Below are 72089 nucleotides of genomic sequence, written 5' to 3' on the forward strand. Positions count from 1 at the left end.
AAGATCCGGGCAATAGAAAGAATGACTGTCCCACGAGAGCTAAAAGATGTGCAAAAATTTACCGGTAGATTGGCATCGCTAAGCCGGTTCATAAGCAGGTTGGGAGAAAAAGCTCTACCACTATATGCTCTCATGAAAAAATCTGACACGTTCGTCTGGACCCCTCAGGCAGACGCAGCGTTTAAGGAGCTAAAAACAATGCTAGCCACAGCACCTATACTGGCTTCACCTCTAGAAAGAGAGCCTATGCTATTATACATAGCAGCAACAAACCGGGTTGTGAGCGTAGTAGTTGTGGTTGAAAGAGAAGAGGAAGGAAAAACCGTCCAGAGGCCGGTATACTACCTGAGCGAGGTGCTCTCCTTCTCAAAAAAAAAAACTACCCTCACTTCCAAAAAATGACTTATGGCGTGTACATGGCCGCCACAAAGCTCAAGCATTATTTTGAAGAACATCCTATGAAAGTGGTGAGTGAAGCACCAATCTCCGATATCATGTGCAACAAAGACACCAGCGGCCGGATTGCAAAGTGGGCAATCCAGATATCACCATATGTGCCGGTATATGAAAGAAGAGATGCCATAAAATCACAAGCTTTGGCTGACTTCCTCGTCGATTGGGCGGAGATGCAATACAAACCGCCAGATCAGAGGATAGAATACTGGAAAATGCATTTTGATGGGTCCAAACTCAAAGAGGGTCTAGGTGCCGGTGTGGTGCTTACCTCACCAAAAGGAGATCACCTCCGGTATGTTTTGCAAGTACATTTCAGGGCATCGAATAATGTCGCTGAATATGAAGCTTTGATCCATGGGCTTAAGGTCGCAAAAGAAATCGGTGCACACCGGATCATTTGCTATGGAGATTCAGATCTTGTGGTACAGCAGTGTTCCGGGGATTGGGATGCAAAAGATGCCAACATGGCCTCGTACCGGTTTCACGTGCAAAAGATTGCCGGATTCTTCGAAGGGTGTGAGTTTCACCATGTGCCGCGCGCAGAAAATGAAGCCGTGGATGCTTTGTCCAAGCTGGGCTCATCCAGGCAAGAAATTCCTCCCGGAATAGCTCTAGCTCACCTAAGAGCACCATCGATCAAACCAAGCCCGGAATCGGAATCAATTTTTGTACCAGAGTCGCATGTAGTACCCATGGATATTGATGAAGGAAACTCGGGGACTGCACCGGTAAACCCGGGGACTGCACCGGTAAACTCGGGGACTGCTCCGGCAAGCTCGGGGACTGTTGTACCCATACCGGAAGAAATGATGCTGGTAGATAGCATGGGGATAGATGCACCGGTGTTTCTGGTTCGAGAGACACCGTCGTGGGTTAAACCTATTAAGGAATTCCTGATCAACGGCACCTTGCCGGATGACGAAAATGAGTCAAGGAGAATACAAAGAAGGTCCAAAGCATACACATTCATCAATGGTGAGGTGTACAAGAGAAGCGTTACCGGTATCCTTCAAAGATGTGTGGAACCGGAAGAAGGGAAAGAAATGCTTGAGGAAATTCACCAAGGAGAATGTGGGCATCATGCCTCGTCAAGGGCGCTGGTAGCGAAAGTATTCCGGCATGGGTTTTATTGGCCCACTGCTTTGGAAAACGCTGAGGATTTAGTGAGAAAATGCAACGGGTGCCAGAGGTACGCCAAGCAAAATCATACCCCAGCGTCCGATTTAAAAACAATACCGTTAACATGGCTGTTCGCCGTTTGGTGCCTCGACATGGTTGGCCCATTCAAGACTGCAAGGAGCAGCATGACTCACATCTTGGTTATGGTAGATAAATTCACCAAGTGGCTAGAAGTGAAACCTATCGCAAAATGTGATGGGCATACAGCGGTAAAGTTCTTAAAAGATGTCATTTTGCGGTATGGATACCCGCACAAAGATCATCAACGACAATGGAACCAACTTTGCTCAAGGTGAGTTCAAAAGGTTTTGTGAGGACAAGAACATCCGGTTGGATTTGTGCTCAGTGGCACACCCACAAGGCAACGGCCAAGTGGAAAGAATGAATGCTTTGGTACTTTCTGGTATCAAACCTAGACTCGTTGATGCAGTGGAAAAGTCACCGGGATGTTGGCTCGATGAGCTACCATCAGTACTGTGGAGTATAAGAACAACTCCAAACCGGTCTACCGGATACACTCCTTTCTTCATGGTTTATGGCGCAGAAGCGGTCATACCGACTGACATCATTCATGATTCACCAAGGGTACAGCTCTATACTGAGCAAGAGGTCAAAGAGACCAGAGAAAATGATGTGGACTTGCTAGAAGAAGCAAGAGAGCTAGCTTTGGCAAGAACAGCCATTTACCAAAGAAACCTCGACGCTATCATAACCGGAAGGTTAACCCGAGAGTTTTCCGGGAAGGAGATCTCGTACTTCGCCTAGTGCAGCGCACTGAAGGCCGGCATAAGCTTTTGCCACCATGGGAAGGTCCCTTCATTGTAAGCAAGGTGCTTCACAATGACGCATATTACTTGATCGATGCACAGGAATGGAAAAAAGGAAAGGCGGACAGTCGGAGAGGAGAGCAAGCGTCCATGGAACGTAGCTCTGTTGCGTCCTTTCTACTCTTGAAGTTGTGGCGTAAGAAGTTCCTTTTTGTACCTTATATGCTATGAATAAAAGATGCCGGAACCTTGAATGAATCTCGGGGACTACCCCAATAAGGTTGCATGTAACTTGTTTATTTTTTCAGTTTACCGGTTGCTTATTGAACGTTTTTTCTTTCCGGTTTAGTAGTGTGCTAAATCCTACTGGAGTCTTCGACTCTGCTGCTGTCCGCAACCCGGCTTCATGGCAAGCAAGATAAACCGGTAGGGAATAAGCACACGAACTGCGGAGAGGGAGAGCAGGAAAAAACAATCCGGAAAATTTAACTAACCCCGGTTAAACCGGTTTTTTGCAAAATTTCGAAGTTATTTCTAAGTTCAAGAAAATGCTTGTTTGGTGAAAGAACCTTGTGCTCATACGCCAAAGAACGCCCAGAGAAGGCAGGCAGAGCCAAGGCAAAAGAACCAAGTATGCATCGAATTGGATGCGGAAACAATTTAGAAATCTTTGCGGTGCAAGATAAAAGCAAAACCAGAAGCAAAAGTGCTAAGGCAAACTTAAGATAATTAGCTACTGGTATAACTTACCGGCATAAAATGTTGTGTGGCAACCAAAAGCGAGCTTAAAAGTTTTACATCATACACCCCGGCATACCGGGGTCAAATTTAACAAGTTCTGTTATAAGACAAGCAGGAGCGGATAAATTGTTCAGGCGACGGGGGCATCAAAGTGAGCGGAGCACCGATCTCGGTGTCTTCGGGGGAGCAGCGCTAGCCTCGGGAGCTTCCGGCGGCACATCCTCAGCGGCCTCATCCTCATCTCCTTCTTCTTCTTCCTCATCGCTGAGGTAGTCTTTGACACCAGGAGGAGGAGGGATGAAGGTGCGAACCTCGGCGTACTCCGCAAGCCGGTAGGCCCGGTCCTGCCGCTTCGCGGTAAGCGCCGGATCCGTGTCGGTGGGAGCATCTTGGCGAATGCCTTGAAGTGCATCCAGATCCAGATCCGAGTACCAGGAGCATGCGGAGCGCAGCGCCGTGTCCGCTCCGGCACGAGCCGCGGAGCATTGCCACTCGCGAATCCGGCGCCCGGCATCCTTGAGCCGGTGGGAGGTAAGCGTGATGTTTACCGGCATCTCCTCCTCAGGCCATAGCACCTTGAAGAGCTGGATGGAAGCATCCGGTAGGTCGCCAAGAAGCCGGTCGACGGAGCGCATGTGTTGGACTCGCGCGGAGAGGGCGACCAGATAGTCGTACCCGTCCCAGTGCGCGTCCATGTTGGGAAATTCCCGCGCCACCCGATCCTCCATCACCTTCTTCACGGCGTGGGCCTGGGAGTCCGGGAAATGCTCTACAGGAGGAAGGAAAAAGCATAAACACAAAATACCGGAAAAAAGTATGTCGGAAGAACAAGGAACAAGGATACATTTTCAAAAGGAGAAAGCTTATAAGCGAAAGAAGGGACAAGGCAGGGGCTTACGGAGAGCCAGCGCATCAATCTTCATAACCAACCGATCATATTCCCTGTGATCAGTGGTCATGGTATCAATGAGGCGCTCCGCTGCCTTCCGCGCCTTCCTTTCCTCCTCCAGCTCTGCCGTCAATACGGTGTTGGAGTTCGTGGAGTCCTCCACGACCTCCGCCAACCTGGCCTCAGCTGCGACCCGGGCATCCTTGAGGGCTTGCTCATGCTGGAGCGCGGCTTGCATAGCCTGTTCCTTTAGCTCCCTCGAGGTGGTCTTCTGGGCGTCCAGTGCCTCGTGGTGCTCCTTGATGAGCTGCTCTTTCTCGCCTAAGTACCGGAAAGAAAGGTTTTAGCAAGCGACAATAGATAAAATGAAAAAAGAACGGGTTAGCCGGAAAAGAAAGGGTGGTACCTTGAAGCTTGGCAACCTGGGCCTTAAGGGCCTCGATGGTAGCCTCCAGATGTGTTAAGCAAAAAAGATGTGTGAATATCAAAGAAGAAAACATTCCGGTGAAAAGATGCCGGAGAAAAAGAAACAAAACAAACATTGGCAGTGGCTGTGGGCCTCGGCAAGGTCCCGATGCTCCCACAGAAGCTCCTCAAAGAGTTGCTTCCGGGCGTCCGCAGTGCTCTGTTCAAAGGAAGATGGTTGTGAGAAAGAAAGAAGCAAAGATCTTAACCCGAAACTCGGGGACTGGCTATGCCGGTTTCGCGCGTTTCTAGTTGAAGTTTCGCGCTAAAAGCTACGCTCTCAACACGAAACTCGGGGACTGGGAGGACAGACAAGATCCGGAAAGAAAAGAAACCGGCATCAACAAAATTACAAGAGATTTAGCGAAACTTACCACCACGTTGCTGGTGGCATCGTACCATGCACTGTCAAACTCCTTCACGGCACGTTTAAGCCGCGTGAAGTGTTCTTCGGTGCACCGAGGCCCGGCAGGGTCTGGCGCTGGAAGGCGGTCCTTCCCCAGGCCGCGGGTAGATGCAGAGATATCCGCATCGTTCCACTTCTGGGCGTAGGGAAGAAGGTGCCCCAGGTCCTTGCCCGCGCGATTCAGCGCAACGATCCGGCCTAGGACGCCGGAAGGTTTGTCCTCGACAGCAGCAGCAGCTGGGACGACGTGCAGCACCACGGACCGAGAGCCGCCTGAGGCGTCGCCCTCCACGGCCTTGCCACGGGAAGCCCCGGGCTTGAGGAATTTGGTGATCTTGGGGGTCTCTGGCGGCGCCGTTCGCTTGGCCACGGAAGGTCCTTGGCTTGGCGGCGGTGTCGGCGTGGTCCCGGTCAGAGGAGAAGATACCGGCGCGGAGGTTTCCGGCGCGGTGGGGGAAGAGCTCGGCTGCTTCTTCTTTTTCTTCGGGGGAGGAGGAACCAAAGGTTCCGCCTGCCCGGCATCTGTCTTGTCGGCGCCGATGTTGCTGGCGCTGGTGTCTTGGGCTTCTGGAGGGGAGGTGAAGTCCTCCTCCGCGCGGTGATCAGGAGGTGTAGGGGCCGCGCACCCCGAACTTGTAGCGCCTCCCGGAGGGGAGGCAGAGGTGTTGCCGGCACCAGATGGTGCCGGACTTGAGTGAGGAGGAGGAGTTGAGGTCCTTGCGGAGCCGGCAGAGCCCTCCGGCCTCGAGCCAAGCTCAAGCGCAGGGCTGAAAGAGAGAAAAAAGAGAGCGAATTGGAAAAAAGCAACCGGAAAAGAACTCAGTGGAAACAAAGAGAGCATAAAAAGAGATGAAGAACTTACCCGGAAGAAACCGGCATCCGCTTTTGCTTGTAGCGCTTCGTGCTCACCTGCTTCCCTCCCATGACTTCTGTCCGAGGGCGTTTGGCAGGAGGAGCATGGCTAGGGCCGGCGCCAGCAGCTGGAGGATCATTCTTCTGGCCTTCGGCCATCAGTTTGTCCAAGAACTCATCCCCAACTTCGGCCTGTAGAGGAGCCACATGCTCATGAACCTGTGGGTTGATGTTGGCTGAGGGAATATCTACAGAACAGAAATAACAAAACAGTATGAGAAAACGAACAGAAAAGCTACCTCAAGCAAGATCAAGTCATCAGACGAACCAGCTGGTTCCGGCGGAGACTTGCCGAGGTGAGAGGCTGGAGTCCGGCCCATCCTCAGATCTAGCCAGTGAATGACAGGATCCGGATCGTACTTGTCCAAAGGCCTCTTCCGGCAAGGGCCTCGTCGATCTGAATCAATCCGGGGGAAGCGGGCCCTAGCCTGGAAACAAAGGAAAAAAGGGGGATTAGTCGCAAGTATGAAAGTTACCGGTATTACGACCCGAGCCGCGCAATTTCTTACTTCTTGGGACGGAGGATTTCTGGAGCTGAGAGGGCAAAGGCCCCACTCCCAGTCGTCCGGCATGTCCGTTTGGCAGATTTGGCTAGCCTTCAGGACCACATCCGCCTTGCTCAAGGGCAGGCCGGTGATCTTGGTGGGATCACCGGGGCCGTACATCTCACTAATCTTGTGAGCGCGCTGCTGAAGGGGAAGCACCCGGCGGCAGATGAAGGCGCGGATGATATCGTCGGAGCAAATGTTGGTGTCCTTCATCAACTTCAACATGAAGCGTACCACCCGGTTCGTCTCGTTGTGATCCGTACCAGGGTTGTAGTGCCAGTTGATCTTGGCGGGCGGCGCCGGGTTGAACACCGGCAAGTTGATGAGGTCGGTGGCGCTCTTGTTCTTCACATAGAAGAACGTTGTCTGCCACAACCGGCAAGACTCGAGGCCGTTAAACTTAAAAAAGGGGCTCCCTTGGCGGGAGCCGATGATACAAGACCCGCATTGAACGGGGGGTTTGGGCTTGGGAATGTCCTTGCCCTGGACCGAATTGATCCGGAGAGAGAAAAAGCGGGCAAACGTCTCGCGAGCGGGACGGATGCCAATGTAGCCCTCCATGAAGGCCACAAAACAAGAAAGATAAAAGACGGCATTGCCGGGAAGGTGGTGAGGTTGGAGTCGATAGAAGTCAAGGAATTGGCGAAAGAAGTCGGAGGCAGGAAGGCCGAAGCCACGCTCAAAATGAGCAAGGAAAACAACGACCTCACTGGGTTCGAGCACCGGTTCTATCTCGTCACCTGGAAGCCGGCAGATGACTCCTTCCGGAATCCTCCTAGACCGGTAGAGCCAGTCGATCTCAAACTGAGTCACGTCGGAACCCCTCCAGGCTCCGCGTGTCTTACCGGAAGGATCCCTTCCGGAGGCCCGGCTAGATGTGCCGGCCTCTTGATCTCGGCTAGACGCCAGATCCATCCGGGCCAGATCTTCAGTTAGCCCGTCGGAGGTGCTACTGCCTTGGTTACTAGAGGTGGCAGCGGGGAGAGACCCTTCGCTAGACATATGGATCTAGGCGACACCGGAATCTATCGAAAAACAGTTTTCCCCAAAGAGACCCTCGCGCGAAGATCTACGAGTAAGAGGAAAAGCGAAATAAAGAAGGGATAAGTACTCTACCGCCCCCAAGATCTGAAATGCAAGAAGAAAAGAGGTAGAGGCGCATCGGGCCTAACCTGAGGCGGCGGAGTCGCAGAAGAAGAAGTTCGCCGGAGAGACGGTGAGCCTGCGGCCGGCGAAGAAGTCCGTCGACGGTGAGGTGAGGAAGAACTTGAGGAAGCACGAATGCAGCGGACGCGGTGAAGGCGCTGCAGAGGGTTCCCGCACGACGAAGTCCGGCGGAAGTGCGGCGTGAGTTCGCCGGGCGACGGAGCTCGAGCAAGCGACGGCGGACGGAGAACGGCGCAGGCGCAGAGGCGAGGAGCACTGTGCGCGAGGAAGTGGAGAATGCGAGAAAAGGAAGAAGGAGCGGCGGTTGTGCTTATAAAGAAGAAAGGAGGTGGGCCGAAAACCGCCGGGCCGCGGCGGTTCGCCTCGCGGCCCGCGACGGTTCGCACCATGGGCCGCCACGTGGCGAGGAGGTACACGCGAGAAAATAGGAGGCCACACGGGGGTGCACACAAGATACCAAGTGGCCAGTGGGATCCGCGGTGGCGCATCTAATGAGCGCGCAGAAGCCGAAGGGAAGTGACCCCTGACACTGGCGCGTCAGTCACAGTGCGCATGTCTCTGTCACGCGCGGGGCCCAAGATATTCTCGACTTCGCCGAGGAAGTGTTTAATGACTTGAAAAGAAAGATAATGGAAATCCGGGCAAAGATGCCGGATCCAAGCCCAAAGCCGGATGGATTAAACCGGTATCAAAAGACATGAGAACCTGGCATGGTCTGTTGGATAGAATCCGCCAGACTATACCAGCTTCGGGGACTAATGTTGGGGGGATGACCCCCGGTATGCCAAAGGCATGCCAAACCGGATGGTTTGAGCCATCAAGATATACGGTTAAATGTTCATGCCGGAGTCTAAGATAGGCGTTTGGCTGAACAGGCTAAGCCGGTATCCTCAGAGGAGGGATACCGGAACCGGATAGAAAAGGTACCGGGCCACCGGAAAGAAGAGCTTGTCGGCAAGACTGGTCAAAGATCCTCTCCAGAGCTAGAAGACAAAGATGAGCTAAGCAAAGTAGCTTTAAACGAAGGGCTGACAATAAAGAAGAAGATGACGAAGAAAGAAGCCGGAGGACGTCAGCCTCCCTGATTAAAGAGGACCCCGGTGTCATCTATGATTAAAGTAGCTTTGTAAAGTAGCTTTATAAAGTAGTTTGTCTAGTCAAAGATGCCATTAGGGTTTCTTGCACTGTAAGCCACCCTCTCCCCTATATAAGGAGAGGGGGCAGCCCTCCTTACGGGCACGTAGAGACGCACGACAGTAGGAGGAAGGCACGAAGCACAAACCTGTAACTTGTGAGAATCAATGAAGATAGTGATCTAGAGCGAGTTCTTCCTTGTGTCTTTCTTCTTCAACCTCTGGCCTTGGCCAAGTTCTTGAGGAAACCATCCGGAAGTTCGTCCCATCAGATCGCAAACCCTCCCCCGAATCCTCTAGCGTCCATTCGGCCCCAATCTAAGCCATCCTATGGCATCTGTCTGTTCACCACGACGACAATTGGCAAATTCACTTTAGCCAAACAACCCCAAGTTCGTAGGTAGGAGAGTGTTGGTCTTTTCTTTTCCCATTCCTCATAAGGGGTGATCTCTTTATTCTTGGTTGGAACACGATTTAGGACATGACATGAAGTCAATATAGCCTCCCCCCACCATTCCTTGGATAAACCCGAAACATCTAACATGGCATTAACCAAATCTGTTAGAGTACGGTTTTTCCTTTCCGCAATCCCATTGGATTGTGGGGAATTGGGAGGCGTCCTCTCATGGATTATACCATGTTCCGCACAGAATAAATTGAACTCATTAGAAAAGTACTCTCCACCACGATCGGACCGAACCCTTTTTATCTTTCTTTCAAGTTGATTCTCAACTTCAGCCTTATAGATTTTGAAGAAATCAAGAGCCTCATCTTTAGATTTCAGTAGATACACATAACAGTACCTAGTGGAATCATCAATCAAAGTCATGAAATATTTCTTTCCACCTCTTGTCAACTCACCATTCATCTCACATAGATCTGAATGCACGAGCTCTAGTGGTGCCAAGTTTCTTTCCTTCGCAGGCTTGTGAGGCTTGCGAGGCTGCTTTGCTTGCACACAAGCATGACACTTAGAGCCTTTGACAAAGGTGAATTTCGGAATTAAACTCATATCAGCAAGCCGCGTCATACAACCGAAATTAACATGACAAAGTCGTGAATGCCAAACATTAGTTTCATTAACATTAGTGCTTACATGGTTCACAACATTATCACAGAAGTCTTCTAGAGAGAAGCGCAACATTCCCTCACACTCATATCCCTTTCCAACAAAAGTTCCATACTTAGACAGTACAACTTTATTGGACTCAAACACCAACTTAAACCCATCTTTCATAAGACGGGAGCCACTAACGAGATTCTTCTTGATGGAAGGGACATGCAGCACGTTCTTCAGTTGCACGATCTTTCCCGAAGTAAACTTCAGATCTACCGTGCCAACACCACGAACAGTAGCATGTAACCCATTCCCCATCATTACTGAGGAACCTCGTGCCTGATAAGAGGTAAACATGGAGATGTCAGCACACACATGAACATTAGCACCTGTATCAACCCACCATTCCGTGGGCTGAGACACCGAAAGAACAGTAGGTAACATATTACCATACCCTGTAGTTCCTTCCTCTGTGTTGCCAATGACCATGCTGACAGAATTTGAGTTCTGTCCAGCCTGACATTTCTTTCCTTTGCGTTGTGGACAACGATTGGCCCAATGGCCAGTCTCGCCACACACCCAGCAAGGATCTTTCTTCTCCGTTTTCCCCTTCTTTTTGAAGTTGGTAGTCTGGGAGACTCCCTTATTCTTTCCCTTGGACTTGTGGGCATTTTTCTGCACCATATTGGCAGCAGAACGTCCCTCGGTTCCTCCAGTGTGTTTGTCTTTTGCCCTCGCCTTCTCCTCAACATCCAGAGAGCCCATGATATTCTCAACAGAAAACTCATGCCTCTGATGTTTCAGGGAAGTGGCAAAGTTCCTCCATGAAGGGGGAAGCTTAGCGACAATGCATCCCGCGACAAACTTGTCCGGTAGCACACACTTGAGGAGCTCAAGTTCCTTTGCCATGATCTGTATCTCATGAGCCTGTTCTACTACAGATCGGTTCTCAACCATTCTGTAGTCATTGAACTGCTCCATAGCATACAGTTCACCTCCGGCATTGGCAGCACCAAACTTAGCGTCTAGTGCATCCCACAGTTCCTTCCCATTTCGTATGTGCAGATAAGCATGAACCAACTTGTCTCCAAGCACACTTAGGACGGCACCCACAAAGATTACGGTGGCATCCCCGAACGCTTTATCCTCTTCAGGAGTAAGCGGACCTCTGGGAGTACCTTCCGCAACTCGATGCACACCCATAGAAGTGAGCCACAAGAGGGTCTTACTCTGCCATCTCTTGAAATGAGAACCCGTAAACGGGCTCGGTTTAAGCGCAGCAGCAAAACCAGACGGTGAAAATTGCATAAGCATATAAGGTTTCTGGATTGTTAGATTATTAGGCAATTTCCGTGAGAGTTTAATTACCGAAAGCAACATTACAGATGCACAAGCATACTTAACCATACTCATCAGACTAAGCACATGCATCAGATCTGAACATGGAACAAGTAGCAGTGCAAGGTAGGAGAGGAAAAGCACGTACATCGCGACCGGGAAGGTCGCACCAGTAGCACCACCACCATGGGTATTGTTGATGTCGCCCATGGTGTTGTCGAAGTCGTCGATGAAGCAGGCGAACCGGCGAAGATGAACACGAACAGCAGCGAGCAGTCGCGCCGAGACGCTCCCCAAAAACCTTATCGCCCGTCTCCCGGTGCAGGATCTCAACGGACGGAGTTTCGGAGGCCTGCTCTCCCGGACGGCTGTGCACGCAGTCGCCGGGATGGGGAAGACTAGAGAGTAGCACAGCAAAAGGAACTTCACGAGAGAGATCTAAGAGTACTGTTTTCCAGATCTGATCGTTCTCCTTGTATAGCCTGGGAGGAAGCCGACCCGACCGCGTTGACACGCGTAGGAAGCCAGGACACGCGGCGAGCATGCACATGCAGGCCGACACGTACCCAACACAGTTGGTGCACCAAGCAAAAATTTAGACTTCCTTGAGTGTGTCTCGAACTCGAACTCGAACTCGAGTCACGAAACGCGACGTGCGTGACGTGACGTGACGTGCCGAGGCGGGGCGGGCGGAGGAGGAGGAGTGCGCGAGGGCTCTTTCTATTCTCACTCACTTGGAAGGACTAGAACAGCAGCCCTTATATACCACTCCAACTCTCTCCCAACTAGCAATGTGGGACTAAACTTTGTCCCCCAAGGCTGTCCCAAGCTGCCAACGTGATGGGCCTTGAGATTTCAGGAATTGTAGATTATATGGGCTGCCTTATTGGGCTGCAGCCCATCTACATTTAACATGTGTTTCCTAGGATTTTACTAGTTGAGCTGCACAAATTACTTGTAGTGGAGTTACTGATGTGACGTTGCCCTGTGTGTTTGACACCTACCTGCAGTGGCTGCAGTCTGTAATTTCGATCCACTGTTCTTATATAGGATGCATGCTCATGGTGTATTAATTGTATCATAAGAATCAAGTGTTGGTTTTTTGGAATTATTGTCATGAAATAATTTTGGTAGACTGTTATAGCCCCAAATCTGACCCTATAGTTAGCAACTTGGTATTCTGGGAGAGGTGGAAGCACATCAATGGTGTCGTGTTAAGTCATAGGTTACTAAGGCACGAGCGGTCATTTTCATCTCTAAGGGGAGTCTTGGTTCAAGGCAGGACTCCTTGTAGTGACCAGAATGTCTTCTTTCAGGTATTGAGTGACAAGCATGTAGAATACGTTCATGTTTTTGTTTCTGTTTCTCCATGCATCTCTATGTGTTTCTTTATAGTTATAGCAGATTATCTCTTCTCTTGATATGCTTTCTACATGCTTCTTGATGACTTTTTACAGTAAGATTTATGTAGTACCATAGAAGTTTAAAACCGTTGTAGCAACTGGATATCATAACATGTTCATGCGTTAGAGCTAATTTAAGTTGTTTATGTTTCTCTATAAACCGCCAATGGCGAGATTATTCGAGCACGACATGTGTAGGCTATGACAGACAGCTGATCACTCGACATGTGGCTTTCCAGTTTCAGAATGTTTCCAGCGGCAACAAGGTAGACACAAATCGCTGAATTTTCCAGCCACCTGCAGGTGTATAACTCTGAACATTTCAATGCCACCAAAGCAAAGACAAATATTTCTAAAAAAAATTATCACCTTCTGGTTCAAATTTTGAATACCTATCCTTGCGGTCTAATTATTTATTTAATGTCCTGCATTTTTTTTAGCATGTATGCTCAAAGTTCTGTTTATTTTTCTTTCACCTTGTGAACTTTCCGCTCTCGATTTTTCTCGTGGAGAACAATGTGGAATTACCAAACCAATTAGTCTAGTCTACATACTGATTTACCTCCTTATACTTTTGTCACATGAACCTGTAACCTGATGTATTCACGTCATCAACCATTAGTTAGCTTACGTTCTCACGCTTCCGTCATGGCTCATAGGGAGCTGTATTGATGCAATTGCTCTTTTGTGACATTCGCACCTCTGGTGATGGAAGAAACAAAAATATACTTGTATGCAAATATGGTGCTTACAGTTTTTGACTGTTTTATCGATATATTTATTTTTCTAATATCATGGTTCTTTATTTTGTTGTGAATGCAGGGAAGAAGAAATTCATTCACGATTTTTTATGATCAAGGGGGAAACTGTTCATGGCAAGAATTCGTTCATGCTTTTTTAATGTTTCAAGCTAGGAGAAACATTTATACCAAGAATATGTTCATCCTTTATAATGGTAAGAATCCGTTCACTTCTTGGTTATGTTCAAAGAAGGAAACCGTGCCAACAATCCATTCACACTTTTATTTATGTTCAAGGTAGAAATCGTTCACGCCAAGAATCCATCCAGGCTTGTATTTATGTTCAAGGTAGAAAACCGTTCATGCAAATAATCTGTTCATGCTTTTATTTATGTTGGTACAAACCGTTCATGCCAAGAATCCGTTCACGCTTTATTAATGTTCAAGCTAGGAAAACCGTTCATGCCAAGAATCTGTTCATGCTTTATTTATGTTCAAAGAGGGAAACCGTTCATGATTTTTATTAGTGTTAAACAAAGGAAAGAGTTCATGATAGGAATTCTTCATGATTTTTTATGTTCAAGGTAAAACCGTTCATGCCAAGAATCTTTTCAGGCTTGTATTTTTCAAGGTAGAAAATCGTTCATGCCAAGAATCCATTCATCATTTTTTTATGATTAACAAAGGATTATCTTCATGTCAAGAATTCATTCATGCTTTCTTATGTTCGAGGTAGGAAACCATTCATGGCAATAATTCGTTCACGTTTTTTTTATGTTTCAAAGTAGGTGAAATATTCATGCCAAGAATCTGTTCATTCTTTATAATGGTAAGAATCTGTTCGTTTCTTGGTTATGTTCAAAGCAGAAAACTATTCATGCAAAGAATCCGTTCATGCTTGTATTGATGTTCAACCTAGGAAAATCGTTCATGCCAAGAATCCGCTCATGCTTTTCTAGGTAAAACAAGAGAAACCGTTCATGCTATTTCTATGTTCAACGAAAGAAAGTTCATGTCAACAGTTCTTCCAATATTTTTTATGTTCAACGTCGGGAACCCGTTCATGGCAATAATACTTTTTTGCTACTTCTTTTCATGTATCTGAGGGTAGAAAACCTAGATTGAATCTAGGATACAATCTAGTATAATCTAGTGATGCTTCCCGATCACCTAATGATTCCGTTCATTCTTGAATTTATGTTGAATGTACGAAAACGTTCAATCCATGAATCATTTCATGATTGAATTTAAGTTCAATCTAGGAAATCGTTCATGCCAATAATTCATTCATGCTTTACTTTTTAGTTCATTGTAAGGAATCGTTCATGCCATCAAACTGTTCATGTTTTTGAATTTTGATTATGTTTAAGGTGAAAAATCGTTCATGGCAAGAATTCGTTCATGCTTTACTTTTAAGTTCAAGGTGGAAAATCGTTCGTGCCAAGAACTTGTTCATGTTTTTATTTATGTTTTACGTAGGACATCGTTCATGCCATGAATCCGTTCAAGTTCGCTCATGCTTTAATTTATGTTCAAGGAAGAAAAACGTCCATGCAAATAATCCGTTCATGTTCGAATTTATGTTCAATGTAGGAAAAAGTTCATGCTAAGAAAATGCTTAATGCGAAGAATCTGTTCATCCGTTTATTTATGTTTCACGCCGAGAAACCTTTCATTTTTTTAATTTATGTTCAAGGTAGAAAACGGTTCATGCTAAGAATTTGTTCATGTGTTCATTTATGTCCAAGGCAGGAAAGTATTCATACAAAGAATTTGATCATGCCAAGAACTCGTTCCTGCTTTCATTTATGTTCAAGGTAGGAAATCATTCATGCCAATAATCATTTCATTTTTTAATTTATGTTCAACCTAAAAAATTGTTCATGCCAACAAGCCGTTCATATTTTTATTTATGTTCAAGCTAGGAAACCGTTCATGCAAAAAATCCGTTCATTCTCGAATATTATGTTCAAGATTGCAAGCCGTTCATGCTTTACTTTTAAGTTCAAGGTAGGAAACCGTTCACGCCAAGAATCTGTTCATTATTGAATTTATGTTCAATGTACAAAATTGTTCATGCTTCATTTTTATGTTAAAGGTACGAAACCATTCATGCCAAGAATCTGTTCATGATTGAATTTATGTTCAACGAAGGAAACCGTTTGTGCCAAGAAACTGTTCATCTTTTTTATGTTCAATGTAGAAAAGTGTTCATGCCATGATTCCGTTCATGTTTTCTATTTATTTTCAAGGCACAAAACGGTTAATGTCAAGAATTTGTTCATGTTTTTATTTCTGTTCAAGGTAGGAAATTGTTCATGCCTTGAATTCGTTTATGTTTTAATTTATGTTCGAAGAAGAAAACCATTCATGCCATGGATCCCTTCATGTTTGAATTTGTATCCAATGTTGGAAACCGTTCATGCAAAGAATATGTTCATGCTAGAATTTTATGTTCAAGGTAGGAAACCGTTCATGCTTTACTTTTAAGTTCAAGGTAGGAAACCGTTCATGCCAAAAATATGTTCATTCTTGAATTTATGTTCAATGTACGAAATCTTTCATGCCATTAATCTGTTCATGCTTAATTTTTGTGTTGAAGGTACGAAACCGTTCACGCCAAGAATCCGTTCATGATTGAATTTATGTTCAAAGAAGAAAACCTTTCATGCCAAGAAACCGTTCTTGTTTTTTTCTATGTTCAAGGTAGAAAGTCGTTCACGCCAAGATTCCGTTCATGCTTTCTATTCATTTTCAAGGCACAAACGGTTCATGTCAAGAATTCATTCATGTTTTTGCTTCTGTTCAAGGTAGGAAATTATTCATGCCTTGGATCCGTTTATGTTTTAATTTATGTTCAATGAAGAAAACCATTCATGCCATGGATCCCTCATGTTTGAATTTATATTCAATGTAGGAAATGGTCCATGATTTATTTTATGTTCAAGGTAGAAAATTGTTCATGCAAAGAATCCGTCCATGCCCTAATTTATGTTCAAGGTAGGAAACATATCATATTTTACATATCATATTTTACATTTTCCGTGGTACCTTACACCCCTGTTTCTAAGATATGATATGTTTTCGATTATCTAATCCATATATATGTTTAAAAATGAAAGGTTGGCGTGCAAGGAATCTGCGAAAAAGTTGCATGTCAACTTATGATTAACAAATATAATGAGAAACATGTACCAGTAGAAAGACAATTCATTGCCAAACATGTAAGTGCCTACATCATATATGCATCTGTGCAGTCAACCATATAATTCTTTTTCATAGATTTATAATGCAGAAGTCTTTTTTTGCCTATTATGATGGTTCAATACTCATTTTTATTCCTATTAATAGGCAAACCACCTTCTGCATTGAATAAGATCTCAACACTATTTATCCTCAAGTTGAAAATATGAAGCACCGCAAAAAAGTAAGTATCTTACTTCATAGGATAAAAAGAAATAAATATCTCCTTGCAATCATTGTTTTACAGGATTTTGATTGTTCTGTTCTTTTCAGAGACCACACCAACATGGAAAGTAGAAACAGAGAAATTGGCATGAAAATGCATAGCTTTGCCATTTTTATTTCAGAGAACACACCAGTTGATCAAAGATGTTTTGAGTGTACTGAACAATAGTCTTTTGTATCTCTCACAACTCACAACATACTTGCCTGAATATGAAAACATAGTAACAGTGTGCCCATCTGGTTTAACTGAAATATGTAACAATGGATCTCTGTACTTCAATGAGGTGAGCTTAGTTAAAAGTTTGGAGCTTAGCTGAAAGTTTATTCTCTAAGCTGTAGATGCAAAAGACCACTGCTATCAACCTGTTGTGTTCTCTAAGTTTGAAGCTTTTTCTATATGTTTTGTTCTGCTTTCGAACTGTCTCATATCTTTTTAAAGGCCAGGATGAAACAGTGAAGGGAACATTCCTGAAAAAATAAACACAATTACAAAGAGTACTTGGTAGTCAGGTGTCTAATGCAGAACGGCACTAGACTTCAGTAATAAAGATCAACCGAACACAAGTTGGTGTCACCAGAGGACCAACTCCTTAGTCTTCATCTCTCTCAGGAAGGAGCATTTTCTGCGGCAAAAGAATTTATGTGAATTATTCAGATCTTTTTCTATATGTTTTGTTTTGCTTTCGAACTATCTTATATATTTTTAAGGCCAGGAAGAAAGTGAAACATTCCCGACAAAATAAACATTTTTTTTAGCATAACAAAACATTCGATCAGGGGTGGGTGGGAAGACGAACAAAATCAGGAGCGAACCGAAACCGCAGAGGCTGCGCGATCGTGGGCCAAGCCCATGTGCGGCCAGGGGTGTGCGGCAATTCCAGTCGCGCCGACCAGGTCGGTGTAAAGGAGCACCCGAGGGGAGCCCCTATCGCTCGATTGCGTGCGTGTGGGAGCAACGCACTCAGGGCCCCCTCGTTTTCCCGAAGCGTCTTCCTTGGTGGGCTGGTCCAAGTAAGGCTTCTTCTCCTAATTTTTCTCTTTCCTAAATTTTCGTTTTGAACTTTATATAAAAAACTTCAGTCGTGGGAGTGTACTACTCCCTCGTCATCATGCGGACAAAGGATATGTTGTTGAAGAGGTTGTAGATGATTCTTATGTCTATCTTGGTAAATGACCGTTGGAGCCTGTTGATGGTATTGTTTTCTTACTTTTTTCCCATGTTGTTTTGTCGTTGTTCTATGTGTCATTGTGTGTTTTTTTTTCATATCCTCCCGATTTTGTATTTCTGTTGGGCAGTCTAGATTTCCACTTTCCGAGTTCGCTATTTGGATACGTTTGCTTAGATCATATGGTTTTTTGCGTAGTTCTTTTAAAGGGAAACTCTTCATGGTCGGTGCCAGGTTCATTTAGATCTCACGCCCTTTGCTTTTGCCTCTTTAAGATTCTTGCTTATTTGTCTAGAAGATTTGCACTTACCTATGTAGGTGGGCAACTGTGACGCTCTAGGGTCGTCATCCTCCTTGGAGGCTTGTCGTGGAGCTCCATCCGCACCCTAGCTCCGGGTTCCCGGGCGACGCTCTAGCCTCTCTTGGAGACATTCCTAGCTTCGGGGTCCTAGGAGATATGATGGCTACACGCTGACCTTCCTAGAGGCGTCGTGTTGGAGGTCATGTTCAACTATTGGTGTGTGTTTCTCTCGTCGCAAGGTTGGTGGATGTCGGGGTAGCAACCCCAAGCGGATGATGTTTGTGTGTTGAGGCGTCAGCCTCGGGAACCATGGTGGGCACGAAAGTAGCTGCATGGAGTGAGGTGGTTGCTTGGCTTGGCTTGGGTGACAATCTTGTGTTGCTAGGGGCGGCGAAATTTTTGGCTCGTTCAACGTGTATTAGGATGGGGTGGCCACCCTGGATGTTGGTGCAACGACCGTGGATTTTTTTAATTCAATCAGAGGTATAACCCTAATTTTACTACAATATAAGCATACAATAGTTATTACAGTATTAAAGCTACCAATGTGTTGATGAAACCATAAGCTATGACGGAATTGATTAATGCCATGGTTCAGTGCTCTTTTCACACTTTGTATTTGAGGTATTTGCTGCCGCTTATGATCTGTTAAGGAAAGTTGGGTGTTTCCATCTAGACACCGAACACTTGAGCTCTTGCACCCTAGATTAATTTAGCCTGTTATGGTCAAGAAAGAAATACGCATCGATTGGTGTATCTTTAATACATCAGTATAGGTGTATACCCTGTAGATTGGTTTGATCACCATACAAAATCCAAGTTCCTTGTTGAAAAAGGAAATACATAACCCCATGGAATTTGGAAATTGTAGCTTTAAATAAATGCGCGATGAAATGTCAGTATGTAATATTTTAATAGTTATACAGTTGTGTGTTAATTATGTAAAGAAAAGCATCGGGGGAATTTCTTAATGGAAACTTCTCTCTGTTAAACGGTAATCTATAGCTGCTTGGAGCAATGCTGTAATATATCTCATTTGACTTCCTTGCTCTTGCTACTACTGACTTTCGTATATTGACTTTCGTATATTGTTCAAACTGACATTTATATCTGGTATGTTTCTCATACACGTGACTGCAACGAGGACATGGTTCTAATTTACAGGTGGAGTAACCTTGAGTTCCCGCTGCCTTTCGGAAGAGTCATGAGCCTCTTTCAAAAAGGTTATATCCATGAACTGGATGAGAAGGTATACACATGTTTTGTTCTTTTCATTTTTTCTTCTAAAGTCAGCTTCCTATGGATATTATTAGAGTCCACATTGTGTCTTAAGTTCATTTATACAGACATAATATGCCATTGCTTCAGTTAGTACTGAAGGTAGATACATGTAATACAACATTTGTCATTATTTTAGACAGGTGCATGAAGGAGATATGCCCTAGAGGCAATAATAAAGTGGTTATTATTTATATCTTTATGTTTATGATAAATGTTTATATATCATGCTAGAATTGTATTAACCGAAACATTAGTACATGTGTGATATGTAGACAAACAAGAAGTCCCTAGTATGCCTCTTAAACTAGCTTGTTGATTAATGGATGATTAGTTTCATAATCATGAACATTGGATGTTATTAATAACAAGGTTATGTCATTGTGTGAATGATATAATGGACACACCCAATTAAGCGTAGCATAAGATCTCGTCATTAAGTTATTTGCTATAAGCTTTCGATACATAGTTACCTAGTCCTTATGACCATGAGATCATGTAAATCACTTATACCGGAAAGGTACTTTGATTACACCAAACACCACTGCGTAAATGGGTGGCTATAAAGGTGGGATTAAGTATCCGGAAAGTATGAGTTGAGGCATATGGATCAACAGTGGGATTTGTCCATCCCGATGACGGATAGATATACTCTGGGCCCTCTCGGTGGAATGTCGTCTAATGTCTTGCAAGCATATGAATGAGTTCATAAGAGACCACATACCACGGTACGAGTAAAGAGTACTTGTCAGGAGACGAGGTTGAACAAGGTATAGAGTGATACCGAAGATCAAACCTCGGACAAGTAAAATATCGCGAGACAAAGGGAATTGGTAATATATGTGTATGGTTCATTCGATCACTAAAGTCATCGTTGAATATGTGGGAGCCATTATGGATCTCCAGATCCCGCTATTGGTTATTGGTTGGAGTGAGTACTCAACCATGTCCGCATAGTTCTCGAACCGTAGGGTGACACACTTAAAGTTGGATGTTGAAATGGTAGCACTTGAATTATGGAATGGAGTTCGAATATTTGTTCGGAGTCCCGGATGAGATCCCGGACATCACGAGGAGTTCCGGAATGGTCCGGAGAATAAGATTCATATATAGGATGTCATTTTATGTGAAATAAAATGTCGCGGAAGGTTCTATGGAAGGTTCTAGAAGGTTCTAGAAAAGTCCGGAAGAAACCACCAAGGAAGGTGGAGTCCACAAGGGACTCCACCTCCATGGCCGGCCAGCCCTAGATGGGGTGGAGTCCCAAGTGGACTCCACCATAGGGGGCCGGCCACCCCCCACATGGGAGGTGGGAATCCCACCTTTGGGTGGGAGTCCTAGTTGGGCTAGGTTTCCCCCTCCTATGGAAGGTTTTGGTTTCGGGTCTTATTCGAAGACTTGGACACCAACACTTGGGATCCACCTATATAATGAGGGGCCAAGGGAGGGGGCCGGCCACCCCAAGACCATAAGCTGGCCGCCCCCATAGAGTGGCCGGCCACCCCCTCCCAAACCCTAGCCAAGCTCCTCCACTCCATATTGCCCGCATTGCTTAGCGAAGCTCCGCCGGACTTCTACACCGCCACCGACACCACGCCGTCGTGCTGTCGGATTCAAGAGGAGCTACTACTTCCGCTGCCCGCTGGAACGGGGAGGTGGACGTCGTCTTCATCAACAACCGAACGTGTGACCGAGTACGGAGGTGCTGCCCGTTCGTGGCGCCGGAACCGATCGTGATCAAGATCTTCTACGCGCTTTTGCAAGCGGCAAGTGATCGTCTACCGCAGCAACAAGAGCCTCATCTTGTAGGCTTTGGAATCTCTTCAAGGGTGAGACTCGATACCCCCTCGTTGCTACCGTCTTCTAGATTGCATCTTGGCTTGGATTGCGTGTTCGCCGTAGGAAATTTTTTGTTTTCTATGCAACGTTATCCTACAGTGGTATCAGAGCCGTGTCTATGCATAGATGGTTGCACGAGTAGAACACAATGGTTTGTGGGCGTTGATGCTCTTGTTATCTTTAGTTTGAGTACTTTGCATCTTTATGGCATAGTGGGATGAAGCGGCTCGGACTAACTTTACATGACCGCGTTCATGAGACTTGTTCCTCGTTCGACATGCAACTTGTATTGCATAAGAGGCTTTGCGGGTGTCTGTCTCTCCTACTATAGTAAAGATTCAATTTACTCTTCTATTGAAAACATTAGTATCAACGTTGTGGTTCATGTTCGTAGGTAGATTAGATCTCTCTCGAAAACCCTAAACCACGTAAAATATGCAAACCAAATTAGAGACGTCTAACTTGTTTTTGCAGGGTTTGGTGATGTGATATGGCCATAATGTGATGATGAATATGTATGAGATGATCATTATTGTATTGTGGCAACGCAGGAGCCTTATGGTTGTCTTTAAATTTCATGTTGAGTAGTATTTCAAAGTAGTTGTAATAGTTGCTACATGGAGGACAATCATGAAGACGGCGCCATTGACCTTGACGCTACGCCGACGATGATGGAGATCATGCCCGAAGATGATGGAGATCATATCCGTGCTTTGGAGATGAAGATCAAAGGCGCAAGAACAAAAGGGCCATATCATATCACATATGAACTGCATGTGATGTTAATCCTTTTTATGCATCTTATTTTGCTTAGATCGCGACGGTAGCATTATAAGATGATCCCTCACTAAAATCTCAAGATAATAAAGTGTTCATCCTTAGTAGCACCGTTGCCAAGTCTTGTCGTTTCGAAGCACCTCGTGATGATCGGGTGTGATAGATTCAATAAGTACATATAACGGGTGCTAGACAGTTTTGCACATGCGGATACTAAGGTGGCCTTGACGAGCCTAGCATGTACAGACATGGTCTCGGAACACGTGATACCGAAAGGTAGAGCATGAATCATATGGTTGATATGATGAACACTTTGAGTGTTCGCCATTGAAATCACACCTTTTCTCGTGATGATCGGGTTTAGGTGCGGTGGATTTGGTTCATGTGATCACTAAGACAATGCGAGGGATATTGTTTTGAGTGGGAGTTCACTTAGGTTTTTAATTATGTTGAATTAAAATTTGAACTCAATTTGTCATAAACTTAGTCTAAACTATTGCAAATATATGTTGTAGAGATGGCGTCCCCAATCAATTTTAATCGGTTCCTAGAGAAAGAGAAACTTAAGAGCAACGGTAGCAACTTCACCGATCGGTTCCGTCATGTGAGGATCTTCCTCTCGGCGGAAATCTGCAATTTGTGCTTGATGCACCGCTAGGTGACCCTCCCCGCAGAAGATGAATCCGATGAAGTAAAAGCTGTTTACGCGACTCGGAAAACTCGGTACTCTCAAGTTCGGTGTGCCATCTGTGCGATCTGGAATCCGATCTTCAAAAACGTTTTGAGCACCATGATCCTCATGAGTTGATGAATGAGCTGAAAGCTATATTCGAGACTCATGCGGCGATGGAATGCTATGAAGCATCGAAACATTTCTTCAAATTGTATGATGGAAGAAGGCAGCTCCGTTAGTGAGCACATGCTCGCCATGACCGGCATGCGAAGAAACTCGGTGACTTGGGAATAGTGATTCCTAACAGATCGGGATTAATCGTGTCCTTCAATCACCGCCACCAAGTTACAAGAACTTTGTGATGAACTACAATATGCAGAACATGAACAAGGAGTTACCTGAACTTTTTGGCATGCTAAAAGCTGCTGAGATTGAGATCAAGAAAGAGCACCAAGTGTTGATGGTCAACAAGACCACCAGTTTCAAGAAACAGGGCAAGTCTAAGGGAAAATTCAAGAAGGGTGGCAAGAAAGCTGCCACGCCTCCTATGAAACCTAAGAACAGCCCTAAGCCCGATGCTGAGTGCTATTATCGCAAGGAGAAGGGACAACTGGAAGCGTAATTGCTCCAAGTATCTCGGCTGATCTCAAGAGCGGCCTTGTCAAGAAGAAGAAAGAAGGTATATTTGATATACATGTTATAGATGTTCATTTCAACGGTTCTCGTTCTAGTACCTGGGTATTTGATACTGGTTCGGTTGCTCATATTTGTAACTCGAAATAGGAACTAAAGAATAAACGACAACTGCCGAAAGATGAAGTGACGATGCGCGTTGGAAACGGATCCAAGGTCAATGTGATCGCAATGGCACACTTCCTCTACATCTACCTTCGGGATTAGTTTTAAGCCTAAATAATTGCTATTATGTACCTGCGTTGAGCATGAACATTATATCTGGATCTTGTTTAATGCAAGACGGTTATTCATTCAAGTCTGAGAATAATGGTTGTTCTATTTTTATGAATAATATCTTTTATGGTCGAGCACCACAAAAGAATGGCTTATTTCTATTAGATCTCGATAGTAGTGATACGCATATACATAACATTGATGCTAAGCGAATTAAACTTAATGATAATTCTAATTATATGTGGCAATCGCTGCCTTGGTCATATTGGAGTGAAACGCATGAAGAAACTCCATACCGATGGATTACTTGAATCACTTGACTTTGAGTCACTTGATAGATGCGAAGCATGTCTAATGGGTAAAATGACAAAGACTCCATTTTCTGGTATGATGGAGCGAGCCATCGACTTATTGGAAATCATACATACGGATGTATGTGGACCAATGAGCGTAGCATCGCGCGGTGGTTATCGTTATGTTCTAACCTTCACAGATGATCTGAGTAGATATGGGTATATCTATTTCATGAAACATAAATCCGAAACTTTCGAAAAGTTTAAGGAATTTCAAAGTGAAGTAGAAAATCAACGTAACAAGAAGATCAAATTTCTACGATCTGATCGTGGAGGTGAATATCTGAGTTATGAGTTTGGCATGCATTTAAAGAAATGCGGAATACTTTCACAATTGACACCGCCGGGAACACCTCAACGAAACGGTGTGTCCGAACGTCGTAATCGAACTCTCTTAGATATGGTTCGTAGTATGATGTCTCTTACTGATTTGCCGTTATCATTTTGGAGTTATGCATTAGAGACAGCCGCATTCACTTTAAATAGAGCACCATCAAAATCCGTAGAAACGACACCGTATGAATTATGGTTTAATAAGAAACCTAAGCTGTCGTTCCTGAAAGTTTGGGGTTGCGAAGCCTATGTAAAGAAGTTACAACCGGACAAGCTAGAACCCAAAGCGGAAAAATGCGTCTTCATAGGATACCCTAAGGAAACTATAGGGTACACTTTCTATCACAGATCCGAAGGCAAAATCTTTGTTGCTAAGAACGGAACCTTTCTTGAGAAAGAATTTCTCACTAAAGAAGTGACTGGAAGAAAAGTAGAACTCGATGAGATTGATGAATCTATACTCGTTGATCGCAGTAGCGCAAAGACGGAAGTTGTACCTGCCGCCTACACCGGCAACAGAGGAAGCTAATGATAATGATCATGAAACTTCGAACGAGGAAACTATTGAACCTCGCAGATCGACAAGGGAACGTGCCACTCCTGATTGGTATGATCCTTGTCTAAATGTCATGATTGTGGATAACAATGATGAGGACCCTGCGACGTATGAAGAAGCGATGATGAGCCCAGATTCCAACAAATGGCAAGAAGCCATGAAATCCGAAATGGGATCCATGTATGATAACAAAGTATGGACTTTGGTAGACTTACCTGATAGCCGTAAGGCTGTCGAGAATAAATGGATCTTCAAGAGAAAAACAGATGCTGATGGTAATATTACTGTCTATAAAGCTCGACTTGTCGCAAAGGGTTTCCGACAAATTCATGGAGTTGACTACGATGAGACTTTCTCACTCGTAGCGAAGCTAAAATCTGTGAGGATTTTGTTAGCAATAGCTGCATTTTTCGATTATGAGATTTGGCAGATGGATGTCAAAACGGCGTTCCTTAATGGAGACATTGAGGAAGAGTTGTATATGGTACAACCAAAAGGTTTTGTCGATCCTAAAAATGCTGACAAAGTATGCAAACTTCAGCGTTCAATCTATGGACTGAAGCAAGCATCAAGAAGTTGGAACCGACGCTTTGATAAGGTGATCAAAGACTTCGGGTTTATACAAAGGTCATGGAGAGGCCTGTATTTACAAGAAAGTGAGTGGAGCTCTGTAGCATTCCTGATATTATATGTAGATGACATATTATTGATCGGGAATGATATAGAACTATTAAGCAATGTTAAGGGTTATTTGAATAATAGTTTTTCAATGAAAGACCTTGGTGAAGCATCGTATATATTAGGCATCAAGATTTATAGAGATAGATCAAGACGCCTAATAGGGCTATCACAGAGTACATATCTGGACAAGATTCTAAAGAAGTTTAGAATGGACGAAAGTAAGAAAGGGTTCTTACCTATGTTACCAGGCAAGGTATTGAGTAAAACTCAAGGACCGGCTACGGCAGAAGAAAGAGAAAGGATGTGTAACATCCCCTATGCCTCGGCAGTAGGATCTATCATGTATGCCATGCTATGTACTAGACCGGATATAGCACATGCTGTTAGTTTGACTAGCAGATATCAAAGTGATCCAGGAATGGAACACTGGACAGCGGTCAAGAATATCCTGAAGTACTTGAAAAGAACTAAGGATATGTTTCTTTGTTATGGAGGTGACCAAGAGCTCGTTGTAAACGGTTACACCGATGCAAGTTGGAACACCGATCCCGATGACTCTAAGTCACAACTGCAGGTACGTGTTTATATTGAATGGTGCTGCAGTAAGCTGGGCAAGCTCGAAGCGGTGCACGGTGGCGAAGTCTTCAACGTAATCGAGTACATAGCGGCTTCGAGGCTTCATCGAAGCGGTATGGATGAAGAGGTTCATTGTAGAGCTCGGTGTGGTTCCTAGTGCATTGGACCCATTAATCATTTACCGTGATAACATGGGTGCCATCGCCAATGCACAAGAGCCAAGGTCACACAAGAGGCTGAAGCATATCAAGCTGCGTTACCACTCGATTCGCGAGTACATCGAAGATGGAGAAGTAAAGATTTGCAAAGTACACACCGATCCGAATGTAGCAGATCCGTTGACTAAAGCTCAGCCTAGGTCTAAGCATGACCTACACCAGAATGCCATGTGTGTTAGGTATATTACAATGTAATCTAGATTATTGACTCTAGTGCAAGTGGGAGATCGAAGGAGATATGCCCTAGAGGCAATAATAAAGTGGTTATTATTTATATCTTTATGTTTATGATAAATGTTTATATATCATGCTAGAATTGTATTAACCGAAACATTAGTACATGTGTGATATGTAGACAAACAAGAAGTCCCTAGTATGCCTCTTAAACTAGCTTGTTGATTAATGGATGATTAGTTTCATAATCATGAACATTGGATGTTATTAATAACAAGGTTATGTCATTGTGTGAATGATATAATGGACACACCCAATTAAGCGTAGCATAAGATCTCGTCATTAAGTTATTTGCTATAAGCTTTCGATACATAGTTACCTAGTCCTTATGACCATGAGATCATGTAAATCACTTATACCGGAAAGGTACTTTGATTACACCAAACACCACTGCGTAAATGGGTGGCTATAAAGGTGGGATTAAGTATCCGGAAAGTATGAGTTGAGGCATATGGATCAACAGTGGGATTTGTCCATCCCGATGACGGATAGATATACTCTGGCCCTCTCGGTGGAATGTCGTCTAATGTCTTGCAAGCATATGAATGAGTTCATAAGAGACCACATACCACGGTACGAGTAAAGAGTACTTGTCAGAGACGAGGTTGAACAAGGTATAGAGTGATACCGAAGATCAAACCTCGGACAAGTAAAATATCGCGAGACAAAGGGAATTGGTAATATATGTGTATGGTTCATTCGATCACTAAAGTCATCGTTGAATATGTGGGAGCCATTATGGATCTCCAGATCCCGCTATTGGTTATTGGTCGGAGTGAGTACTCAACCATGTCCGCATAGTTCTCGAACCGTAGGGTGACACACTTAAAGTTGGATGTTGAAATGGTAGCACTTGAATTATGGAATGGAGTTCGAATATTTGTTCGGAGTCCCGGATGAGATCCCGGACATCACGAGGAGTTCCGGAATGGTCCGGAGAATAAGATTCATATATAGGATGTCATTTTATGTGAAATAAAATGTCGCGGAAGGTTCTATGGAAGGTTCTAGAAGGTTCTAGAAAAGTCCGGAAGAAACCACCAAGGAAGGTGGAGTCCACAAGGGACTCCACCTCCATGGCCGGCCAGCCCTAGATGGGGTGGAGTCCCAAGTGGACTCCACCATAGGGGGCCGGCCACCCCCCACATGGGAGGTGGGAATCCCACCTTTGGGTGGGAGTCCTAGTTGGGCTAGGTTTCCCCCTCCTATGGAAGGTTTTGGTTTCGGGTCTTATTCGAAGACTTGGACACCAACACTTGGGATCCACCTATATAATGAGGGGCCAAGGGAGGGGGCCGGCCACCCCAAGACCATAAGCTGGCCGCCCCCCATAGAGTGGCCGGCCACCCCCTCCCAAACCCTAGCCAAGCTCCTCCACTCCATATTGCCCGCATTGCTTAGCGAAGCTCCGCCGGACTTCTACACCGCCACCGACACCACGCCGTCGTGCTGTCGGATTCAAGAGGAGCTACTACTTCCGCTGCCCGCTGGAACGGGGAGGTGGACGTCGTCTTCATCAACAACCGAACGTGTGACCGAGTACGGAGGTGCTGCCCGTTCGTGGCGCCGGAACCGATCGTGATCAAGATCTTCTACGCGCTTTTGCAAGCGGCAAGTGATCGTCTACCGCAGCAACAAGAGCCTCATCTTGTAGGCTTTGGAATCTCTTCAAGGGTGAGACTCGATACCCCCTCGTTGCTACCGTCTTCTAGATTGCATCTTGGCTTGGATTGCGTGTTCGCCGTAGGAAAATTTTTGTTTTCTATGCAACGTTATCCTACAGTGCATCACTAAAATTTAATGCTCTGAACTTGAACGGTCGCATTTGGACACTGATTGCAGGTGGTGGTGCGAGTGTCATATCTGCTGACACAGTAAACTTAACTTTCTTCCAAGTCTTTTAGATAAGTTGTAAAAGTTAATTAAGATGATAACAGATCAATCTTATTTCCTTGTTCGAGATTCGGGATATGCCGCAGAGCTAGGATATTATGAAGGGTACAGTGAAGCTTCCAAAGAGGAGGAGGTTTTGCAATATGCTAGATTGGTTTTGGATGTAACAAACTTGGAATCCTACGGCTCACTATTTCTGCATATTTGTTTTCTCTGTTCTGAATATCATTTTGATACTGTGTACATTCAAATCCTTACCCATCTTTATCCCTTCGTCTAAAAAAACTGGTGCCAGGAATCCAAATCAAAGGCTGCAGTGGTGAACATTTATGTTTGGAGAGGTGGTCCAAACTGGGGTTGCCATAATGTGTGATCTAGGTTCAGAGCTTGGTCTTCCAATTGAGGTATGGTCTCAAGTTCTCTTTGGTGAAGACAAATCAACCATTTGTATCTTTAGTGATTAACGAATGATCTTAGCTTCTCTAACACCAACCTCATACCTTGTGTATTACAAGAGATTGTTTGGCTATTGCCATCCCTATAACAGATGCGGTGCAGGATTACATGTTATCAAGTAATACATTTGGTTTTCTGAACATATAAGAGTGTCTCAATTACTTACTTTCTTTACCACACATTCAGGTAAAGCTTAGAATGTCAAAAATTTCAAAGCCTCCAGTCAACTTACGTATGCTAAATGTGACATTAACTTTAAAAGTTGGATAACTCTATCATCATCAACAATATTATACATGACACAAACTAACTTGGGTTTTCCGATATTTTAGTAGATCTCTCCATTGAATTGTAGTGCCCTTTAATTTCCAATTTATGTTATCCAAGATGAATAATGAATACAAACTTCAATACCGCAGCAATCATTTATTCATGACATACATTCCTCAGAAACAAGTTGAAGATAAGTGAGCTTCTCTGGAACTGGAGAATGTTTGAGAATGCAATTTTCTTTTACAATTTATGTTATCATCATGATATTTATATATGGCGACATGATTATCAACCTTCTAATCAGGATATATAACATTAATGTTTTGCAAACCTGCGATTTAGTGCCCATCATGGTCATAGGTTCCTCTGTAGTTTCTTCCAAGCATAATACTTGTGATAAGACATCAAAGGTTCATATAATACTATCCAAGTATAGGTTGGAGTGGTCCATTGCAGATTAACTTACTTCCCCACTATTCCTAATTTCAGCGGTGTGCAGACATGCAGTCTACGCCAACGCTCGTCTCTTACCGGTGAGCCGAGCCACGGACAGATAGGGGGCAGGCGGCGGTGGTGGTCGGAGGAGAAGTGAAACAGACGGCGCTGGATCGGGGAGGCTGTGGAGGAGCTCAGCAGCAATGACGAGCAGGTGGAAGGAGAGCAACAGTAGTGGAGGTGCGTGAAGAAGACTAGAAGAATGGGGAACCACCTCCGGATTCAGCTCAAGTTGTCACTCTGGTGAGTTTAGTCACGGGGAGGGCTCGTAAACTATGGCATGCACGCGGCGGCAGACCGGTAGCGGAGGGGCACCACCTCCCCCCGCTCTATCTCCCTCCCCTTCTGACTTGTCCTATTGCAGAATCTGCTCCCTCTCTTGGTTGGGAAGACTCCAGAAGGATTCATCCGTGTTGTGATGGGTTGAGGAAGGCGGAGAGGACCAGCGATTACAGGTGATTTTCTTCAGCGTGTCGTACCACAAGCAGCATGCAGCAGCCACTATTTTTTATGTACAATGTGCTCTTCATCCTCATGTTAGCTTTTCACTTAGGTACATAAGCTGCATGATGAAATGCTGCACCTACAATATCCGAGTAATTGGCAATTTTTACATTTTGCTTAGTTTGTTGGGTTCAAACTTCAAACATAGCAGTGCCAATGTCGGCGCCTTGGCAAGTGAGTCTCGACGTGAGTGCTGGTGTCAAGGTGACTTCAACGAGCACATCAGCAGTAGCTGCTGTATGTGCGGCAATGGAGGCCTCGAGACTCTGGTTAGCACCACACCCATTCATGTCTATCTTCCCCTCTAAACTTTGGACACGTTATTCTACATATGAGTTGCCCTTTAGTTCTTTTAAGCGTGCTCGATGTTTATTTGCAGCCATGTTTGAAGTATTCATGATCCATCCATGAGATTGGCATATAGTGTACTTATTGTATCATGAATTTGTGTTCTAGGTACAAATGTGTTGGTTCAAGAGCCATTGGAAATGTCCACTTCATAGGAGTTGGCTTGGATCGTTAAATTTAAATTTAAAAATATTATGTCCACTTCATAGGAGTTGGCAAAATTCATGATCCATCCATGAGATTTGATTTCCTTGGCAAATTATGAAGGTTTCTACAGTGATAACAACTTGCTGTTTGGTAATGCATTTTAATTTTAGTGTATATCATAGTTAAGCTGGATGATGTTTCAATAAGTCAAAGCATATACTTGGAGTATTATTACTGCCTCTTCACTTTAATTGCAGTGTTCCTGTCGGAAGTTCATCCATGGCTCCTAGACAGGTTAGTGTTCTTTATGCCAAGATTAAGATATTTAATAGACACCTATTTTTTATAATATACTTGAAATGATAATGAGGTACACTCCCCTACTTCTATCCATGTACTATGTAGATGTAGGCCTTGGTTGGAGCAACTTTGCATGCACAAAAAGCGTGGAACTCGCTCTTGGTGAGGTGAGGACTGCTTACCTGGCATTATTGAAAGTACTACTGTATAGAATTGTAGCGTGTGTCTCGGTCAAGCTTGAAGGCATCAAATGTGTGCATGGTAATTCTTTGCAGATTTAACTTGCGATGACACTACTGCTCCAAACGTCTTCAATTGCTAACCCCATTAAAATTGTTCAGCGAATCAATACCATCAACAAAAATAATCGTGGAATTATTTCATGGTGAATATACTATCTAAGATCTCTAATCTTCTTTTATTGCCAATCATATATTCTTTTACTCATGAATAACACTCATATTTTCCATGTTTCTCGCTTAAACTGAACAACATTTTAAAAATAGCATTATTAAAACGTAGTTAAGCCAGGCTCTGTGTGATTCCAAAAGAGCCAATGGTATTGGATTTGTTATTACATAATTTTTTTATGATAGGTATATGTGATGATTATTGGGAACGGACAATACCTTGGTATAATACTAATTCTCATTCTCTTTTCACAGGGCACTGTAATGATATGAAGGAGAGCCTTTTTATTTCCAGCCTGATCGACTACATAAATTCTGGTCCTACTCTGCCTCTCAAATCTTTGTTGAAAAGGGGACCATGTTGTGTTTTCTTGCTTATGGCCTCTTCTCGACATATAATCCTTGGTCTATATCACTAATGTTTAGTACATCTATAACTTGGGTAGTTCCCGTACTTCTTAATTTCATAATATCATGAACAGGGTGTCTTCGGTACATTTTGATAACCGATAACTGACAAGTTCTCAAGGTCAATGCTTTTGATAGTGTTTATTTTATTCCTACATATCCTGGCCTCTGTTTCTTGTGTGGCCTGGATTTATTTTCTCATTGTATCCTTTCAATTACACAATAGTAAATCTTCCAATCTCAGAACTTCAAATGTAGCTCTTGAATGCAATAATAGGGATTTGAAACGTTTCCATTCTTGAATATTAATCTTAAGCTTGTCTTAATTTAAATTTAAACTTTCATATGATATTTCAGGTCTATGGGTCCAAGCCGTAGATATTGTAGTGTTTGTTGGAACTGGCTGCAAAAATGTGTCCCCCAATATTGTAGGGGGCCTGCGATATGGTGAGTTATTTGTTATCCAGGGTATGAACAGTTCGGTAGATATCACAATTCCAGCTCTTATAGCATAGCAGAAAGTGATGAGCAGAAGTTCATTCACCTGTGCACATCCTCTTTTACAATTTTTAGCATGTTGATTCTTTGATTTGAACATCTTAGCTTTCTATCTGCAAGTATAACATTTATAACTAAGTTTTCTAAACAAAAAAATACTAGGTACCAAGGCTGAGTTAAATCTCCACATTTTATGCTCAACCTATAGAATAACTGAAACACTTTTGATGTTCCATTGTTAAAGGAAACACCCATAGGAGAGCAATGGTCAGCCTCGTTGCGGGTTAACCGTTAAGCTATTTGTCTTCTCGCTCTGAACCTGTGTCTGCCTTTTATCATGCAGCTTGAGGGGGAACTTAATCTGACACTTTAGATCTGTTCAGTTATATGTGATCGGGATACTAATCAAGAACACAAATATATACATCAACTGCTGACAACGCGCTGAAATTAGAGAAAAGAGGATATCGTGGATGGCTTGCAAAACGGCTGAACCATGATATGATTGGTGTTCATAAGTACATCGATCAACATCAACAAGAAGTTAGGGTATACATGGGATATTTTGAAGTTGCATTCGTATTATTTCAGTTTTATAAACATGGATATTTTGAAGTTTCATTTGTATTATTTCAGTTTTATAATAGTTGGTTAAGTTTTTGGATGTATACATTAGTGTGATGTTTCTTGCATGTAGCCGGTGGAGCTACCGTCATAGTGGTGACATGGAGGGTGAGTGGTTGGTAAAGTGTTGAATATTGTATTTTTGGTTATCAAGGAGTGACATGTTTGATTCGAGCTGCTCGAGAAGGGCCTCATCATCTGACTGGGGTGTTAATTGTAATTTCGGATGATATTACACACATATTTTTGTTATGGTTATGTCAATGTACACTTTTTTTCACCGGCAATTGTGTGTTTCTTGATTCCTTGGTTTGATAAAAGGAAAGATATGCTAGGGTTATTCAAAATTGTTGCATGAGACTTAGTAGCATCATAAAAAATATAAAAAATAATAATCTGACTAACTTATGATTAAAGGGACATTCGTTCTTGGTGCCTTTATAGACGGTCACAATTTGAAGAGGATAAATTATGGGATGAGCTCTACAATTTAACTCATAGACACAATTTAAATTATATGGTTGCAATGTATTTGGCATGTTAGACGTGCATCTTCACTCAGCCTCAACCTAAATGTGCATGTGTTATGGTCATCCTCTTTTGGAGCGGTCAAGGAATAGCTATCTAAAAAAAATAGCATCCGCACCATTGGCCAGTTGATGGAGTTTACACCTGCCATTATCGAATGTTTGCAAAGCCCCTTTTATATGTTTGATACAGAAGGCTACGATTAAGGGTTGTCTCCGAATATTTATGAATATTATAGTGTTGTTTGGACTAATCAGGAAATAAGTATTCTTTTAGTTATACCTAACGGCCCAGAACACATGTGTGGGACTTAGCGCGGAAGAGTAACAAAAAGATCTAGAACTTGAAACCAAACAGATGCATAAGAATAATGTTTCTTATTGCGTCCGGTATTATCACATGGTAGTACATTATGATATCCCTGATTTATTTTAAAGTTTTATATTGAGTTATGAATTATATATGTGCACTAAAAAATGAAATTTGAAGACCCGTTGCAACGCACGGGCATTTGTACTAGTCAAGATGAGAATTCTGGAATTGAGAAGTACAAAACTTGCTGCCATGCTCGGCTTTCTTGAGGTGATCAAGTTCAAAAAAAAAAAAACTGGAGGGGATAAAAAAGAAAATGTTGGCTCCCAAGGTCGCGTCTCATATGTGCGATCCACGATGTGGTGTCCCCGTCCCGCCGTCCCCCGATTGGTTCCATGTCTGCATGTTCCACGCCGCCTCTGTGCCGGCGATGGTCTTCTTTCGTCCCTATATATTCCCGATCCTACACTCACCTAGCTGCCGCTAAGCGCTGACACAGATGGAGGCCGGGGAGTGGGTCGGCGGTGGTGGCCATCTCGTGCCTCTCCTCGACGGCCACGGCAGCGACTTGGACGCGTCGCTCCTCCGCCGCCTCTACGTCGGCCACTTCCTCGCCAGATGGGGCGCACGGTGCGCCGAGGCCTTTCTCCTTTCTGATCTTTCATGCAATCGACCATATTTTGATCACTGGTCGTATATCCGTGGTGCAGTATGTGGGATTTCTCGGTGGGGCTGTACATGATCCGCGTCTGGCCGGACTCGCTCCTCTTCGCAGCCGTCTACGGCGTCGTCGAGTGCTCCTCCGTCGCTGTCTTCGGCCCCATGGTCGGAACCCTCGTCGACAGGCTCACATACCTGCAGGTTTGTCAACTATTTTCAGGTTTTAAGTAAACTTGCCACTCTTCGAGACCATGCCAATTTGCTCATTCGTAACTGGGTATTCATGACTAACTTTAGGTAGTACTTCCTTCATCCTATATAGGATGTCTTGGAATTATGTAAATTCGAATGTATCTAAACCTCCGGCCATCCCATAAAATATGTCTTAGATCAATCTAAATTTAAACAAATATAAGACATTTTTTGTGGAGTGGAGGGAGTAGTAGGTATATTTTTTTGCTCGAAGAGAAGGTGGTAATTGTGAGCTTACTTGGGACAATTATTTGTGTAGAAATATACGATTGATGTCCTTCACTCCAGGAAGAGTAGGAAAACCCCAAAACATTATCATGGATGTAGACACAAGACTTATACTCCACCTTATATCACCGAAATTTCCTACTCACTCAGCCCCAAATTAATTGACGCAGGTTTAAATGTACCTAGACAAGCGTTGGGCAATAACTTATCTAAATTCGTGATAATTAATTCAAATTGAAGGAGTACAGTAATTTTTTTTTGGAGAAAAGCATGAATATATACCAAATCTTTGAGTCCTAACGGTGCCTCAATGTACCAACCTTTTTGTCGAGCTTAAGTGTAACCAAAGTGAATCACGATTCTGAATCGAATCGGAACACCTACGGTAGGAACATAAATTGTAGAATCTTTAGTTTGAAACCTAAAGTCACATGACACAATCGTGATCTGACGCCCTTCAGTGTGACCAAGATCAATTAAAGTAAAAAAACTTAAGTGTGGCAAAAACACGTATAGGTCATTGGGCTAAGAAAGCGTGGCAAATTACCTTTATATCGATAATGAACCAAATACTAATCTAACTTTGTTAGCCAAATTGTGACCTGTTGTGGCTAAGTTTGACCTTCAACCGAAGAACCCCTTAATAATACCACCATATGCTTGTAAGCAAGAAAAAGTTAGGATGATATCCTCCCGAGTGGGCCCAACGGCCCACCGCGCCCCATTGACTTGCGTCCTGATCGGGGGCGCCCAACCCTCTATGGTTGGCGGGCCCCTATCGCCAACTCTATATAAAGAGGTGGGGGTCGGTGGCACGCACTATGAGATTCGTCACTGCGACGCACACCCCACCGGTAACCCTACCGATCTAAGGGAGCGTTGTAGTGACGGGAAGCACCGCCACCGTCGTCACAACCTCACTCACGCCGTCGCCCTCGCCACCATGTCCAATCTGCCTGGCTCATCGTGCCAAGGAGAAGGTACACCCTCATCTCTCTCTCTTTCTCTCTCTCTCTTGTAGTCAATAGCGATCTCAGTTCGTAGATAAAGTACTACCCCGATTAGATCTACACCTAGATGATCCTAGCATTCTATTAATGGTATCAGAGCCACTGGGTTTTGTAGATTTATTTTGGGTAGAAAGATAAAAGATTAACAGTAGAAACCCTAACCCTAGTTCATCCCATGAACAACAAACCCTAACCTAGCTCATCCCGCAAACCCTAACCCTAACAACAAAAAAAGGGGAAGATGGGAAAATTACTCACCGGCCGTAGCAGCTCGGGACGCCGGCAAAGGGCGCCGCCATTGAGCCGCTTGACGGCAGGGTGCGCACTCGCGGATGCACGCACACGCCAGCAAGAGGGCCAGGGGGCCGCGCCGTAGGCCTTCGGGTCTTCGAGCGGAGGAGGAAGAAAAGAACAGGGGGAGGGGCTCCACTGTCGCCGGCCAAGAACTGGGCGGCGCCGTCACCTCGCCGCCGCCAGAGAGCGAGTAGAGACGCTGGATGGGGGGAAATGGACTAGGGTTTCGGGGGAGGCTGGTCGGTGCCCGTTTTGATGCGGCGAGAGTCGCGCGCGACTGTCCGATGCATCGGACGACCAGCGTTGCCCTTCGCGCGTGGAGAGGGCCGTGGGCCGCGCAGAGACAAAGCAGTCCATGGGCCGACAATGGGAGGTGCTGGCGCAGTAGGCCGTGGGCCAAAATTGGCCAGCGCCGAGTTCCTTTTTTATTTCTATTTTAAGCAGTTTTTTGACATTTTGGGTCAATTGTTTTACCCTTTTTTTGTCTAGTTTTCACCTAATCTCCAACGGGATGTTTGTTTTAGAAAATAGAAAAGTAACATTAATGCTTCTGAAAAGTATAAATTTTAATGAATTTTATTCATATTTTCCACTGCAAATAGTTAAAAAGTGCTCTTTAAATTTAAAAGACCAAAAGTAACAAATTTGTTTCAAAGAGCATGATTAAAATGAGGATGACAATTATGTTCCTGTTATTTTTCTAACCAACGTTGTTAATAACATTATCATGATTTGTGTTGTCGATATGCATTTATTTCTATGTTCTGCCCAACGGTGATATTGAATTGATTGCATAAACAATTGTATGTATTAATTTTGACCAGTGTTGGATTAATGCAAGCAATTGTTGTTACGATCTCAATTCTTTGTGGTTTTTTAAGGAGGGTACTACTTGATGGGATGCATCAAGGATGTTCCAACCCTGAGAGGTGATAACTACACTGAATAGAGAAAGAAGGTCGACTTGGCTTTCGTGAGGTGGACTGGGTCATCGACACCCCGCAGCCGTCCAAACCAAAAGAGCCAGTCAGAGATGATAAAGATGATGATGATGCATGGGATAAAAAGAAGATGGATTATGCTCCATTGGAGATGACACATATCCTCGATAACAAAAAGTGGCTCACGGCCAACAAAAAGTACATGTCTTTCATAAAGAACACAATTGAGCACGTTATTGTGGACTCAATTGCAGAATGTGACTCTGTCGGGGAGTATCTTGAAAAGATATAGAGCCAGTTCACTGGTTTTTCAAAGATTTATGCTACCCAGCTGCTGAGCAACTGGTGATAGAAAAGTACACTGGAGGTGGACATGACATAAGAGAGCACATCCTCAAGATGAGCAACATGGCTGCTAAACTAAATCCCATGGATGTTGATGTGGAGCTTACAGGATGCAGGCTTGAGATCTAGATCAGCATCCATGGGCTTTAGTTTAGCATCCATGTTGCTCATCCTGAGGATGTTCTCTCTTATGCCATGTCCATCTCCACTGTAATTTTCTGTCACTAGTTGCTGCAGTAGCTAGGTAGCATAAATCTTTGAAAAACCAGTGAACTGGCTCTTTATATTTTCAAGATACTCCCATACGGAGTCACACTCTGCAATTGAGCCCACAATAGCGTGCTCAATTGTGTTCTTTATGAAAGCCATGCACTTTTTGATGGCGGTGAGCCACTTTTTGTTATAGAGGGTATATGTAATCTCCAATGGAGCATGATCCCTCTTCTTTTTCTCCCATGCAACATCATCATCTTTATCATCTATGACTAACTCTTTTAGTTTGATCGGCTGCCGGGTGGCGATGACCCAATCCACCTCAGCGCAGACGAAAGCCAAGTCAACTTTCTTTCTCCATTCAGTGTAGTTATCACCTCTAAGGGTTGGAACATCCTTGATGCATCTCATCAAGTAGTACCCTCCTTCACAAAATCACAAAGAAGTGAGATCATAACAATAATTGCATCCATTAATTCAACCCTGGTCAAACTTAAGACATATAACTGTTTATGCAATCAATTCTATATCACCTTTGGGCAGAACATAGAAATAAATGCATATAAACAAACACAAATCATGATCATGTTATTGACAATGTTGGTTAGAAAAATAACAGGAACATAATTTTCATTGTCATTTTAATCATGCTCTTTGAATAAAATTTGTTACTTTTTCTCTTTTAAATTTAAAAGGCACTTTTTAACTATTTGTAGTGGAAAACATGAATAAAATTCATGAACTTTATACTTTTCAGAAGCATTACTGTTCCTTTTCTATTTCCTAAAACAAACATCCCGTTGGCTTGAGTAGGAGAAAACTAGACAAAAAAGTCAAAAAACTGACCCAAAAAAGTCAAAGAAATGCCTCTATATATGATTAAAAGGAAAAAAAACTAGGAGCAAGCTGAAATTTGGCCCACGGCCTGCTCCGCGCTAGTGCGTGGCCCACGACCTCCACCGCATTTGCGCGGCCCACGGCCTGCACCACGTGCGATGGGCAACGATGGCCGTCCACTGCATCGGACGATCGCGCGCGACCGTCGCCGCATCAAAACCGGCGCCGACCAGCCTCCCCCGAAAAAAAGGAGCGGCGCCCCCCTCTTTCCGGTGTGTGGGTGCACCCACGGGTGGGCGCACTACCGTCAAGCGGCTCAGTGGCGGCACCCTTTGCCGGTGTCCCAAGCAGCTACGACGACCGGTGAGAGCTTTTTCCCTCTCCCCCTTCTTTTCTCTGGATAGGGTTAGGGTTTACTGTTCATGGGATGAACTAGGGTTAGGGCTACTACTATTAATCTTTTAACTTTCTACCAATGAATCTACAAAACCTAGTGGCTCTGATACCATTGATAGAATGCTAGGATCATCTAGGTGTAGATCTAATCGGAGTAGTACTTTATCTATGAACTGAAGTGTGCAGATACTGTGTGTTTATTGCGAGAGAGAGAGACAAAGAAAGTTGGAGGGCGTACCTTCTCCTTGGCTCGATGAGCCAGACGGATTGGACATGGTGGCGAGGGCGAGGGCGTGAGCGTGAGCGAGGCAGTGGCGGTGGTGGCGGCACTTCCCATCACTACAACGCTCCCTTAGATCGGTAGGGTTATCGGTGGGGTGTGCGGCGCAGCGATGAACCTCATAGTGCGTGCCACCGGGCCCCACTTCTTTATATAGCGCTGACGACAGGACCCCGCCAACCATAGTGTGTTGGGCGTCCCTGATCAGGGCGCAGATCAAAGAGGCCCGATGGACCGTTGGGCCCACTAGGGAGGAGATCATCCTAACAAAAACCGGTTGAACCGTCATATGGTTACAGATTTCTATGGCTGTGGTGGTAGAGGTTAGTATAACAATAACGTCAGTGGCAACCTGGGTTTGCTGGAAGTGAAGGCTTCACTGGAGGCCGTGGCAGAAGCTTTTCGATGCAATGGTTGATGTGCTCTATATGGTGGAGACGATGTCGGGAAAGGTCGACTCCGATCGCCGCCGGTAAGACCACATGTCGCCTAACTCCTCCTCCTTGTTAACAACACGGTGGGTTGGATTGTGGGTTGATTTGGATCGGTCGGGTGTGGTGGATCAGGTGCCAAACATTTCTTTTGTAAACACCTAGAAATGGGTGGGAGTTCATGTGTTTCATCATAGAAGAAATAGCTGCTCGGTTAATTATGAAAAATCGGGCGGAAACCAAATACATAAACCATGAGAAAGCGATGAAACGACCAACAAAACACACCACCAACATGCCAATAGGTATGTCAAAGACTATAATCTTTGCAACCCCTGTTGATGTAGCCAATCGGGCGTGACCGGCGTAGAGGGTAAGGAGAACCGGTAGACGCCTCACCAAAACCTCACACCGCCTCTCCGCATAGACCTCGCTCTTGTGAAAGCATGCCTCTCCACCCTTGTGAAAGCATGCCTCTCCACCCTTGTGTCTTTCACCGCGTACGCTTCAAAAGACCACCGCTACCTGGAGCCGCCACTCCGGCATGCGAAACCCTACTGGACCCATGTCACCCCGACTACACCCCCTTCCGAGGCGGTGGCCTCGACTTCTGTCAGACGCTCGTCCAACTAGACCCGCACCCACACTGCCAGGTCTGATGCTTTGGCAAGCACAACATCCCAGGACCATAGATTAGCTGCCAGGTTTTATCTTTTCGATTTGGCACCTAGACATCAACCATGTGCGCTGAGACATGTGGCCAACTCTTCAATATCAGTGAATAATACAGAAAAGGGTAAAATTTAGCACAATATATCAATTAGGTTTTCGATGCAGAGGCTGGGGCACCTCGAAAAAAAATGCAGAGGCTGGGGTGTACAACCTCTTTTTTCAAGAAGAAAAAACAGCAACTTGGTTTAGGTTCTGACTGATGTTCAACCTTCCTCGATCAGTAACTGGATACGCTGCACTGTACTGCAGGTTTTGGGTCTGTGGCTACTAGTTCAAAGTTTATCCTTTATCGTAGCTGGAGTTTCGGTAACCGCACTGCTCGTCTTCGATGACCTGAAAGACAAAAGCTTCCCGGTCTTCGTTCTTCTGGTTTCCGTGACCAACGTCTCTGGTGCGCTCGCAGCGCTCTCAACTCTCGCCGGCACCATACTGATCGAGCGGGAATGGTATACAAATCAGAACCTACAACTTTTAACTAGAGACGAATGACAAATGGGGGAGAGACCACATATTCAGACGTATTTAACATACAGTGGACGATACTCCATTATCCAATTCTGCGATGCATGCAGGGTGGTGGTGATATGCAGCGGGCATCCGGCAGCGGCGTTGAGCAAAACCAACTCTGCGCTCCGAAGGATCGACCTGAGCTGCAAGCTGCTGGCGCCGGTGCTGTCCGGGTTCGTGATCAGCTTCGTGTCTACACAGGCCTCCGCGGTGACGCTGGCTCTGTGGAACGTCGCCTCGGTGGGACTGCAGTACTGGCTCTTCGTCTCCGTGTACAACGGCGTGCCCGCTCTCGGCGAGAATGTCCAGCTGAGAAGGAAGTCAGCGGCGGCGTTATCCTCGTCGGAGATTGTCGCTTTGGCCAATGAAGAGCAGAGGTACGGTGAGGAGATGTCGGATTGGAGAGTGGGTGTGGCGAATTACCTCTCGTTCCTGCCCTGCTGGGACTCTTGGGCAGTGTACATGAGGCAGGATGTGATGCTGCCAGGGGTTGCTGTTGCTATCCTCTACTTCAATGTCCTAAGGTTATTAGGCAGCTCGACTCTTTGATCAATCAGATGCATTCTTCTTCTTAGATGAGCGACTGACCCCTCGTCATCCATGGATTCAGCAAAAAAGTAACGTTTTTCTTTTCATTGCTTTTGCAGCTTTGGTACACTGATGACTGCAACTCTGGACTGGAATGGCATTCCCGCCTACCTGATCAGTCTGGCTCGGGGGTTCAGCGCCATCGTCGGTATCACTGCAACCTTGCTGTACCCGGTCGTGCACTCATGGGTTTCGACACTTCGAACAGGGCTATGGTCCATCTGGATCCAGGTATGTCCTCTGATTTTCCTTGATAAAATCTACACACATATATAGGCAGGTGTAATGTATTTCCTACACGAAGGGAATTAAGGATTCTCTGGTGTTGGCCTTGGTAGTGGTGTTGCCTGCTACTGTGCGTCGGCTCCATCTGGGTGAGCGACGGCGTGGCGTCAGCGTGGATGCTCATGGCCGGCGTCGCGGCGTCGCGCCTTGGCCTGTGGATGTTCGACCTGGCGGTCATGCAGATGATGCAGGACAATGTCCGGGACTCGGATCGGTGCGTCGTTGGAGGGGTACAGAACTCGCTGCAGTCCATCTTTGACTTGCTCACCTACATCATTGGCATCATCATCTCCGACCCTAGGGTACGCAGATCCATTAATTTTTCCTAGGTACTAGTTGTTGCCAAACGGCAAGCTGAATATGATGATTAGACTGCCATTTTGAATGTGTACAACCCAACAGGATTTCAGCACGCTGATCGCAATGTCCTTCTTCCTGGTAACCTGCGCTGCGCTCATATACACACTGCACGTTTACCTCTTACGGAAGCACCTGTTCCACCTGGACAAGATCATTGCCAAGCTGGAGTGGTGAGCGACCTTGCAATATTTGATCCGCCGGGCGTCTTGTCAATCAAGATCTTGTGGTTATCTAACTTCCTTAGGTTTCCTCTGTTTAATTTCGTCTCTTTTTGCGGGATAAAAAGTTCTTGATCGTGTTCAAAAACAAAGTTATCTGCGGAGTAGTATCTGAATCTAAAGAAAATCTTGACCTTGTTCGTATTGGTCAAGAATTAGTGAGCTGCCAAAATAAGTTGGGCCCGATTCTAGCTGTTGCTAATTTTACTTTTTTTTTTCTTCCGTTTCAGGTTACGGTAGAGATTCTTCTATATTCTTTTTGCTAGTGGGAGATATTACTGTTGTACATGCATGGTAGTGCAAAAGTAGCTCTGTCTTGTGGCGAGTGAGCGCTTGTGCAGCGTGCACACTAATGTGCCACATCACCATCATGATATATATTCCATCAACTTATTATGGACCCAAAAAAGAAGTATCTAGAATATCAGATCTTTTTGTTTCAAAAATGACCATTACATCGTGTGTTGAATTTCCGAAGAGTTGATAGTATCATATTCTTCAACTAGTATGGTGCATGTGGGTTGCCATGGAATAAAATACATGTGCCACCTTATTTAATTTCGATGATGTTTGTGCAATGATGGTGACTAATAGAGGCACTAGACAAAAAATCCCTACCACCAATGCATGTTTATAGTGCAACACAACTAGTCAACTACACAAGTGTGGTGTTCAAACTTAATTGTAAATGCTAGCTTCCTCGGAGCATCTCCAGTCGCGTACTCCAAACCGCGCCGGATTGAGCGTTTGAGGGATGTGTTTTGTTCGTGCCGCGTTTGGGGGACGTCGCTCCACAGCCGCGTCCCACAAACATTAAAAATACTTTTTTTGGCTTTTTTAACACACAATCATTTATAATATATAACATAGGAATAAATATGTTTGCGGAGATAGTTCTCAAATTAAAATACAACAAACAATAAAACAACTAAACAAATGTAATAAATAGGGCTAGATCAAGGTGCCGCGGCATTTTCTTTGATCCTCCACAAATGCTCAACGAGATCAGCTTGAAGTTGATCATGAACATTGCTGTCACGGATCTCTGCGTGCATGGCGAGGAAATCAGCAAAATCTGCAGGCAACTCATGATCAACCTCCGCAAGAGGGCTCTCACACTCATAGGGACCAACATGTGTCCTGGCATGATTCTTGCGATCATCCTCGATGATCATGTTGTGCATGATCACACAAGCCTGCATCACCTCCCACATTTGCTCGTGAGACCAGCTTAGAACAGGGTACCGGACAATGGCAAATTGTGCTTGAAGCACACCAAATGCCCGCTCGACATCCTTCCTGCAGGCCTCCTGTCGCGTAGCAAAGTGGGAATTCTTCAGACCTGATGGATTCGAGATTGTTTTGACAAAAGTGGCCCATTTTGGATATATACCATCGGCTAGATAATAACCTTTGGTATATTCGTGGCCATTGATCTCATAGTTGCATGGTGGAGCATGCCCTTCCACTAGTCTGCTGAACACCGGAGACTGCTGCAACACGTTGATGTCATTGTGTGATCCCGCCATGCCAAAGAAAGAATGACAAATCCACAGGTCATATCCATGACGCCCAATATCCATGACGCCCTTTGTATATACCTTGCCAAGCAAACAGGCAGTTCTTCCATGCCCAGTGCATGCAATCGATGCTTCCAAGCATTCCAGGAAATCCTCTGGCAGCATTTTGTGCCATGATCCTTGCAGTCTCTTCCTCAGTTGGCCCTCTCAAGTAGTATTCGCCAAACTTTCCCACCATAGCTCGGCAAAACTTGTACATGCACTCAATGGCAGTAGACTCACTAATGCGAAGGTAGTCGTCCTGTGTATCGGCAGGTACTCCGTATGCAAGCATCCTCATGGCGGCGGTGCACTTCTGAATCGACAAGAACCCGACAACGCCTACAGCGTCGAGCTTGAGCTTGAAGTAGGGGTCGAACTCTCGAACGCCGTGGAGGCTATTCATGAACAACCCTTTGCTCATCCTGTACCGGCGCCGAAAATTGTCGGCATGTGTTGCATCATCGGCGAAGTAGTCATTGTGCAGCATGGCATGCCCCTCCATCCTCTGCCGGGGCTTGTACTTCCTTCTACCCGGCCTTGATCCTCCGCGGCGCGGCCTCTTCCTCTTCTCCGCCTCGGCGTCAACCATGTCCTGGAGGGACGCGATGATCAGCAAATGCTCCCGGAGATCGTCGTCGAAGGCTTGCTCGTCCTCCAGCAGCAGGGCAACAATCTCATCGTCGCTATCCATGTCTAAAGCAAAATCAATGGTTAAAATTGCGCCGAGGCAGACGACGCAACAAACAACGGCCAATCGCGCCTACCTGGCAAGTCGTCGAGCACCTTGTGTGCGCGGAGGTGGGGACGATTTGACGCCGCGTTCTGGGACGCGATGGCGAAGCGGCGGCGGCGGAACGACCGGCGGGAGGGCCAGCCGCGGCGACGGTGCCGACTCTCAGAAGAGATCAGACGCTCAAACGGCCGGCAAATCCAGCGGCGGCGGAGGGGTGGGAGGCGCGGGAAGGAAGGAGCGACGAGAAAAAAGGTGCGAATCAACGGTTTATGCAAATAATCGCGTCGGTTCGCCTCGCTTTTCGTTGTGTCCGGCGTGCCCGGTGCGTCCCCTGTGGGACGGCGACGACCTCGGGGCGCCGGACACCGTATCGGGGCGCGCCGAACAAAAAAAGGATTTGGGGGACGCGGCTGGAAGCGTTTTTTTGTCCGGCACATCCCAAATTGCTTTGGGGGACGCGACTGGAGATGCTCTCAGTATTCTATTTTTGGGTCCCATGTAGCCCCACATTCGACACCCTTCATGAGGAGATGATAATCCACTCCCCTCATCAGCGAGCAACGAGCATCACAATTGTTACTTGCTAGGTTGAACCCCTGCGAGTCCAAGCCTAGGAGGCTCAGGGACTAATTAGACAACAATGAAGCATTTTGTCGGTTAAGACAATGGGATGAAGGTATTTTTTAATACTCACTCCTTCCCAATTTAGGATGCATATTAGTTTTAGTCAAAGTTGAACTTCATAAAGTTTGATTAACTATATATACAAATTTATTAACTTTTATGATACCAAATGCATAAAATATGAAAATATATTTCATGATGGTTCTAAGAACATTGAGTTGATTTTGTAGATGTTGATAAAATTTTCTGTACATTTGATTAAAGTTTACAAAGTTTGACTTTGATCAAAACTAATATGCATCCTAATATGGGAAGGAGGTACACATGTCACTTATAGAATCCATAAGAAAATGGTACACATGTGGGAAAGTGGGAAACTCTCGGGTGAACCTGCGGGCACATGCACCGGGCGGAAGTCCATTTTTGATTGGTCCAGCTCTCACGTGGGCCATACAGGAGCAGCTGTCATTTTCTGGTACAAAAGAGAATACGAAGCTGAATACATTCGTGGGGCCCAGCAATTAAGTGCCTCTCCCCATTTGCTTACCTGCACTGCGACCAACAACCACATCACGCGACTGCTCGTTCTCGATTGTCCCCGTGCGCGCCCCCAGAACCTCGGACATGACTAGCGGCGAAATCCTAGGCACGGATGGGCCGGCGGTGAGCAGCGCACGGCGACCTCCACGCGGGCTGCCTCCTTGTCAACCACGTCAGGGAACTCCACCAGCCACGTCGGCGCCATCCCGGGATGAGCTCAACCTAAGGCACAACTTCTGCGCCAAGTCAGGGGCTGGCCGCCGCCTCCTCTGCGCTGTGTCAGGCCCTACTCTACTCTACTCCCCCGACGCCGGGCTCCAGCTCAACGCGGTCACCGCGTTGCTCAACCTGTCCATTCTAGACGCCAACAAGAAGCGAATCATGCACGCGGACGGCCCCATGGCGCACCAAGGACAACGCCGCCGTGGTCCTCAACCGGGGCGGGGCGAGCTCGGCGACGGGGAGGATGTCGAGGAGGCGCGCGTCGTCGTCGGTCTCCACGAGGGGGTGCATGGCACAGGAGTCCATTGAAAGTGCATGGAGCCCCCATGTGTGGTTTTGGTAATTAATGACAATCCCTATGGACTAATGTTTGCATTGAGTTATATTTGTAGGAGTTGTCCATAGGCAATTCTTGAACCATATGTTGGCTTCAAGGTTGCAATAAGAAGAATTTGATGAAGGATATCAAGTGTCAAGTATGTCTTGAAGATGAAGATGAAGTGAGCCCTCAAGTTACTTCAAGACATCAACATGATGAAGAATGGAGAAATGAAGTGCTAGTTCAAGATGAGCCATCTCGAAGAGATCATTTGATTGACTCTTTCCATCCATATGGTGTTCATGGATATGTGAAGATGCGCCGAAGAAGAAGCTCTCCCATGGTGGATTATGGGGGAGCAATCCACAAGACTTCATCAAGCAAGCACAAGCAAGAAAGGCGTTCCATCTTGTTGAGGTCAAGATCGGCGTCATCGAGCTCAAGTGGAATGCGCAAGTATAAGTTTTGCTCTTGATAGGGTTTCTTTCTCACCGGTCTCATAAGTGTAGTTGGAGACCGGTTTATAGTTTAGTTGCCGTACTATCAAGAGGGCTCTCGAGTGAGTAACTCGATCGTATCGTTCGGAGAGAGCTCAAACCTTTGCATCCTTGCATCATCTTTCTTGGTTGTTATTTGGACCTTATCCATGTGATGTTTTAGAGCTTGTGCTTATTCTCATGACAAGCTCTAGTTCATCGAAAACGGATTTCGCAAAGATCACTTGTTCCGTTTTCGAGTTTGGTTCATCATCTTTCTTGGTTGTTATTTTGATCTTATCCATGTGATGATTTATAGCTTGTGCTTATTCTCATGACAAGCTCTAGTTCATCAAGAATGGTTTTTGCATGGGCAACTTGTTGCATTTTCAAGATTGGAGGTTTTACCGGTATGTCTTTTTTAGATAGGTCAAACCTTTCATCATTTGTTTCTATCCTCCCTTGTTGGACTATGATGGTTTCCTGCATGATCTTGTAGAGCTTGTTCCTAGCTTTAAAACAAGCCCAAGATCATCAAAATCGGAGTCCGGATGCTAAAGTTATGCCCGTTTCAGTTTGATGTTTCTGCCAGTTTTCACGGGGGCGGATATTTCGGCCCAAGTTTGGGGCGGATAATCTGCCCCCCCCCCCCCCCCCCCGAAAAATCCGGTTTTTGGGAAAATCCGGCCAAATATCCGGCCAAATGTCCGGCCCCCTTACTGCGAGCAGTTTTCTCAAGTCCTTAGCCGATTTTCGGGCCCCGGATATTTTGCAAATATCCGGCCTGGAAAATCCGGCCTGAGCTGACCCAAACGGTCATATTTCGATGGGAGGGGGTATTTAAGACCCCTTCTTCCTCCTTGGGCAGCTACCTCTTCCCCTTTGTGCTCTCCACCATTGTTGACCTTGAGAGCTTCTCTTTCCCTCTACTCCTCCTATGCTTCTTGAATCTTTTTGAGGGAAAAGGAAGAGGAGATCTAGATCTACATTCCTACCAATCAAATCCCTCTCTTTGTGAGGGGAATCCACTAGATCTAGATCTTGGAGAAATTTGGTGTTCCTCCTATTATTTGTCTTCCTGTCTTATTCCCCCAATAGCTTTTGTAGCTTTGTTGGAATTTGAGAGAGAAGGACTTGAGCATCTTTGTGGTGTTCTTGCCATTGCATTTGGTGCATCGGTTTGAGTTCTCCACGGTGATTCGTGGTGGTGAAAGCAAGAAGGTTGTTACTCTTGGGTTCTTGGAACCCTAGATGGATTCTAGGCCTTTGTGGCGATTTGTTGGGAGCCTCCAATTAAGTTGTGGATGTGTGCCCCAATCTTTGTGTAAGGCCCGGTTTCCGCCTCGAAGGAAATCCCTTAGTGGAACCGTGACCTAGGCCTTTGTGGCGAGGGTCACCTGAGATTTAGGTGAGGCGCCTTCGTGGCGTTCGGTGTGTGGTGTGAGTACCGCATCTTGGGGTGAGGCCTTTGTGGCGTTGGTGTGCATCGAGCAACCACACCTCAAGGTGAGCCTCTTGTGGCGTTCGGGAGCACTAAGCCACCGCACCTCTCCACCGGAGATTAGCACTCGCAAGAGTGTGAACTCCGGGATAAATCATCGTCTCCCGCGTGTCTCGGTTATCTCTATACCCGAGCTCTTTACTTATGCACTTTACCTTGTGATAGTCATCGTGCTTGAAGTTATATATATCTTGCTATCACATACTTGCTTGTATTGCTTAGCATAAGTTGTTGGTGCACATAGGTGAACCATAGTATATAGGCTTTGGGCTTGACAAAGTAAACGCTAGTTTTATTCCGCATTTGTTAAGCCCATCTCGTAAAAGTTTTAAATCGCCTATTCACCCCCCCTCTAGGCGACATCCGTGTCCTTTCAATTGGTATCAGAGCTAGGTCTCTCATTCTTAGGCTTCACCGCCTTGAGAGTAAAGATGTCGGCTAGAGGATTAGTGCACGATAACACTCTTATATTAGATGGCACAAATTATGATGTTTGGAAAATTTGCATGCTTAGTCATTTTCGGGACATTGACCCTCATATGGAGAAAATTGTAGATATAGGTTTTTCTCCTCCTATGGATTCACAAAATCTATCTTTAGAGGATGAGAAAAATTTATATCTCAATTCTCAAGCTTCTAATGTTATTATGAATGCTTTGCGAGATGTAGGTCTTTTTCCATACTTGCCTTTTTGGAGCACTCATGAGTTATGGACAAAAATTCAAGATAAATATGATGTGTCCAATATTATTAAGGATGGTTGCATTGCTTCCACTTCCGGCCGTGATGAGTTCTCATCTTCATCCACTTCACCAAAGTGTGTCAAGACACAAGGTAATGATATGGTGAGTGGTGATGAAAATTGCAATGTTGATATTGAGCTTTCTATTGATGATTCTTCATCTCTATCTCATTGCAATGTTTCATCTACGGACTCAAACACGTCTAGCACTAGAAATGATTTACATTCTTGTGTTGATAGTCCTTGCATATCATGTGTAAGTTCCTTGAAAAAATCTAATGATGATATGCTTGCATTGTCTTGTGGCCATGATAAAAATGATTATATTTCCTCTAGTTGTTGTGTGTCTAACAATGTAGAGGAAACCAAAGATTCTACTGGTCAAGACAAGATCTTGAAAGGAGCCTCAAGTAACTCCTCATCTTTATCTCACGGTCCTCATATATGCCTTATGGCCAAGGGTTCCATGGTACCTCCTACCATGGAACCTAATATGTCTCGTGGTGATAAGGATGAGGATGAATATGAAGAAGAGGATTGGGTTGTCTCTCTACGCGATAAGGGTAAGAGCGTATTCAAGGTTATTTGCAAAGATAAAATTGCTAGCACTCACTTCTTTGAAATCTTGACTACCGCTATTGAGAGCCAAAAACTTATTTGGATGCATGAGAACACCATTGATAAAAAGGGTGCTCTTGAACGAGAGTATGCCAATGATGTAGCATCCCTAAAGAATGATCTTGAAGAAGAACAAGAGACCATAGCCTCTCTTGAAGAGCAACTTGAAACCCTTGAAGTGTCTCAAAATGAAATAGTTTCTAAACTCACTAAGGAAAGAGACCATGCTAAAGCTCAAGTAAAAATGCTTAAAAAGGAAAATCCCAAAGTTGGTGTTGGTCATGATAAACTTGTTAAGGATCTAGATGATCTAGACAAGGCCCACAAGGTCTTGGAGAGCGAACACTCTATCCTCACCAAGTCCCATGAGCAACTTCAAGCTTCCTATTTAAAAGAGCATGCTATGTTACCCTCTCTTCTTAATATGTCTTGTGATGATGCTTGTGCTACTAACTCTACTTCTTGTGAAGCATCTATCTTGAAGGAGAATATTGAGCTAAGAGCTCAACTTGAATTGCTAACTAGCAATTATGGGAAATTGGAAGAAAATCATGGAAAACTTTCTAGCTCCCATGAGGATCTTCTAGCCTCTCATGATAGGCTAAAGTTAGCTCATGAGGCTATCATATCAAAGGCAACACCTTGTGAGCCTCATGTGGATACTAGCACTACTACCCAAAATGCTATATTGCCATGTGCTAGTCCTAGTAATTCATCCACTCATAGTATTGCTAAATCTTGTGATGAATTATCTTCATTGCCTTGTTGCTCTAACAATGAAGGTTCTACTTCCTCTAGTACTTGTGTTGTTACTAACGATGTAGAGGAAATCAAAGAGCTCAAGGCCGAAGTCACTTCTTTGAAGACCGACTTGATAAAGAGTCATGAAGGGAAATGCAAACTTGACACGATGTTAAGTGTGCAACAATCCCCCAGTGACAAGAGTGGACTTGGATTCAAATCCAACAACAAGAACAAGTCCAAGAACAACAACAAGAAGGGCCAAGTACAAGTCAAAGACCCGGCCAAGATTGTTTGCTTCAAGTGCAAAATTGAAGGGCACCATGTTAGATCTTGCCCTTTGAAGAAGAAGCAAAAAGGGAAGCGGCCTCAAGCTCAAACTCATATTCAACCTCATGTTGAAGAAATGCCACTTCCCAAGAAAAATCAAGCCAATGCTCCCATTGTGGAGAAATCTAGTGAGAAGAAGGAGAAGAAAAGAACTTGCTACATATGCCGTGAGAAGGGCCACATCTCCTCCTTTTGCACTATTGGTACCTCATCCAACTCTATCACCATTGATGATGTTTATTCTCTTCGTAAGGATGAGGGTGGCAATGTGTTTGCCAAATTTGTTGGTGCTCAAAGTGGTGTCAAGAAAAGAACCATTTGGGTTGCCAAGCCTATTGTGAATAACCTCTTAGGACCCAACTTAGTTGGGGACCAACAATCCAAAACTTGATCAATAGGTGCTTGTTGGAGGACATTGGAGACTTGGCTACATCATGAAGAATTAAGGGATCTTCATCATTTATATTATATCAAGCCAAGTCTTTTGGTTATCTTGCTTCTATCATATATTCAATGTTCCTCCTTGCGGTAACATGTGCTCAACTCATTTATATTGAAAGTTACTCGCCCCTTTGCATGTGTTAGTTTTGTTCCTAACATGTGGTTGTATATGTTGTGCTTCCTACTTGTTTTTCTTGAGAAATCAAGTCTATATTGTTAGGTTGCACACCATGTATTTGTGTTTGTGTTGGAGCCTCTTTGCATCTTGTTGTATCTTATATGGCTCTTATGAGCGATTAATGGACTATCCCATTTTGGGGGAGTGATATTCCTTTGGGAATTTCATGATCCTAAACAATGTGTGTACATGAGGAATATCACTTAGAATTGATATTGCAATATTATCTAGTCTCTATGTGGTATGTCATCTTCATGAGAAATTCAAATTCTAATGTCCATTAATATCTCTAGTTGGATCTTATTTGCCTCTTGTGAAAATAAATTCCTTATCACATTATGGGGGAGTAATAAGCTTTGTGCATATTACAAGCCTAGAAAATGTGAACATTTGAGGTTGTGTCACATAGAATTGATACCGTAAATTATCTCTCTCCTATGTGGCATGTTTGCTCAAACAAGTTCCAATTTGCTCAAATGGCTTCATTGCTAATACCTTTGTGGATCTTATTTGTGAAAGTTGTTCTTGGCATGGTCTTTCACAACGTGTCCCTCAATACATTTTTGGAAAACCATGTGCTTCAAGTCATACTATTAATTGCTTTGCATGTTGGTATGAATACTATTAATTACTTTGCATGTTGGTATGACTAAATGAAGCTATCAAGAAACTATCTTTGCATGATGGTTAACTCTTATCTTTTACCATATGCTTTATTTGTTGTAAATATGATCTTTCGTATACCTACAAACTACCACCGGGAAATATTTCCTAATACCTCTTGTACAAAGACAATTGGTAATCTATTATGAGGTAGATTTTTATTGATCATATTTACATTGGCTCTTGTGTTCAAATTGCCTTATTTATTGCCATGAATTTGTTGTGCTTTGACTCCCATGTGTCTTCCTTGCATCTTATGGATCTAATTTGTCTATTCAAACTTTCTTAGCATTTTTAGTAGATATATGTAGTGTGATGATCCTAGTTTTGTGCATTTTGTATCCATATTCTAAATCCTAGATAATGCACTAATCTTGGGGGAGCTCTCCTATATTTGTTATAATGTTTAAACTTCTCTTGATCATTATCAAAAATTTGGTTTTGGGAGACATAAATTTTCTTTTTTGTATTTTGTGCCATCATAAAAAGTTTCGAGGGTTTGGTTTATTTGTTGGAACCTTGCTCTCTTGGGAGTTGGTTATCTCATTCCTTTGTGTTTAGGTTTAATTAGCTTCTTATAATGAGATAATTCTTTGGAGTCAATCTTGTGTTGATTTGATTCTTTGATATAATTTGGGCAACCATTGTCTCTTGATTTATTTGGTGTTTTGTCCAAATTGTATCTTCCTTTGGTTCTTGAAAGTATTGTGCATGCATATTTAATATATGTATATCTTATGGCATGTGTTACTTTCTTTGATCCAATATATAGAGTAAACTCCATCAAATCCTAATTTGGCTAAGATGTGCATGAAATTCATTTTCATATCTATATGCACATAGAATTATGGAGTTTGTCCTATATGTTGTAGTGTGTCTAACTACATCGGACCCAATTAGTTTGGGGACCATTTTGTACTTACCTTTGTGTTAGGTACAATGGATATGCATTGGATGCTTTTCTCACTCTTGGAAAGAAGTGGTGACTCAATGGTAACTTGAGGCAAGCTAGGATGATCAACGAACACATATCTAGTACATCCACATCAATGTTATCTTGGTAACTGTTGGCGTCCGAAACCCACCGGCGAGCAACGGCTGGCAACACGAAGAGCCGGGAACAACTCAGAGCTGCGGCTGGCCCTGGTCCCTCGCGCGACGGCCCGCAAAGACTCTGCACACACGTCCGATGCTGGTGCAAGGGCGTGCCACCTGACCTATACCTGGTCAGGAAGGTGATGGATTTGCTTCGCTTAGGTTTCCTGCATGGCATACACGTAAACATTAAATACGAGCCTCGATCGGCTCTCAGGTTTTCCCGTGAATCGGCTCAAGGAGCCGATCCACCCATGATTCGTAAAGGGTTTACGAAAGCATGGTGGTCCTGCTTGATCAACATAAAGCTAAAACGATCTACAACGATTTAGGGCTTTCACCGCATAATCGGAACATCCTACTCGTGATTGAGCCTAGCAGCCACGCACGGTGTCAATAAGCCAACCCTAGATAAGGCCTAAAAACCAACATGAAGTTGATCCCCGGAACATCTTATCTAGGGTTAGCAAACTGCACCCTACGTGCCACCGGATCCTTCAACCCGTTTGTAAGGCCTAACTATGCAGATATTAAACTAATCCTTGACGAACAAGGAACAATCATAACGGATCGGATCTACTAAATAATGATCAAGCAAGGTGCCGCCCTTACACCTAACAAAGGTGTAAGGACGGCTAGACGTCTAAGGGTTGCATGAACGAAAGCATGTAGCAAGGTAAAACGATGCTAACCCTAACACATCTATGATAACTATGTTGCTCGCCATCAAAAAGGCTTCAGCACGAGCAACGCAGGAACAATGAATAAACGTATACTGCCTAGATCGCAAGATGCGATCTAGGCAGCATGATGCTTACCCGGAGAAAACCCTCAAAACAAGGGGTCGGCGATGCGCCAAGATTTGGTTTGTGATGAACGTGATTGTTGTTTATCTCGATAACCCTAGATACATATTTATACTCCGTAGACTTTCTAACGTGGGAATAATCCCAACCGTGCACGAGTCAAGTTCTATCTAAACGACACGTATTCTACTATATTTACAGATACACGGGCAAATTAGCCCAAACTCGTTATTCAAGGCCGATTCATGTATATTCTTCCATGTATATTCTTCAAGCTCATCTTGATCACGGCCCACCTCTGACTCGGTCAAATTCTGGTGATAACACATGCCCCCCTAGTTTTGGAATTGATAATTCCAAAATCACTCTGTTTTCTCTTCGTCGGGTCATGTCATAGCAGAGCAGAATCGTCGCAGTATCCTTCATCATGATGCCTTGCCTTCTCAACTTCTCCGCAAGATTTGATAACTTTAGCATCACCCCCTCGGACACCGTAATGGCATTCAATTTCCACTATGCTCCCCTTATTTAACTGTGCCGAACAGTCCACCTCTTCATCCCCTTGCTCTGTTCTAGCCATCGGTACCAAAAAACCCTCTTCCTGTAGCAATGTCTTCTTCTTCCTCCGTCTCCTCCGGCCTCTCTTTCCAATCTTCTTCCCCGAGCGAGCCGATGTCAGAGCCAGAGTGGGACTTCGACTTCGTGCCAGATGGCCCACCAGAAGCCCTTGTCGGATCAGATGGCGACATGCCCCTGACTGATGGGGAGGGCGACCTCCAGTTCCTCATTGAAGGGGAACTGGAGAACGAGAGCGAGGATGACCTCCACTCCTGGGGGAACCCCACTTCCTCCGATAAGGAGGAGGAAGAGGAAAACGAGGAAGAAGAGGAGGAACAGGAAGAAGAGGAGGAAGACGATTCCTCCTCCTCCGCTGGGTACCCGCCGGCGAAGCGCTTCCGCGCTTGGGTGGACAGTGAAGATGATGATGATGACGAGGAGGAAGAAGCTCCGGCCGAGGGCTGGGGCAGCAGCGACGAGGAGCTCTCCGGAAGCAGCGTCGGCGGCAGCTACGATGCCGACGACGAGGGCAGCGAGGATTAGTAGAGTAGGATCAGTAGTACTCGAGCAATCGGCTCTTCTTTTGTTCCCCCTTTCTTGAGCAATCGGCTCTTCATTGTAAAAAACCCTCCTTTTATTAATGAAGAAGTATTTCCAATCAACTTTTTGCCGATAGTCAAAGTCAAACGATCTCCCAAAAGAGCCGATGGCATCGCATCGGTCTCTACCATAAAACGCGAGTAAGGCCGACCCAGCTGCCCCTCCAAACAGTAACCTGCAACCTCCGTCTGAGAAAGCAAACTCAGATCCCCAAATCGCCGCCCGAGCAGTTCCAACTCACGGCCACCCGCATCCCAGATCTTGACCGCGCCGCCCCAACTCCACAGCGCATCCAATGGCGGAATCATCCAATACCAACGCCATGGTCTCCGGTCTGAAGGTAATCCTTAACCTCCTCTCGCCATTCGAATCAACGTTAGGATTAACAGCAAACACCTGAATTAATGTCCTATTCCGTTATTAATTTTAGGTTTCAGACATCCTGCTGCCACATCCTTCTCTCGCAAACTCCATGTGTCTCGGTCCCCGTTCTTCCGAGAGTCACACTCTCTTAATCTCATGCGAGGCTAACAGAATCCCCTTCGTGAACCAGAACTTAGATTTGTCTTCCTGGGCCGACTGCCTGCGAGCCTGGCCTAATCCTCCTGAGGGTTGGGTGGCATGGTACAACAGAGTATCCAAAACCCATTATGCCACCTGGGAAACCATAGGGATAGCCAATGCCTTGTCATTATCATTATCTCCCCTTGAAAAGAATGAAAATATTCTGAAAACCATCGGCTACTTCTGGTCTGATGCACTGAACTGCTTCATGTTTGGCCACGGTCCTATGACGCCCACTCTGCTGGACGTGGCTATGATCACAGGCCTAGACATTGCATCCCCAAGCCCCTCTGCGTTTAAGCTGCCAAAAGTCCCTTTCACCCTCTCCTCTAAAAAAGAGTGTACCAGCTGGGGTGCCTACCTCAGTCGTTATATGAAAACCAAAGGTCCTGTGACAGAGAGAGAACACACAGCCTTCCTGAACTTCTGGTTGGAGCAGTTCATATTCTGTGGCCCATCACTCGCCCCAACCAAGAATTACCTTTCCCTGGCCTATGAACTTGCCAAAGGCACTCAACTTGGCCTTGGCAAACTGTTTCTTGGAGAGGTCTATCGATCTCTTCAACTGATGTCTGTCAAACTGTTCTCTCAAAAGACAGTTAAAACCGGAGGCCCCTGGTGGTTTATTCAGTTATGGGCTCAGTTGTACTTTCAGAACCGGATCCCAGACTTCCCACCTTTGGCCACCTGCACCTTCCCAGATGCTAATGGAAAGGAGATCCGATGCACCAGCTATGGCCAAGCTTTGTACGGTCTCCTGTGCAAAGAGCTGATCCCTAAGGAAGCAGCAGGGTGGTTCAAGATTTTCTTCCAAGGCTTGGACAACCCCCTGTTCTTTCCCTTATACTGAATCGGAGAACTTTGAGAACCCAGTCTCCTTCCGATTGGATAACTTTGCCGATGACGCTAGCACCCGGCACTTACACTCTATCATGATTCGTCCTTGCTTTCTCCCAGTTGGCATGAGTACCTCAAACCGGATCATCAAGCCTGGTTATGAGTCTTACCAACCGGTAGTAGTAGCCCGGCAGCTTGGTCTTGGGCAGGTACCCCCACACTTCTTTCTCCACCACCTGACAGCAAGCAGAGCTGAACTGCCTAACATCCTTACCGGCCAAAGGTGCTATACCTTCTTTGACGCTCTGGCCATTCCAATTCCCCACAACCTCCGTTTCACCACCACTACTGATGGTTTCGAGACTTGGTGGTCCATGTGGAAGACCCATGCCTTCAGAAGAGCTCTAGGACCGTTGCTGAGACAACTTGATGCCGAATATGACGTTCCTGCAGACCAGGTACCATTACTTATACATTTCTTGCAATGGCTCATGACAATTGTCTGTAACCTGACTCTATCTTTTGGCAGCAACAAGATGGCCCGGAGCCCATGCAAGCCGATGGCTCCCCCTTCAAATTCCTTCCACCAGCCCCGGTGGTTCTCTTCTGCCAGAGCTCGCCACCCCTGAAGAAGGTCATAATGGAGAGCCAGCCGATTTCACCGAAATCGGCTCCCAAGAGTAAAGCATCCTCGGGGCCAGTTGCCCCCCGAGCCTCAATCCAGGCGAGGAAGGCGGTGAGGAAAGTAACTGCCAGAAAGACCCTGAAGCGCAAAGCTCCTGCCCAAGAAAGCTTGCACGTAAGCTGACTCGTGCCTTGGCTAAATTTATCTGTCCTCCCAGTCTTTTGCAACATGTTTGAACTCCTTTTTACAGACTTCCACCGAAGAAAACTCCAGCGGGGAGGCACAGTCCAGCCAAAGGGACTCGAGCCCGGGCAACTCCGGGAGATCCACCACACAGAGCCAGACGGACTCGCCAGCGCCGGCTTCTAAGAAAAGGTCAACTCCCGAGCCTGCTGCCTTTCAAGCTCCGACCAGAACAGGGTCACGCGTGAAGCGTCGATGCGTCAAGAGGGCTCGCAAAGACCCACGAGCTTCTCCATCAAGCCAGGAGGTTTCAAATGTAATTACCTCCCTGGTTTATATTTCATGCTAACCCATTGCCACTTGGATCGGCTAATCACTTCCTTTTGTAGACCAATGATACCTCTAGCGAAGACGTCGAAGAGGTACTGATGCCGTCCGCCACGCTAGACCTAGCCACCTCGATGATCGTGGCTGACCAAGTGGCTAACCTAGCCAAGTCCACGGAAAAACCGATTATCACACCATCGGCTGCTCCTCCTTCCTTGGGAGAGGTACACTCTACTCCCTTGGCTTTACCCTTTTCTTTGATGTATACTAATACCACTCTTGTTCGTCTTGTCAGGGTTGTGATCTTTCAAGCTTGCTGACGTTCGATCCTGAATCCATCGAACCAGCTACCTCCAAGGCAGGTGAAGAGCCAGGTCCTAGCACGGTCCATGGTCCACTCCAGCGTCTCAAGGCTTTGCTCTCCTCCTCAGTTGAGACCCTGGTTGAAAACCCTGAGGAAGTCAAGGGCATCCTCGAAGACATCCAGCCCCATCTCTCGGTGACACTGCAGGTGAAGCTTTGGCCGGCTCGTCAGAGAATTAGCCTTCGCCACGCCCAGCTTCCATTGAGAGCCGATATTGCAGACAAGTGTCAACGGCTCAACGAGAAAAACGCTGCCCTAGACGCCAAGACTGACACTTCTGCCAACAGTGCCGAACTCGAGACCCTACGTAAGGAACTGGAGAACCTTGAATAGAGAGTCAGGGTGACCAAGCAGCTTATCCAAGACAAGGAAGCCCTTATCGCCCGCTCTCAAGAGGAAGCAAAAGGTCTCACAGCCGATCTGAAGATCGATCTGGCTGAAATTCGTGCGCTGAGCAGTCAGCTGGTGACGGGCAAAGACGAGGATGACGAGGCTGAGATCGCCGAGGTGGATCGCATCCGTGCCGACGCCCTTCATGCCCTCAACGCGTTTCTTCAGTAGCCTCTTTGATCAAATGCTTCGCTGAACTCGTTTATTCTGAAGTCGATGTCTTTTATATACTGTTGTCTGCGCATCAAAAATTTATTTTTTATTGGCCGATTTTTCTATCGGCCCCCCATATTTTACTGCCCATGTACCACCCATGTTCATCTGATTAGGTGCCTCCCGAGCCGAATCTGCCAGGTTACTGTAGATATCGGCTCTACAGTCGTCTAAAGACCTTATGCCTGCACATAGGAAGATTTCTCCTAGCTCATCAGCAGATGTAAGCCCATACCCTAGCTTTCCGCCACCTGTTAGATCGACACTGGACACAGGTAAAGCGTATGGCAAGGATAATATGGGCCGATTACTGGAATCGGCCCCCATCTTGATTGCATTGCTCAAAAAAGTTTACATCGTACTAGTGCCAGCCGATGTCTCATCATCGGCTTTCCTCTGTTTGGGGCGCCATTCTTTCCTTTGTGGTCGACCCTCCTCGTCCAGAGTTCGCTGAATTTTCTCGGCCAGATTAGGCCGCGCCTTCCTTAGCGTGTGCAGGTATAACCTTTCGGCTTCTTCCACGCTGCGCAGTCGCTGAACCCTACGCTTTTGGGAACGGCTGAGTCCATCAGGGCACCATCTTGGCCGGTGGTACTTGTCCTCTTCTTCTTCATAGTCATCTTCTAACTCCTCGAGGTCTTCTTCCTGAGAGGACTCGGTTTGCTTGTTCCTAGATGGGAGAGGCCCTAGACGTTTGTGTTATCACCAGATTTTGGCCAAATCAGGAGGTGGGCCGTAAGAGAGATGGGCTTGGAAGATTACACGTAGAAGATCTCTGAAGCGGCCTTGCACGAGGAGTTTGGGCTCGATTGCCCGTGTATCTTTAATTATGGTAGATTGTATCTTAGATCAGAAGTTAGAGTTGGTATCGTACACGGTGGGGATTATTCCCACGTTAGAAAGTCCGCTGGACTATAAATATGTATCTAGGGTTTATGGAATAAACAACAACTCACGTTCAACCAAACAAACCAATCTCGGCGCATCGCCAACTCCTTCATCTCGAGGGTTTCTATCCGGTAAGCGACATGCTGCCTAGATCGCATCTTGCGATCTAGGCAGCACAAGCTCCACGTTGTTCATGCGTTGCTCGTACTGAAGCCTTGTTGATGGCGAGCAACGTAGTTATCATAGATGTGTTAGGGTTAGCATAGTTCTTCGCGTAACATGCTAGCGTAGTGCAACCCTTGCATGTCTAGCCGCCCTCACACCCATCTCAGGTGTGGGGGCGGCACCCCGCTTGATCATTATTTGGTAGATCTGATCCGTTACGATTGCTCCTTGCTCTGCAAGGATTAGTTTAATATCTGCAATAGTTAGGCCTTACGAAGGGGTGGAGGATCCAGCGGCACGTAGGGTGTCGTTCGCAAGTCCTAAACAGGATGTTCCGGGGATCAACTTCATGTTGGTTTTTAGGCCTTGTTTAGGATCGGCTTACGATCACCGTGCGTGGCCGCGAGGCCCAACCTGGAGTAGGATGATCCGATTATGCGGTGAAAACCCTAAATCGTCGTAGATCTCATTAGCTTTATCTTGATCAAGCAGGACCACCATATATTCGTGCACCCCGTACGAATCATGGGTGGATCGGCTCCTTGAGCCGATTCACAGGATAACCCGAGAGCCGATCGAGGCTCGTATTTAATGTTTACGTGTATGCCATGCAGGAAATTAAGCGAGGCATCTCCATCACCTTCGACCAGGTATAGGTCGGTGGCACGCCTTGCACTTCGCATCGGACGTGTGACCAGAAGAGCTTTGCGGGCCGTCGCTCGGAGGGTCTCGGCCAGCCGCAGCTCTAGGCTCTTCCCGGCTCTACCGTGTTGACGATCGCTGCCCGCCGGTGGGTTTTGGCAGTCAACACATTCGGCACGCCCGGTGGGACAATCGTCTACATCAACCGCATCGCCATCTACATCTCGAGATGGCGGAAAGCACTCCGGTCAAGTACGAGGATCTGCCCGATGAGCTCAAGGAGAAACATGACGAGATCAAGGCAGCCCTCGAAGCTGAACTCATCGGCTCCTTTGAGAAGACCCGTGCGCACGGTATCGAGCTCAATGAAAACACACGTCCGTTGCCTGGCGACAACATGGTGGATCTCAGCCACTCCATATGCAAGCCAGAGTTCCCCTTTGGTGTCAACATGGCAGGGCTTGCAAGCCGCCATGGCAAAGATGAAGCAGAAAGCAGCCACTCCCGTGGCAAGGATAAAGAGGAGGCCGATCCGCGCGACCGGCCCCGAGATGATGACAGACGGTACCTGACAGAGGAGGAAGTGAGAAGCGTGCGGTATCAACATCCACTTTCCGAGCATCTCCTCGACAAATATGAGCAACGGTACGACCGACGTCGGCGCTACGACGTAGATGATGAGAGAAATTGTCGGTCGATGCAGGAGGACAGGAGGTACCGCCGACATGATAGAAACAACGACGGGTACAATCGTCACGCTGGAGGAAGGTCAAAGGGGCAAGATGACATGGATAGGCACTGGACTGCCCTTTCTTCAAACATTGCTGGGACTCAGGAGTGAGCCGATTGCCAACAATCGAGAACTGCCCAGAATGCAAACAAAGGAAGAAGGATGCAGCTAACGTGTCCGTGTTCAAGCGTCTAGGGCCTCTCCCGCCTCGGGACAAGCGTGCTGAATCCACTCGGATGGAAGATCTCGAGGAACTAGAGGACGATGGTGAAGAAGATAAGTATCATCGGCCCAGGTGGTGCCCTGATGGGCTCAGCCGTTCCCAAATTCGTCGGGTTCAGGGTCTGCGTGGGCTGGAAGAAGCTGAAAGATTGTACCGCACACGTTGAGGAAGGCACGACCTGATCCGGCCGCCAGATTGAGCGAACCCTGGACGAAGAAGGTCGGCCGCAAAGAAAAGAGTGGCGCCCCAAGCAAAAGAAAGCCGATGAAGATACATCGGCTGGCACAAACATGGTCTTCATCCTTCCAACGGAGTTTAGTGCTCCAAGGTTATATGAAGCACCTGTGGGCACAACCGGATCGCGGCCCACGGCCGGTCATCTTTGAAAAGCCACGAGAAAGAAGCTACGGACATCTGAAGGCCACTGTACTTGCGAGGTTACATCGATGGGAGGCCTGTAAATAAGATCTTTGGTGGACACCGGAGCGCATCAACATCATGCCATACTCTATGCTACGTCGGGCCGGGACGCTCTAGCTCAGATCTAATCAAGACCAATGTGACATTGAGCGATTTCAACGGCCAAGCATCTGACGCACAAGGTGTTCTGAACGTGGATCTGACCGTAGGAAGGAAAACTATCCCTACAACGTTCTTCATCATCGATAGCACGAGCACTTATGCTCTAAAGCTAGGGAGAGATTGGATCCACGCCAACTGCTGCATTCCCTCCACGATGCCCCAATGCATAATACGTGGGATGGAGATGAGGTAGAGGTCGTCCAGGCCGATGACTCAGCCGAAATTTCAACGGCCGGCATGAACGCATGGGAAGCGGCGGGCCAAGAACCCCTCTCAGGTATCAATTTGGACGACTGCGAGCGCATCGACGTGACGAAGGGAAGAGTTAAGCTGGTTTTATCCACTGGCCTGACCATGTAGCTGAGGCAAAGCGATGAGCAAACGCGATGAGGCTGATCCTTGTGATCGGCCCCAAAAGTCTATGAAGGGACGTTACAGAACCTTCAGTCAGCGCTTCAATCGATATGGAGGCCGATTCCAGCAATCGGCCAGAATTATCTTTACCACATGTTCTGCTTGTGCTCAACATCGATCTACTGGGCAGCGGCTACATCGGCGGGTGAAAGCCAGCACGAATCCTTGCGGAGCCGACGTGCAAGTGCAGTGCCCTAGCTAATCATAAAGCCGACATCTGCAGTCACCTGGCAGATTCGGCTCGGGGGGCATATAGTCAGATGAGCATGTGCAGCAAACATGTGTACAATGAAACACTAGGGGCCGATTAGAGGAAAATCGGCCGGTAAATTTTTTTTTTTACCGAAAAGCCGATGCATGGCCATCGACTCAAGAAGTATGACTGTGATAATTAGAGGATCAATGGAGCAGGAAGTGGATCTTCTCTTCAAAGGATCTCCGGGTTCTCTTTGCGAGTATTCGTGCCTGCAGTATCGGCTGGGGCAGTTTGAGGGTCATGACCCTGACCAACGACGAGAGCAAGTCAGGGTAAGGATGAGCCTAACGAAGGGAGCATATCTCTTCTAGGACCAGGAGAACAGCCGATGACGAAGCAATCGGCTGTAACGTTTTTTGCCTAAGGCTCGGCCAAGGCTGTGACTTGGTAGCTGTCACTTCCAGGGGTTGTTACGTCCGGAGTTTTGGAGGGCATCAGAAATTCAAAGGCATCCTCGCCAGAAGTTACTTCGGCCTGCCAAAGATGACGAGCCGATCTGATCAGCCAGGCACAAGATGTAAGCTGGAGAAGCTCGGGGGGCAGCTCGCATGGAAATTGCTTCACTCTGAAGAACCGATTTTGTTGGAATCGGCGGATACTGCATCACGAGTTGGAGACCGAGGATGACCGACTTGGTCGGCTCACTGCTATTCTCGCCCCGACCGAGGCTCGGGGGGCAGCTTGCCCCGAAAGGTCCTTTGCTATAAGAAGCCGATTTTGCTGAAATCGGTTAGCTCTGCATCTCGATTTGACTTCGAGAAATGGTTGCTGTAAGAAAACAGAGCAGGATTGTAAAACGTCACTGCATACCATCACGAGGGAATTTGTGGACAAGTAATGCCTGTTGCAGAAGTGGCAGCTTCGGCGTTTGAATTGATCCAGCAATAGTCCTAGGACTCTCCTGAAGGCAAAGAGGATCTGGAAGAGAAGGATGCGGCGGAAGAATGTCTGAAATTTATGGTTAATGAGGAGGCTGGGCATTATTTCAGGAGTTTTGCCGCTAAGTTTAACATGGTTATGGCTTGGCCCTGTTTGACCGGGAGTTTGAGTCCGGATGGATCTATCTTGAAATTTATTGTGAGAGACCGATGCGTTGCCATCGGCTCATCGAGCATTGACCGAATTGACAAGCTAATTCGGCTGCACCCAGAGCTATTGTCATCGGCAGGGCTAGCTAACTTGGAAGGATGATTGAATTAGCTTGTCTCGCTGGTCATTAAGCATTGGTTAGCAACCATCAAGGTCAGATGAGGAAAATCGGCTGAGTCGACATAAAGAACATTGGAAAAATCAAAAGAAATTTTTCATTAATAATGAGATTTCTTATAAAGAGGAGCCGATTGTTCAGCAAAGGGGACAGATTGCTACTGCTAGTCTTATGCTAGTAGGTCCCTATTCTAAGGACTGTTGCCGTCTTCGCCGTCGCTGAGGTAGCTGCCTTCATTGCTGCTGTCGACGAATCCCTCGGTGCTGCTACTGTAACCTTCAGCGGAGGCTTCTTCCTCGTCATCGTCATCGTCCTCGTCTGACCAAGCCCAGCCCCGGATGCGTTTCGCCGGCGGTTCGTCGGAGGAGGTGTCGTCCTCCTGTCCCTTCTTCATGTCGGAGGAGATGTCTTCGTCTTCGACATCCTCTTCTTCTCTTTTGGTGACAGATGTGAATTTACCCCGAAAGGGAGGGTCGTCGTCGCCGCTCTCCAGTGCTCCGTCAACCAGGTACCGTAGGTCATCTTCCCCGTCTGTTAGGGGCATGGCCCCATCTGACCAGACGAGGTCCTCACCCTCCGGCACGAAGTCGAAGTCCCACTCCTGCTTGTCCCAATGTTTGGGAGCCCGGCGGTTGTACGCCTCCATCTTGTCGTGCTCTGGGACCAACTCGCTTGAGGAAGAGGATTGGAGAGAGACGGAAGACGAGGAAGAAGACGACATGGCTGAGGGAGAAGAGAGTTTTTGGGTGCCGACGGCTGGAACAGAGGAAGGGGATAAAGAGAGTTAATCAGTCGGCACGGTTAAATAATGAGAAGCCTGGTGGGAATTAATGCTCTTGCAGTTTCCGAGGAGGTGATGCCAGAGTTATCGAATTTTGCAGAGGAGCTGAGAAGGCAGGGCATAATGATAGCGGATACTGCAACGGCTCTGCTCTGCCACGACATGACCCTTCAGAGGAAAAACAGAGTGGTTTTGGAATTATCATTGCCAAAACCAGGGGGCATGTGTTATCACCAGATTTTGGCCAAATCAGGAGGTGGGCCGTAAGAGAGATGGGCTTGGAAGATTACACGTAGAAGATCTCTGAAGCGGCCTTGCACGAGGAGTTTGGGCTCGATTGCCCGTGTATCTTTAATTATGGTAGATTGTATCTTAGATCAGAAGTTAGAGTTGGTATCGTACACGGTGGGGATTATTCCCACGTTAGAAAGTCCGCTGGACTATAAATATGTATCTAGGGTTTATGGAATAAACAACAACTCACGTTCAACCAAACAAACCAATCTCGGCGCATCGCCAACTCCTTCATCTCGAGGGTTTCTATCCGGTAAGCGACATGCTGCCTAGATCGCATCTTGCGATCTAGGCAGCACAAGCTCCACGTTGTTCATGCGTTGCTCGTACTGAAGCCTTGTTGATGGCGAGCAACGTAGTTATCATAGATGTGTTAGGGTTAGCATAGTTCTTCGCGTAACATGCTAGCGTAGTGCAACCCTTGCATGTCTAGCCGCCCTCACACCCATCTCAGGTGTGGGGGCGGCACCCCGCTTGATCATTATTTGGTAGATCTGATCCGTTACGATTGCTCCTTGCTCTGCAAGGATTAGTTTAATATCTGCAATAGTTAGGCCTTACGAAGGGGTGGAGGATCCAGCGGCACGTAGGGTGTCGTTCGCAAGTCCTAAACAGGATGTTCCGGGGATCAACTTCATGTTGGTTTTTAGGCCTTGTTTAGGATCGGCTTACGATCACCGTGCGTGGCCGCGAGGCCCAACCTGGAGTAGGATGATCCGATTATGCGGTGAAAACCCTAAATCGTCGTAGATCTCATTAGCTTTATCTTGATCAAGCAGGACCACCATATATTCGTGCACCCCGTACGAATCATGGGTGGATCGGCTCCTTGAGCCGATTCACAGGATAACCTGAGAGCCGATCGAGGCTCGTATTTAATGTTTACGTGTATGCCATGCAGGAAATTAAGCGAGGCATCTCCATCACCTTCCTGACCAGGTATAGGTCAGGTGGCACGCCCTTGCACTTCGCATCGGACGTGTGACCAGAAGAGCTTTGCGGGCCGTCGCTCGGAGGGGTCTCAGCCAGCCGCAGCTCTAGGCTCTTCCCGGCTCTACCGTGTTGACAGTCGCTGCCCGCCGGTGGGTTTTGGCAGTCAACAGTTTGAACACTGATACGTCAGTTGCACCTTTCTTCCGCCTACATTCTGGGCAGTTGCCGATCGTAGGAAATCGGCTCATTCCTGAATCCCAGCAGTGTTTGAAGAAAGGGCAGTCCCAGTGCTTGTCCACGTCGTCCTGTTCTCTCGACTTCTCCTTGGCATGGCGCTCATATCCCTCCTCGTCGCGATCATGCCGACGATGTCTCCTGGCGTTCCTGCTAGCTAGACGATCCCTTTCATCGTCGCTATTGTACCGCCGGCGCTGGTCATACTGACTCACGTATTTATTGAGGAGGTGATCAGAGAGAGGTCGTTGATATCGCACATTCTTCACTTCTCCCTCTGTGATGTAGCGCTTGCCATCGTGTCGGAGCCGATCGCGTGGAGCGGCTTCCTCTTTGTCCTTGCTACGAGAGCGGCTGCCCTCGCCTTTGTCCTTTCCAGAGTGGTGCCCAGGCTCGACCATGTTGATGCTTAACGAAAAACCTGGCTGGCACCCCTCGGGGTAAGCGTACTCCACCGTGTTAATGACGGGAAGGGGTGGGTGTCGACTTTCATGGCGTACTGGTTGAAGATTAGACGCCCTTGCTCTATCGCCATTTGGATCTGCTGACGCCACACCCTGCAGTCGTTGGTGTTATGGCTGAACGTGTTATGCCATTTGCAATATGGCTTTCCATTCAGCTCTGTCTTTGTGGGGAGTTTGAGACCGTCGGGTAACTTCAGCTGCTTTTCCTTGAGTAAGAGATCAAAAATTTGCTCAGCTTTGGTCACGTCGAAGTCAAACCCTCTGGGAGGACCTTGTGGCTTTACCCATTTGCAGGACACGGGGGTTGCCCCCCGAGTCCATTCAGCTACTGCTACCTCTTGATCTCCCGCGGACCCTTCATCTTCATCTGCTTCAACCAAGACTACCGCACGCTTGAATTTGTCCTGGTACAAGTCTGGGTGGCGCTGTTCATATAACGATAGTTTCTGAACCATGTGCGCCAGTGAAGGGTAGTCTGCTTGGGAGGCCATATCCTTGATTGGTGATGCAAGGCCCACCACTGCCAACTCGACTGCTTCTTTTTCAGTCACACGAGCCGAATAACATCGGTTCCTAACAGTTACGAAGCGCTGGATGTATTACGCCACGGTTTCTCAGCGCTCCGACGTACTTGTGCTAGATCGGCAATGCCAGACTCGGAAGCCTCTGAGTGATACTGCATGTGGAACTGTTCTTCCAACTGCTTCCAAGTCCGGATCGAGTCTGGTGGCAACGAGGTGTACCACCCGAAAGCCGATCCTGTGAGGGACTGTGCGAAGAACCTCACGCGTAGTGGATCTGCAGCTGAGATCGTGCCCAGCTGCGCCAAATATCGGCTTACATGCTCGATTGAGCTGGAGCCATCTGCCCCACTAAACTTGGAGAATTCAGGGAGCCGATATTTGGGTGGTAGTGGGATCAAATCATAGTCATTGGGATACGGCTTGGAATAGCCGATTGCCCTCCTTTTCGGCACCATGCCGAACTGGTCTCTTAAGATCGTGCTGATCTGATCCGCCGTGCTAGCTGCAGGAGTTGAACTCTGAAGATTTGTTGGGGTGGCGTACTTAGCTAGCCACGCTTGCTTCTCGAGATCTGAGCTAGCCACAGGAGTTGAGCTCTGGAGGTTCGTCGGAGTGGCATACTTAGCCAGCCACGTCTGCTTCTCAAGATCTGATCCAGAAACTCCTCTGCTGTTCCGAAGTCCCCGCCGTTGTACCGGTTCATGAGTGCCCAGTTACTGCTGTCTGGCACGTATGTGCACGTGTATCCGTGAGGGATCTCCTTGGGCTCCTCGTACAAGAACTGGTAATCACTAGGATCGCCCCCGATCTTGTAGACAACGAATGCCGGTGTATTCGGCACCTCTGGTGCTGCCAGCGCGAACGGCAGCGGTGGTCGGCTCTGGAGTGGTAGCTCCCCTTGATGAGTTCCTAGAGCAGGTCCTGACGGAGAGTACCGACGATTCAAGATTTCATGGAGCACTCGAAGAGCGACTCGCTCCAAAGTGTTCACCAGGCTCTCAGAGTGGCGGTGTAGCGAATGAGCTACCATGAAATTGATCTCCTGACGCAAGGACATGGTGCGTTCTTCTGAAGGGGTGGACAGGTCCACTCCATCGAGCGCGCCTTCAGGTGAGAACCCTCTCCACCTGATGCCGTGTGAGCGGGTCCTGTGGAAAGAGCCGATGAGGTCGGCCTCGAGGAGAGCTTTGACATCGTCATACTTCTTCTTGAGCTCCTCTGGCAGATCCTCGTACATGACTGGAGTACCTTCCGCCATCTCAGATGTAGATGGCGATGCAGTTGATGTCGAAGACTGTCCCACCGGGCGTGCCAGAATGTGTTGGCGTCCGAAACCCACCGGCGAGCAACGGCTGGCAACACGAAGAGCCGGGAACAACTCAGAGCTGCGGCTGGCCCTGGTCCCTTGCGCGACGGCCCGCAAAGACTCTGCACACACGTCCGATGCTGGTGCAAGGGCGTGCCACCTGACCTATACCTGGCCAGGAAGGTGATGGATTTGCTTCGCTTAGGTTTCCTGCATGGCATACACGTAAACATTAAATACGAGCCTCGATCGGCTCTCAGGTTTTCCCGTGAATCGGCTCAAGGAGCCGATCCACCCATGATTCGTAAAGGGTTTACGAAAGCATGGTGGTCCTGCTTGATCAACATAAAGCTAAAACGATCTACAACGATTTAGGGCTTTCACCGCATAATCGGAACATCCTACTCGTGATTGAGCCTAGCAGCCACGCACGGTGTCAATAAGCCAACCCTAGATAAGGCCTAAAAACCAACATGAAGTTGATCCCCGGAACATCTTATCTAGGGTTAGCAAACTGCACCCTACGTGCCACCGGATCATTCAACCCGTTTGTAAGGCCTAACTATGCAGATATTAAACTAATCCTTGAAGAACAAGGAACAATCATAACGGATCGGATCTACTAAATAATGATCAAGCAAGGTGCCGCCCTTACACCTAAGAAAGGTGTAAGGACGGCTAGACGTCTAAGGGTTGCATGAACGAAAGCATGTAGCAAGGTAAAACGATGCTAACCCTAACACATCTATGATAACTACGTTGCTCGCCATCAAAAAGGCTTCAGCACGAGCAACGCATGAACAATGAATAAACGTATACTGCCTAGATCGCAAGATGCGATCTAGGCAGCATGATGCTTACCCGGAGAAAACCCTCAAAACAAGGGGTCGGCGATGCGCCAAGATTTGGTTTGTGATGAACGTGATTGTTGTTTATCTCGATAACCCTAGATACATATTTATAGTCCGTAGACTTTCTAACGTGGGAATAATCCCAACCGTGCACGAGTCAAGTTCTATCTAAACGACACGTATTCTACTATATTTACAGATACACGGGCAAATTAGCCCAAACTCGTTATTCAAGGCCGATTCACGTATATTCTTCCATGTATATTCTTCAAGCTCATCTTGATCACGGCCCATCTCTGACTCGGTCAAATTCTGGTGATAACAGTAACAAGTATCTTCTCATGCATACTTTTCTTGTATCCAACCTTATGGTTGCATCTTGGCATGAATCTCTTGATTTGCAAAAAGTGTGTTTCTTGCAAAAGTCTTAATGAAACCTCTTTATTTTGAATGTGAGTAATTTGAGATGAGTGCATTTGTTGGGAAGTATATTAAATCATGCTCATGATTCATCCATCCCAACTATGCCTATCTAGCAATTTTATTGCATATCAATTCCTCAAGGCTCTCACGTGTGCAATATAGATGATAGTGCAAATTTAGTTATTTCTTTTGGTATCCTCGTTTGTGATACTTGTTGCCTTTCTCAAATGCATCCCAACTATCTTCTATCCCTTGTTGATATTTGTGATGTATTTTAGTTGTTTGTGGTTGAAGTTCAGGAATGTACAATAAGATAAAATTGAGCCTTTGGCCATGCTACTAAGCAAAAATTCTTATTGGTATATTGCATGACTTCGTCTTGGATATCATACTATATTTCTTGCGTATCTATTTTGTGTGTACATGTTTCTTTGTGGATAAATATCTTTGTGATATTGCCCACTTAGAGAAACCTATACACATAAGAGATGATACATCTCCTTTTGATATCTTATTTATTTATTGCGTGTTGATTGGTCATGCTAAGCATATAATTCATTGAAGACTATGATGATTCTTTTTGCTCATCCTTGTAATAGTCTTATAATATGCTTTATCGTGCCTTTCACATATCCTCTTGGTTGAGCCTTTTTATTATGGTGCCTCTTACTTGTTGCTCAACTATTTGTTTGTTGCAAGTGTTAATCTTATTTTTATATCTATGATCTATTGCAAATGTTTGTGTTTTAAATGGTAATGAGGGAGTGAGGATTACATGTTATGCATATTGTATTCAAATGCAACATTTTAATTTATGCCTGTACCTTGGGGAGCTTCCTCATTTGATTTAGAGCACTATCTTTTGGTGATCATTAAAGTTTGATTCACTTGGTATCTTTTATTTTTTTTGAATGATATTATGGGAGTGATGATTCCATGTTTGTGCACTTTATACTCCAATGCAAATTGTCTAGTTTTGTGCACAAACCTTGGGGAGCTTCCTCATATTATTTAGAGTAATCTTCTTGATCTTATCATAATATCTATCTTTCTTTTGGTATCTTCTTTGTGGTTCATTTGGTTGCTTGCTTCATTTGTTGAAGCTTCTAGACTTTGTTATCTTTTTGCAATCTTTGATCCTATCTATAGTGTGATTCCTTCCGAATATTCGTCATTGGATACGTGCATTTGATTCCACTCAAATTATGAGAAATGCACACGCTATGGAGGAACTCTCACTATATTGGCCTTCTAAATTTTCCACCCATTTCGGCAATTGGTGCCAATGGGGGAGAAGTTTGGAGGGTTTAAGGGAATTTGGTCATGTCTTTGCTTTGTGCTTAAGCATGTGCCTTTATTGCATTGCATCTTGTTGCTTTGCATAGTTGAATAGTTAGAGGAAACTCCACTAGGCTTTGAATGCCAATATATGCAATGAAAGTCAAGATCATTCACACATGCATATATTATGGGGGAGTTTGCTCTATATATTCAACTTGTTTGCTACTTCAATTCCTTATATAAACCCTCTCAAAGAGATTGTCATCAATTACCAAAATGGGGGAGATTGAAAGTGCATGGAGCCCCCATGTGTGGTTTTGGTAATTAATGACAATCCCTATGGACTAATGTTTGCATTGAGTTATATTTGTAGGAGTTGTCCATAGGCAATTCTTGAACCATATGTTGGCTTCAAGGTTGCAATAAGAAGAATTTGATGAAGGATATCAAGTGTCAAGTATGTCTTGAAGATGAAGATGAAGTGAGCCCTCAAGTTACTTCAAGACATCAACATGATGAAGAATGGAGAAATGAAGTGCTAGTTCAAGATGAGCCATCTCGAAGAGATCCTTTGATTGACTCTTTCCATCCATATGGTGTTCATGGATATGTGAAGATGCGCCGAAGAAGAAGCTCTCCCATGGTGGATTATGGGGGAGCAATCCACAAGACATCGTCAAGCAAGCACAAGCAAGAAAGGCGTTCCATCTTGTTGAGGTCAAGATCGGCGTCATCGAGCTCAAGTGGAATGCGCAAGTATAAGGTTTGCTCTTGATAGGGTTTCTTTCTCACCGGTCTCATAAGTGTAGTTGGAGACCGGTTTATAGTTTAGTTGCCGTACTATCAAGAGGGCTCTCGAGTGAGTAACTCGATCGTATCGTTCGGAGAGAGCTCAAACATTTGCATCCTTGCATCATCTTTCTTGGTTGTTATTTGGACCTTATCCATGTGATGTTTTAGAGCTTGTGCTTATTCTCATGACAAGCTCTAGTTCATCGAAAACGGATTTCGCAAAGATCACTTGTTGCGTTTTCGAGTTTGGTTCATCATCTTTCTTGGTTGTTATTTGGATCTTATCCATGTGATGATTCAGAGCTTGTGCTTATTCTCATGACAAGCTCTAGTTCATCAAGAATGGTTTTTGCATGGGCAACTTGTTGCATTTTCAAGATTGGAGGTTTTACCGGTATGTCTTTTTTAGATAGGTCAAACCTTTCATCATTTGTTTCTATCCTCCCTTGTTGGACTATGATGGTTTCCTGCATGATCTTGTAGAGCTTGTTCCTAGCTTTAAAACAAGCCC

The 72089-nt window shown here is 45.8% G+C and overlaps 2 protein-coding genes and 1 long non-coding RNA gene across 8 annotated transcripts in view; 2 read left to right on the top strand and 1 right to left on the bottom strand.

Annotated features, from left to right (window-relative positions):
- Positions 1 to 4445, bottom strand: part of LOC127339969 (uncharacterized) — a 12697-nt gene extending 8252 nt beyond the window's left edge. Inside the window, exons 1-2 of the mRNA XM_071827581.1 lie at positions 4042 to 4445; positions 3455 to 3912 (exon numbers count right to left, since the gene is read on the bottom strand). Coding sequence (XP_071683682.1) covers positions 3455 to 3912; positions 4042 to 4270 — 687 coding nt within the window. The 5' untranslated portion in view covers positions 4271 to 4445. The remainder of the gene's footprint in view (positions 1 to 3454; positions 3913 to 4041) is intronic.
- Positions 4446 to 28965: 24520 nt separating this feature from the next.
- LOC127344214 (uncharacterized) lies at positions 28966 to 33088 on the top strand. 6 transcript variants are annotated; one of them, XR_007877843.2, is made up of 8 exons: positions 28966 to 29923; positions 30045 to 30135; positions 30306 to 30453; positions 30641 to 30973; positions 31085 to 31146; positions 31645 to 31707; positions 32155 to 32244; positions 32639 to 33088. It is a non-coding gene; the product is annotated as an uncharacterized lncRNA (long non-coding RNA). The 6 variants fall into 6 exon arrangements; XR_011756100.1 differs by lacking the exons at positions 32155 to 32244; positions 32639 to 33088 and adding an exon at positions 31255 to 31364 and having other exon boundaries at positions 31085 to 31141; positions 31645 to 32050; XR_007877840.2 differs by lacking the exons at positions 32155 to 32244; positions 32639 to 33088 and having other exon boundaries at positions 31085 to 31240; positions 31645 to 32050.
- Positions 33089 to 34233: 1145 nt separating this feature from the next.
- On the top strand, positions 34234 to 42679 carry LOC127344213 (solute carrier family 40 member 1). Its single transcript, XM_051370431.2, has 8 exons — positions 34234 to 34389; positions 34470 to 34620; positions 40628 to 40824; positions 40951 to 41409; positions 41533 to 41704; positions 41812 to 42060; positions 42161 to 42288; positions 42567 to 42679. The coding sequence occupies exons 1-8, from the start codon at positions 34259 to 34261 to the stop codon at positions 42574 to 42576; spliced, it is 1497 nt and encodes a 498-aa protein (XP_051226391.1). The 5' UTR covers positions 34234 to 34258; the 3' UTR covers positions 42577 to 42679.
- The last annotated feature ends 29410 nt before the right edge of the window (positions 42680 to 72089 follow it).

The sequence above is a fragment of the Lolium perenne genome, chromosome 3 (assembly GCF_019359855.2).
Source record: "Lolium perenne isolate Kyuss_39 chromosome 3, Kyuss_2.0, whole genome shotgun sequence".
Taxonomy (NCBI): Eukaryota; Viridiplantae; Streptophyta; class Magnoliopsida; order Poales; family Poaceae; genus Lolium; species Lolium perenne.

Excerpts from the sequence above, each read along its gene's own strand:
- LOC127344213 (XM_051370431.2), top strand. The coding sequence starts at position 34,259 with ATGGAGGCCGGGGAGTGGGTCGGCGGTGGTGGCCATCTCGTGCCTCTC. Across the intron at positions 34,621-40,627 it reads ACAGGCTCACATACCTGCAG|GTTTTGGGTCTGTGGCTACT; the intron begins GTTTGTCAACTA and ends ACTGTACTGCAG. Across the intron at positions 41,410-41,532 it reads CTCTACTTCAATGTCCTAAG|CTTTGGTACACTGATGACTG; the intron begins GTTATTAGGCAG and ends TTGCTTTTGCAG.